This window comes from Rhinopithecus bieti, unplaced genomic scaffold, assembly GCF_001698545.2.
Source record: "Rhinopithecus bieti isolate Rb0 unplaced genomic scaffold, ASM169854v2 scaffold_6907, whole genome shotgun sequence".
NCBI lineage: Eukaryota > Metazoa > Chordata > Mammalia > Primates > Cercopithecidae > Rhinopithecus > Rhinopithecus bieti.
The window spans coordinates 460,817-531,438 of record NW_016805647.1 but is presented as its reverse complement, the minus strand read 5'-3'; the positions used below and the strand labels follow the sequence as shown (position 1 = coordinate 531,438).

Here is a 70,622-nt window from a genome sequence, read left to right as displayed (position 1 = left end):
ATCTCTCCAACCAGGAAACTATCTGGCCCCATTAATTCAAGAAGGGCTGGGTCACACTAAATCACATGCTCATCAAGGAAGGGAATTGTGTTTCCTTTTGCCAATGCCCCCTTAGCTTCAAACACCAAGTGGGGGTGGGCTGGATGTGACACTTATCCTGAGCTGGTGGCAGCTTGTCGATGGAGCTCAAGTCATGGCAGGTGTGTGCCAGGCTCCATGATGCACATGTGAGGTGGGGGAACACACAGATGAGTGAAGGGAAATCTCTGCCCCAGTGACATCCCGATCCAGGAGATGTGGGACCATGTGTGTGCGTAACTTTTTGTTCTAGACAGAGCTAAGGGCTGACCAAGCCTGGGAGTTGTCTGGGACACTGGCTTTTAGAGCACGGGCTCTGGGCTAAAATTGCATGGGTTCAAATCCCGGTTCAGTCTCTTACCAGCTGTGGGATCTTAAGCAAGCCATTTAACCCTTTAGCTTCTCTGTAAAATGAAGTTATACCACCTTCCCCATAGAGGCACAGTAAACATTCATGAGATTTACGTAAAGGCTACAAACAGGACCTGGCATGCAAGAATTACAAAAGAAATATCTGCCACCATATTCTTGTGGTTGCTGTGGTCAAGCCTTCGTTTATGAGGAATCTGCTATCTGCCCAGCACCAGGCAGGGCTTGGGGCTCACAGACAGCATTCTCTTTTCTTTTTCTTTTTTTTTTTTTGAGATGGAGTCTCACTCTGTCACCCAGGCTGGAGTGCAGTGGTGCAATCTCAGCTTACTGCAACTTCCGCCTCTCGAATTCAAGCAATTCTCCTGCCTCAGCCTCCTGAGTAGCTGAGATTACATGCGCCCACCATCACGCCCAGCTAATTTTTGTATTTTCAGTAGAGACAGGGTTTTGCCATGTTGGGCAGTCTGGTCTCAAACTCCTGACCTCAGGTGATCCACCCGCCTTGGCCTCCCAAAGGGCTGAGATTACAGGTATGAGCCACTGCCCCCAGTCTAGCTCTCTCTTAACCCTGGAGGATCCTGCCCGAGCCCTGCAGTGGGCCCTTGAGCCAGCTGGCAGCCGGGCTGGCCCTTACTCACCTCACCGCCCTGCAGCAGCACCGTCTGGTTCTTCAGGTCTATCCCCACCACCAGCCCCTGCCGGAAGTTGTCCTTGAAAGTCACCGAGTAAGAAATGAATGTCTTTTTGGAGAACCCTGGGGAGGGGACACAGAAGAGGTCATAGGGCAGAGCTAGGCTGCCCACGGGAAGCCAGAGTGACTCAGAATCTTTCACGAGCTGCACACCAACAGGGGGGCCCTTGACCAAAGGGTCAGGCCATTAAGTATGCCTGGGGTACCCCTACCTCCTGAAACACCAGTCTGGGCCTCAGACCCTCAGAAAAGCTCAAGCTTTTACTTCTAGGGTCTCCTTATGGTGGCTACTTAAGACCAAAGACCTTGAGTTTCTCCAGAACTTGTCTGATAGTGGAATGCAGGCACTTTGCCCTAAATGGAGAAAACCACCCCCAGCCCTAAAATCAAGCCCCAGAGTGGAGACAAGACCACCCTCACAGAGACAACCCCAGATGGGAGCACGTTACCTGTCTCCACGGAGGCTCGGAGGGCAGCCACATTGTGGTGGAAGGAGTCCTTCATGTCCACCAGCATGAAGGGGATGTTCAGGGCCTGCAGCTGGCTGGCCGCCGCGATCCCACCAAAGCCCCCACCCACAATCACCACGTGCAGAGCTCCCGATTCCACCGACACCTGGGACCCCATCTCGAACCAGGCACTGCTGAGAAGGAAGAGGAGAGCACATCAGTGTCAGGGTGGCTGGGAGGGCTGGGAGGGCCCACAACGAGAGAGGCCTCAATCATGAATTGACCTTTTTAGATGAGGTAAATCTTTGATTAATGAAACTCCAACTTTATAACATTTGAATTAAATTCAGAAGGAACAAGGGGGTATCCCACTTCCAGCCCATCCCCCAAATACCCAGTTCCCTTCTCCAGAGGCATCCACTGTTATGTAGCAAGTTTGGATGACTCCTTCCAGAGATAGCTTATGCACCTATAATCACGACTATTTTTTGCACCCATTAAATAAAGTGTTCTGCACGTTTGTTTTTTACTTGATATATTTCATTGAAGACTTTTGGGAGAGACTGCAGTGGGGCAGGAGGAAAAAAAAGACTTTTGAAGAGGGGAATAATGTTCACTCAACAACATATATGAATTGAACTCCTGCTTTTTGACATGCTCTGTGTTGTGTATCCTGTGGTCAAACAGGCAGATATGGTCCCTGCCCTTAAAGGGCAGACCTTACAAAGTCAAATAACCAGGTGGGCAGTGTCAATGATGTGGGAAGCTGGGAAGAGGTGCAATAACAAGAAACAGTGGGCACACCTGTGGGAAACTGGCAAGCATAGGCCACATCTAAAGGAACAACAAAAAACATTCTTTAAGCACTGCATCAAACAAACACTGCAACCAGATTCAGCCCAACTCACAGGTCACCAACTTAAGGTCCAGGTCTAAGGAGGTCAATTAGCAGGTTACGACAAGAATCCTGCAAAATTCTGCTGCTAGGGTTTGAATATGTCTCCCAAAAAGGAACAGTGTTGAGAGGTGGGGCCTAATTAGAGGTGTTTGGGTCATGAGGTCTCCACCCTCACGAATGGATTAATACCAATTATTAAAGGGCCTCTGAGGCTGCAAGTTCAAGCTCTTGCTCTCTGTCACTCTCTCTTTTCCCTTCCACCATGGGATGACTCAGCATGAAGGCCCTCACCAGACACTGGGCCCTTGATCTTGGACTTCCCAGCCTCCAGAACCATAAGCCAATATATTTCTGTTTATTATAATTACCTAGTCTGTGGTATTCTGCTGTAGCAGCAGAAAACAGACTAAGACAAATGTGGTGTGAGCTAAGACTGTGATCATGGAGTAGAAAGGAGGGGCCACAGCTGTGTGCTACAATGCCTGGCTAATTTTTTAATTACTTGTAGAGATGGGGCTGGCTATAGCAGCTCATGCCTGTAATCCCAGCACTTTGGGAGGTTGAGGCAGGGGGGTCTTCTGAGCTCAGGAGTTCCAGACCAGCCTGGGTAACACAGACAGACACTGTCTCTACAAAACAACAACAACAACAACAACAACAACAACAGCAAAAAGCCAGTCATGGTGATGTGCACCTGTAGTCCCAGCTAACTGGGAGGCTGAAGTGGGAGGGTCACTTGAGCTGGGGAGGTCAAGGCTACAGTGAGCCATAACTGTGCCACTGCACTCCAGCCTGGGTCACAGAGTGAGACCCTATCTCAAAAAATAAAACAATAAAAATAATAAATATTGGTAGAGATGGGGTCTCCCTTTGTTGCCCAGGCTGGTCTCAAACTCCTGGGCTCAAGTGATCCTCCCATCTCAACCTCCCAAAGTGCTGGGATTATAGGCATGAGCCACCACACCCAATCCCCATTTCTTTTTATGACCTCAAGATGGTATATAAGCTTCTGTACCTCTTTTGGGGGTTGAGTCTTCCTTCTGAAGGCTCCTATGTATACACATTAAATAAATTTGTATGCCTTCTATCCAACTCAACAGCCTTGGCCCCTACAGCAGCAGAGTTGCCTGGGCTCCCCAAGCTAGCCTGGAAGGCTGGTAAACAGGGTCACCTGGTGCATCCTAGAGTCTACCCCAGACAGAGGAGGGCTCAGGGACTGGCCTGGGGCTGCACCAGAGGCCTTGTCTCCAGCCCAGCAGAACCCCAAAGAAGGATGCTTGCAGTGTGGGCCTCAGGCAGGCAGAGGGCTGCTGGTGTGGGAGGAGCCATGCAGCCCACTGAGGGGCACTCTCGACTGCAGCTGAGACCCTGAGAGGTCACAGGCAATCAACCGTCCTCCTGGCCTGTGCTGAGCCCTAAAGAGAGGCAGAAATAAGCCAGGCTGCTGGGGGCAGATGCTGAGAAAAAGAAACCAAGCTCACACTATACAGAAAGCAGCCAGAGAGGCTCAACAGCTGCTGTGGGCTTCAGCGAAGGAGGATATAGACTCTGAGGTCATCCTTGAAGGATAGACATCAAGCCACTGAACAGCCTCATAAGGAAGTGTGTTCCAGCTCATCTGGGACCCTCGGGCCGCTGGAAGGCTACTGCACTGCCCTGATCGTCTGTGCGGGCCTGGGGCACAACCCCTTTCCTCTCTGGGCCTCAATTTACCCCTATAATGGGAGGGGACTATAAGTCCCAAGCAGTTACACTATTCCGAGATGTCCTCGTACACACTGGTTTCCAAGACATGGTGGTGGCTCCCCAAGATGGTCCCCAAATCATCCCACACTTATGGGGCAGCTTTTGGTTAGAACTCCGGGCACTGTTCCCACTGGTGTTCAAATGTCCACTGCCGAACTTCTCCCCTGGAGGAAGACGGTATAGCGGAGGGAGGGCACTGACACAATGGATTGGAGGGGATTTAAAGTTGTTTCTCGGCCGGGCGCGGTGCCTCAAGCCTGTAATCCCAGCACTTTGGGAGGCCGAGACGGGCGGATCACGAGGTCAGGAGATCGAGACCATCCTGGCTAACACGGTGAAACCCCGTCTCTACTAAAAAATACAAAAAGCTAGCTGGGCGAGGTGGCGGGCGCCTGTAGTCCAAGCTACTCCGGAGGCTGAGGCGGGAGAATGGCGTGAACCCGGGAGGTGGAGCTTGTAGTGAGCCGAGATCCAGCCACTGCACTCCAGCCTGGGCGACAGAGCGAAACTCCATCTCAAAAAAAAAATAAAAATAAAATAAAGTTGTTTCTCAAGGGTCAAATGGTCCCCAAAGCATGGAGGCTTGAACATACCTATTTTACAGATGAGGAAGCTGAGCCCTGGCAGTGATTAGGACCCAAGACAAGCCCCCCAGCAGGCAGGGCCACCCTGGCTTCTCTAAGCCCTCAGAAGGGTTGTCTAGAGCTAATCCCAAGCATACCTCAGGCTGAATCTGCCAGCTGGGCCAGAAGGGAATGTCTCCTAAGGACCAGGACCCAGGAGGGCCCACAGGCTCAGCCAGAGGTAACAGTGAACACCAGGAGCTGCGCAGGGCCTGAGAATGTAGGCAGTGATGAGGCAGGCCATGGGTGGCATGTGTTTCACCAGCCCCTGGCAGCGTGGAACCCTCTGTGCCGGGTCCTACCCTTGGGGCTGTCAGCCAGGGATGAGGTCAAGAAAACACCCAGAAAGCCCCACTTCAAAGTTAGCTGGGCATGGCCCCTGAGAGGGGCTACGCAGCTTACCAGGTATAGGGATAGGGGAGTCCACTGTGTGTCAGGTCACACTGGACCACCCAGGGACACTCAAAAAGGACAGCCTAGAGCCCTGAAAAAGATCTGAGATCAAAAGGCCTTCCTAGCAGAGGAAACAACTTGGGCCAGAGGCCCAGTGGCAGGAAGGGAGGAGGGCGGTAGAGGTCAGAGTACCTGCGGCAGAAGGTGGGGAGGCTTAGAGGACAGGTGACAGGGGCCGGCACAGACAGACAGCCTGCCATGCCAGAGCAGCTTTCACAACCAGGTGGACAGACAAGCCTGCCCCAGGCCCTTCATGGGGTCTCTTCCCAGGGAGGAAAGTCTAGACCCCAGAGTGGACCTCAGGGGCAATGAGTTGATCAAGGAGCCGAGCCCTTGACCCCCTAGGATCATCAACCTGCTTCCCCAAAAGGGTAAACTCTTGCCTCACCCAAGGAAGGCAAATTGCTTTTCTGGGGTTCCCTGTGAAGGGTCTGGGGCCTGAGGGGACACCCAGGCCAGAGCACAGCCAGGGAGGGGAGGCACTTTTCCTCTTCATGCTGCCTCAGGTCTCTCCTGCAATCTGCTCTCTCTTCTCTCTCCCCTACTGACCCCTGCCACCCTTACTTGTGGAATAGGGAGGCCAGTGACTCTCCAGCAGATTTGACCCTGCCTCTTTGGCAGTCCCTTGCCCAATACTCTTGGACACACTGACTCTCCTTGGCTCTGCCAGTGTGGTTCTTGCCTGGCCCCAGAGGACAGTGAACTCCCCTCTGCCTGACAATGATCTACTTGGCCAGACACCTAAAGCAAGGGCTTAAGCCACAGAGCTGCATTTCCAGCCACACACCCTGTAGGTGACGAAAATGCACATATGGAATTAGTGGATGTCCAGTTACATGTTCTAACATAGCAGTAGTGCTGTGCAAACCTCCACCTGTGTGACACTCCATCAATCAAAGGAAACTGCCACCAATGAGAGACTACAGGATAAAATATTATAAACCCATACAATGCAGTACTGTGTAGCCAGTCATTTTTAAAGGGTGAGTGATGTTTTGTTTTGTTTTGTTTTGTTTTTGAGATGGAGTCTCACTCTATCACCCAGGCTGGAGTGCAGTGGATTTCAGCTCACTGACTGCAACGTCTGCCTCCTGAGTTCAAGCAGCTCTCCTACCTCAGCCTCCCAAGTAGCTGGAATTACAGGCATGTGCTACCATACCCAGCCAATTGTTTTTTGTACTTTTAGTAGAGTCAGGGTTTTGCCATGTGGGCCAGGCTGGTCTCGAACTCCTGACCTCAAGTGATCGGCCTGCCTCGGCCTTCCAAAGTGCTGGGGATTACAGGTGCGAGCCACTGTGCCCAGCCTGTGAATGATGTTTTTATACAAAAAGTCTGTCCATGAAAAAGTCAGGCAAGGGCTGGGTGTGGTGGCTCCTGCCTATAATCCTAGCACTCTGGGAGGCAAAGGCAGGAGGACTGCTTCAGCCCAGGAGTTTGAGGATGCAGTGAGTAACTTTACCTTTGCTCCCTCCCACAACACACATACACAAAGACACACATACACAATCTGACACAAAACACAATGTTTTCAAGGTTCATCCGAGTTGTAGCATGTATCAGTGCTTCATACCACTGCACTACAGCCTAGAAAACAATGTGAGACCTTGTCTCAAAAAAAAAAAGGAAAAGAAAAAGTCAGGCAATATTTATTTATTTATTTACTTGTTTTTAATTTTCTTAGGGACAGTGTCTTGCTCTATCATCCAGGCCAGAATGCAGTGGCACGATCATAACTCATTATAACCTCGAACTCCTGAGCTGGCTAATTATTTATTTATTTATTTATTTTTGTAGAGATGAGGGTCTCGCTATGTTGCCTAGGCTGATATTGAACTCCTGGCCCCTCAAGGGTTCCTCCTGCCTTAGCCTCCCAGAGTACTGGAATTACAGGTGTGAGTCACTGTGATTTTGAGTTGTGGAAAAGATTCAATGAGATCATTTATGTAAAGTGTTTTAGCACGGTGCCTGGCACACAGTAGCAATGAATACACAGCAGCCATTTATTCTATATATTTTATAATGCAGATTAGTTTGCCCGGTCCCAAAAAGGCCACAGAAGTGTGTAAAACCTAATCCTATTTATGTCCAACAAGACACATCCACCTCAGTATGTATACACATATACATGTAACGATTACAGCAGTTAGCATTTGTTGCACTTTTACCCATATCTTCACATTTAATATGTGAGTTTTTTCTCCTTGTTTTGGAAAAAAGTTCAACAACTTGCCCAAGTTCAGTTCTCAACACATCAAACCTGCTCTCTGAAGCAAAATGCTAATAGCGCTCATAGATGATGTTTTTATTTTCTTCCTTAAGCTTTTGTATTGTTCGAATTTTTTTCAAACAAGCATATGTCGTTTTTGCAGAAATAGTAAATAAGTCTTTAATAACAAGACAGACCTCTCACCATCTAATTTTTTCAATCAAAATAGAATTCACATATACAATTTACTACCTAAGACATAAGCTCACAGTGAGCTACGATTGCACCACTGCACTCCAGCCTAGACGAGACCCCATCTTTAAAAAAAAAAAAAAAAAAATGAGATGTAGGCTTGCTCACACCTGTAATCCCAACACTTTGGGAAGCCAAGGCAGGCAGACTGCTTGAGCTCCGGAGTTCAAGACCAGCCTGGGCAACATGGTGAAACCCCATATCTACAAAAAATACAAAAAATTAGCCAGGCGTGATGGCACATGCCTGTGGTCCCTGCTACTCAGGAGGCTGAGGTGGGAGGATTGCTTGAGCCTAGGACGTTGAGGTTGCAATGAGCCATGATCATGCCACTGCACTCCAACCTGGGCGCCAGAGCAAGACTCTGTCTCAAAAAAAAATTTTTTTTAATTTAAATTTTAAAAAAAGAGATGTAAGTTCAATGGGTTTTAGTGTATTCACCAGGTTGTGCAACCATCGCAACTATCTAATTCCAGAACACTTCCATCACCCCCAAAATAAATCCTGTACCCCACCTACCCGAGCCCTGGGTAGCTACTGTTCTTTCTGTCTCTACAGATTTGTCTGTTCTAGACAATTCATGTAGATGGAATTATACACTACATGGCTTTTCATTGGTGACGTCTTCCACTGACCATAATGTTTCCAAGTTTCATCCGAGTTGTAGCATGTATCAGTGCTTCATTCCTTTTTCTGGCTGAATAACAGTCCATCGTTGGGGTATGATAGACCACATTTTGTTTATCCACTCATTAGCTGACGGGCACTTGGCTTGTTTCCACCTTTTGACTATGTGAATAACGCCACTATGAACATTTGTGTCCAGGTTTTTGTGTGAACCGGTCTTCAATCCTCTTTAGTACAAATATTTAGGTGTGGAATTGCTGGATCATGCGGTAACTCAAAGTTTAACTTTTTGAGGAACTGCTAAATCCACCGTCTGATTTTGAACTGAACACAAAAGCCCCGGTGGGAATCACAGAGAATCTTAACTACGTCCGTCTACGTTCAGGAATGTTAGCTTAAAAGAAGGCCTAAGAGAACACAACAAACCCTGATTGTCCAGGAACTCCTCAGTAACTTTACCTTTGCTCCCTCCCACAACACACATACACACAGACACACACATACACAATCTGATTTACACAAGCATTTGCTCAGTCAATCCTGTTTTCTCTGCCAAGAGCATCCACCCTGATCTCAAGGGTATTCTTCCACAATAAGCAGCCCATAGGACTACTGAAAAACCAGGAAGTTACATTTATGCCAAAGCTGTTCAGAAGTCGTGCCTCAAACACACACAGCGGGAACCGTGTGGGCTCTGATCAAAGCAAGAATGTCATCCCGGAATTGCTCCGGTATTGCTTCACAAAGATTACAAATAAAACATGATGCTTTTTGAGTCGTCATGGCTCACGCAGAGGGTAGGTTTCAACATCAACCTCTGGAGAGCCACATTCCCAGAGTGGCCGTCCTGGATGAGAAGGCCACTACAGCACAACTCACAGGGCCATGGAGGTTTCCTCCACCCGGGGGACAGAGCAGGATGGAGAGGGTTGGGCGGCCTCCCTCCCTGGGACACTCTATGGCCAGCCCCTCAGGGACTACTTGAAGAACAGAACCCCCAAAAGACCAATTTCTGAAAAGGGACTCAAAGTCTGAAGGGAGGCAGCCTCCTTTTATCCCCAGGAGAGGGCAGCTCTGGGGCAGACAGATTCATCTGGATGTCATATTCACTCCCCCACAGAAAACCTAGGCAAGCACCTTGTCCATCCTCCTCAGATCCAGTTACTTTGTGGTCCCCGTGGTCTGCCTATCACCTGTACCTGGACACTGGCTTCATTTCACCACCAGCCAAAGCCAGGCTGGCCCTGGAGTCCACTGGCCTGCCCAGGCCATCACTTCTGGGGTGGGTAGTCCTGAGCAAGGCCCTACCCTGGCTGGGGCTCAGTGCCCTTCTTGGTGACACACTGTGCTCCTTGGAGAACTCCTCTCTAGGTGCTGGGTGAGGGCATGTGGGATCTGAGATCCCGGGGCTCTCTGGCAGGTGCATGTATGCACACTGGACCCTGATACAGGCTTTTGAACACAGGGGCAGAGTCCAGAAACCTGGAAGTCCCATCCTAAACTATGTCTGGCCCTCTGCCCTACACCTGTCCTCCTACAGGATCATCAACTCCCAAGACACCTTACCCTTCCCCACCCTCACCTTGAATTCCAGGGTCAAAAAGACTCCCCTTGTAGGGAAAGGCAGTGTGTGTTGATCAGGTGGTGTTGGAAGGAGAGCCCCAATATCGCCCCACTAAATCAGTTCCAGTAGACTGCACGCCTCCCATCAGTTAGTTTACTCACCTCTGGTCTTTGTCCCTGCAGCACCCAGGGCTTTGGGAGGGGAAATGCAGATCTCCTAGTGCAACCCCCGAGCCTATGGACACTGGGGTAACTCCAATCCCTCTTCTCTTAGAGACTGAGGTTTCTCCCTTTCTTTTCACACCTGCTTCTGTCCGGACCGGCAGCTTCTACCCAGCGGACCCTCGGACTGTCCTCGCAGGATCCGGGTTACACTGGCCCCATGTTCCCTCTTCCCCAGTTTGCCCTTCCCGACCTAAGCCCATCTTCCTTAGGAAAACTTAGCAGGGATTTAGGGGCCAAACGAAGAGGGTGGACTTTCCTTTGCCCTCGGCCAGGAGCAAATCTCCCTGTTGCGTTTTTTGGGGAAGACGGAGAGGGGCGGGCCTGAGCCGAGTATCCCTCTCCTCACAGCGCCACAACTGCGCGGACCTCCCCACGCCTGACACGGCGTGCGCCAGGCCTCTGATCCGCTCACTCCTCTTCCGGGTCCCTGTCCCGCCCGGGGCGCCCGGGGTCTCGAGAGCCCGCCTGGTGACGCGATCTCACCTGCCGGCCGCGCCCGCGCTCTCGCTCCGGCTCCCGCTCCGGCTCCCGCTCCGGCTCCCGCTCCGGCTCCCGCTCCGGCTTCCGCTCCGGCTTTGTAGTCTTCCCGAGTTACCGACCCGAAGCGCTCCCGGACGGGGCGTGACTCAGCACTCGCGCTGGCCCCCGACCCTGCGGCAACGCCTTGGCCGGGCCCCGGAAACGGTCCTGGAACGCCGGGGCTGGTCTCCGAACGGCCCGCCCGACTGACCTTGACCCCGAGCGAACGGCCTCGAACTTTGAAACAAATGCTCCCATGGCCAGATGTCACCTCTCCGGCGCCTGCCAGCACCCGCGCCCCAGCCCTGCCCGAGCCATTCAGACTTGGCTCAAAGTGTCCTTTCAGCATACTATAAAGCAAAAAGAAAGAGAGGGAGGGAAGGAAGGAAAACAAGTGTCCCCCTGTCCCTCTTACTTTCTCGAGGACACCTTTAAAGCCACTGGAACCTTGGAGAGTGGGGTTCCCCTCACACGTTGCGCACACTGCCAACCTCCTTCCTTCAGACATACACATAATAGTTCCGCAAACCCTGTTGAGCTCCTACATATGCCAGGCACTGTGCTAGGCGTTGGGGAGATAACATGGAGGAGAAAACAGACAAGGTTCCTGCTTTCATGGAGGCGACAGTCTGGGAAAAGACAGATGTTAAACACACCACCAAAAAATAGATGTATAGAGAAAACAAAAACCATGTATCACCAACTGCAGTAAGAAAGATTGGGTGTGGCCAGGCACGGTGGCTCATGCCTGTAGTCCCAGCACTTTGGGAGGCCAAGGCAGGAGGATCACTTGAGCCCAGGAGTTGGAGACCAGCCTGGGAAACATAGCGAGACCTACCAAAATTAGCCGGGCTTAATGGTGCACACCTGTAGTCCCAGCTTCTCGGGAAGCTGAGGTGGGAGGATGACTTGAGCCCAGGAGTTTGAGGCTACGGTGAACCATGATCATGCCACTGCGCTCCAGCCTGGGTGACAGTGAGATTCTGTCTCAAATAATAATAACAATAATAATAAAATAAATGAAATGAAATAAAAAATAGAAAAAGAAAGACTGGGGGCAAAGGAAGGGTGCAAATACCTCTCTTCAAGGATGAGAAAGAGTTAGATTTAGGTAAAGAGGAAGGAAGTGTGGTCTGGATGTGCAAAGACCCCCAGGCAGGACAATGACCTGGAAGGCAGTGTATTGCCAGTTCAAATCAGATCAAGCTAACTCAGCAAAAGATAAGCCATCTGCATCTACTTAATGCAAATATTAGCGTCTACCTTAAGAGTTGTGGATAAGGGCCAGGCACGGTGCCTCATGTCTGTAATCCCAGCACTTTGGGAGGCCGAGTTGGGTGGATCACCTGAGGTCAGAAGTTCGAGACCAGTCTGGCCAACATGGTAAAACACTTGTCTCTACAAAAACTTAGCCTGACATGGTGGCACATGCCTGTAGTCCCAGCTACTCAGGAGGCTGAGGCAGGAGAATCACTTGAACTCGGGAGGCAGAAGTTGCAGTGAGAGGAGGTCATGCCATTGCACTCCGGCCTGGGCAACAAGAGCGAAACTGCATCTCAAAAAAAAAAACATAAAGTTGTGGAACAGTCTCGATGAAATCATTTTTATAAAGTGTTGTAGCATGGTGCCTGGCACACAGTAGCAATGAATACACAACAGCCATTTATTATAGATATTTTATACTGCAGATTAGTTTGCCCAAGGCAACCAGAATGATTTATTTCTGATGAAAAATCCTACTCATCGTCTTAGAAAAACAATAAGCTCATATTTACTGATCACAAACTAAGTGCTTTGAATGCCTTCTCAAGTTTTTTGTTTTTTTTTTTTTTTTCACAAAGGTCCTGCAAGGTAAGTTCTATTAATCTCCATTTTGCAGATAAGAAAATTTAGGCTCCCTAAATAGGCTAAAGAATTTAGGCAAGGTCCCTCAGCTAGTAAAGCAAGGGGGTGGGCCTACAATGGAGGTCTGAACCATGACCCCTTTTTTTGGGGTGGAGAGAAGAATCTGGCTCTGTCTCTCAGGCTGGAGTGCAATGGCATGCTCTTGGCTCACTGTAGTCTCCACGTTTCAGGCTCAAGCGATTCTCATGCCTCAGCCTCCCAAGCAGCTGGAATTATAGGCACCTGCCACTACGCCCAGCTATAGTAGAAACAGGGTTTCACCATGTTGGCCGGGCTGGTCTCAAACTCCTGGCCTCAAGTGATCTGCCCGCCTCGGCCTCCCAAAGTGCTGGGATTACAGGTGTGAGCCACTGCGCCCAGCCTGAACCATGACCTTAAAGTCAGGAAACCCCTCAGCGGGCCTCATCCCTAAGGAGCCAGAGGGCACTGCTCAGGCAAAGCAGAATCTCAGTTGTGGGGAATTTACTGGGCATGTACCCAGTAACGTGTGACACAGAGAGGTGAAGAGAGATGCTACAGCCTGCCCAGTGCAAGGAATCAGCCCTGAGGCTTGGGAAGGTCATGGAAGGCTTTGTGTAGAAGCTAGGCGTGCAAGAATAAAGGGAACGCCAGCTGGCAGGATGCAAGGAAAGGACTCCGGAAAGAGCAGGACAAAGATAAAGCTGGAAGGGAGGAGAGAGAGGCGTTAGGTGGCCCACCACTGGGCTCAGGCGTGTCAGGGCTGCTGTGGCCCATCTCTAAGGACCTGTCCCAAACCATGAAAATCTTTTTTTCCTTAAGACCTGCTACAAAGCAACAAACCGTGAAAACCAAGGAATTTTTCTGATGATCACTCAATACTTTCTTGGCAACCAGAAGACACCTCCATCCAGGAGACGGGACATGGTCTCATGCAACCCCTCCAGGCAGCTCACTGCACACCACTCCTCTGGTCCCACCCAGCAGTGCCCATAGCTTTGGAACTGAAAATCAGGGCTCGCTGCCTAAAACAGGGCTTTTGTCTCTGAATTTCCAAGTGCCAGAGGTAGCAGGAAAGTGTGGTGGTTAGGATGCTGAAAAAGTGACAAGTTCATTCCATGGAACTTTGATGGTTAGTGGGGACAGCAGGCAGATTGTCTAACATGACAGAATCTAAGAAGAGGAAGAGTTGCCGGCTGTCTGCTGTAATGAGCTCAGCCAGGTCTGAGGGCGCTTCCTTACAGACAACAGGTGGCTTTTCTGCTGGCTCCCAGGGCTAGAGGAGCTCCAAGGTACTGGGTTACCTCAGGAGCCCAGAGAAACAGAGGCAGTATGCCCACTTGAAGAACAGGCAATCTTAGATCTGAAGAGCCAGGTAAATGTTCTCCTTTTCCATACGTAGTTCCAGCTACATTTGTAAGCTTCAAAGAAGAGAGGAATATCCTCATTTCTTCTCTCGCCCAACACATGGTTTGGTATGGTGCTCCCAGCTAGGGAGAGGCTACATTAGTGAAGGCAAGTTCTGCTGCTATGACCAATAGACTTCAAATGTAATGGCTCAAATACAACAGAATTGCATTTCTTGCTAGGGCATCAGTTCCAGGACAGTGGACTGGTTAATGAGGCTGTCTCCCTCCTCATAGGCATCCAGGGACCAGGCTAACAGGACATGGCAAGTGAGTGCCACTCATGGTCCCAAATTAGATCCCTGTTTTCCTTTTATAGAGACAGGGTCTCCCTCTGTCACCCAGGCTGGAGTGCAGTGGCATAATCATAGCTCACTGCAGCCTCGAACTCCCATACTCAAGCCATCCTCCTGCAGCCTCCAACTCCCATGCACAAGCCATCCCCCTGCCTCAGCCTCCCAAGTAGCTGGGACCACAGGTGTGTACCACCATACCTGGCTAATTTTTTTTTTTTTTTAAGAAACAGGGTCTCGCTATGCTGCCTAGGCTGGTCTCAAACTCCTGGGTTCAAGCATCCCAAAGTGCTGGGATTACATACGTGAGACATAGCACCTGGTCTCAAATTAGGGAGCTCGTCAGTTCTACCTCCTGTGTTGTCACTTGATCTCACCACACCCACCAGTCCTGCCTCAGCTGTCTTCTCTCTCCAAGCCATTGTAACTGTTCCCTGGGCCTGTCTTGCACTTTTCCAATTTTCTCTCCACAAGGAAGCTGTGCCACATTTCCTTGTCCCAGCTCCTGCCACTCTCAGCCTGGAACACTCTGTTTCCAGTCCACTTGGTAAACTCTGAACTCTCTTTTCATGGTTCAGAAACTGAATTGCCTTGATGAAGCCTTACCTAATCCACCCCTTCTGGGTCCCCAGACATATTCTTCCCTGGACAGAGCTTCCCTGCTTATTGCACTAATGGGCTGACACATCAGTCTCCCCAGAGTAGCCTGTGGGTGCCTTGATACCTGTATTAGTCTGTTTTCACGCTGCTGATAAAGACATACCTGAGACTGAGATGAAAAAGTGATTTAATAGACTTACAGTTCCACATGGCTAGGGAGGCCTCCCAATCATGGCAGAAGGTGAGGAGGAACAAGTCACATGTTACTTACATGGATGGCAGCAAGCAAAGAGAGAGAGGGCTTGTGCAGGGAAACTCCCGCTTTTAAAACCATCAGATCTGTGAGACTTCTTCACGGTCACAAGAACAGCACAGGAGAGACCCAGCCCCACGATTCAATTACCTCCCACCAGGATCCTCCCATGACATGTGGGAATTGTGTGAGTGACAATTCAAGATAAGATTTGGGTGGGGACACACCCAAACCATATCAGTACCCACATGTGTGAGAATAAATCCCCCCCCCCCACCCCTCACAGCAAAGTCAGCCCTCAGATCTAGGACTTTGCTACCATTAACTTACTGTAGAACTTCTCTTAAACTAGCCATGACCTCTGGACCCATTCCTAATCTGTAAAGGGAAGAACAACCATCCCAGGAGTGTTCTGTGATTGCCCCATGTTTTAGGAAAAACTCCTCAAATCGTGTTTTCCCTCTACTCTCATGCCATCACAATCATCAACACAGAAGACTTCAGTGACCAAATGTGTGTGGGGTTTCCCCACCAACAAGCAGTGGACATCAGCTGGGTGTCCTCTAATTCAGTTCCAACACTATCTACCCAGAGACATTGTCAGACCCCATAGGTTAAGGGTTTAGTCTCCAAGACCGCCCCCCCTCAACCACACCAGGCACAAGTCTAGGCCTCCAGAACTTCTGACCAACTGGCTTCAAGTTGAGGTTCCCACGACCTCCTCTTTGGGTTCAATTAATTTGCTAGAGTGGATCACAGAACTCAGAGACACACTTACTTATGTTTACCGGTTTATTATAAAGGATATCGCAAAGGATACAGATGAAGAGATGCACATAGGGCAAGGAATGAGGAAAGGGGAAGGGGTGCGGAGCTTCCATGCCCTCCCTGGGCACACCACACTCCAGGAAGCGCCAGGTGTTCAGCTATCCGGAAGCTCTCTGAACCCTGTCCTCTCGGGTTTTTATGGAAGCTTCATGACATCAGCATTCCTTCCCCAGGATTGAGACTCTCTCATGGGAAGGTCTTTAGGACCCACCATCAAAAAGGTGGGCGAACATTCGTGAAAAGATACCCAGAGGTCAGAGGCCTGCCCCCAGAGCCCTAACATACCCAATATTTCAACAAAGACTGGAACAAGGACTATGGGAGTCACGAGTCAGGAATGCTCAATGAAAACCAATATACATCATAACACCACACCCAGCATTGACACTCAGCACACAGGTGTTAGAAACAAATGACTCCTAGGCACTCTTCCTGCGTGGCCTCTGCCCACAGCCGCCCCTCACAGGGCTTTCAGCCTGCCAGTGGAGATCACTCGGGGGCCCACACATGAACGGCCCTGTGCACATGGCACAGTCCTGACTCACAGAGTTCGCCTCAGCTCCTGGGGGTTGCCCTGGCCTCATTAACCCTTGAACTCCCCAACTGCCACCCACCCTATGCATTTTTTAAGTACCTGCTGCCAGGTCAAGACTACCACCTTCTGGGACCAGCAAGCCCCACCCAGCTGGCTGGCACATGACCAGCTATGAGGGCCAGTCTGGCAGAACAGTATCCCGTGAGCTCAAATCCTGCTGAGAAAACAGCACAGAAAGGGTGTATTTCTGGGTTGGGCACAGTGGCTCACACCTGTAAGCCCAGCACTTGGGGAAGCTGAGGCAGGAGGATTGCTTGAAACCAGAAGGCTGAAACCAGTGTGAGCAACAAAGCAATACCCTATTTCTATAAAGATAAAAAATTAGCCAGGCGTGGTGGTGCATGACTGTAGTCCCAGCTATTCAGGAGGCTAAGGCAGGGGGTCTCCTGGAGCCCAGGAGTTTGAGACTGCAGTGAGCTATGATTGCAACACTGTACTCCAGCCTGGGTGAGACAGCAAGACCACAGCTCTTAAAAAAAAAAAAAAGGAAAGGGTATGTTTCTTTGCCTGATACTTGCCTATTCCCAATTCAACTCCTGAAAAAATAATAATTTGATATGTAAATACAGAGGTTTTTCAGTAGATCATGTTTATTCCCAAGCCCCAACCAGACATGTTCTACTCAAGGTCCCTGAGACCCAGGCTGTGGGCTGGAAAATGAAGGCACAGTGTCAGAGTGCCCCTATTGGCATATGAAGACCCAGGAGTACTGACCTTCAGGGATCCGCCTGCACTGCCCATGGGCCTGGCACAACAGGAGGCACTCCTGTTTCTGTCCCTTCTGTCTCTGTTTTTGAGAGCAAGGTTTCTGCTGAGATATGCTAAGGAAGCCGAGTCCTCTGTCAGCCCTGACCTGACTGAGAGGCAGACAGGAGCCAAGGCCCCAGTGAAGCTCCAGGACGACGGTGGCCCTCAGGGGAACAGACACAAAACCAGGCACAGGCCTGCCTTCCAGCTGGCATCTACCTGTCAGGCCCAGAACCTCTGTGCAGTTGAAGTGGGCTCCCCAGAAGGAAAAACAATACAGCTGAGTCTAGTGCTAGGGGACAGAGAACTGGGGTTTCAAGAAAGCACCCCAAAACGGGCTCCCAGGTTAAGGAGCCATGGGGCTGAAGAGAAGTTGGCCCCAGAGCCCAAAGCCCTCACTGCAGTCAGTGGGTGAAGATGAGAAGCAGCCCAGGCCCCTTCAGGAGCTGGGCCCTGAATCCTGAGGCCACCATCACCTCAACATCACTTCCTACAGCAGAAAAAGGTCACTCTTCTTTCCAGAGGAGGTAACACAGCCTCAGAGCTTGCTCCGCGGGGCCTCTGCCAGGGGGCGCTGCAGCCGCCACACCACCCGGACCGGCTCAGCAGCACAGTCCAGCTCCCGGAGGCCACCCAGGTCTTGGGTCTGGCTGTACTGCTGCAGGGCCGGCTGGAGCACCGTGATGGGAATGCTGAAGTTCAGGTGGGGGTAGGTGGCCCCCGTGTTATTGTCCCGGGTGTTGCTGGTGATTATGCCTGTTGAGGAGTCAGAGAGCAAAAGGGTATGTGAGCTAGGAGGCAGAAAGGCTGGAGAAGGGAGGAGGACCATCTCCACCCTGGAGCCCTCAGGGCCTGGTAGGACTGGAAACCACCCCCCATGGTGACAGATGCTGAGCTTCCAGACATGAATACCTGCTGCCCACACCCGTTCCTGGCTTTACGTTCTTCTTCACACTCTCAATATCTAACACGCTAGATAGTTCACTTATTTCACTTGTTATCTTTCTCTCCACCTAGTGTCAGCTCCATGAGGGCAGGACTTTGATGTTTTGTTCATGAAGTCTCCCCAGTACCTGGAACAATGCCTCATGCCAAGTAGGCTCTCAACAAAGGCTTGTTGAATGAATGAATGAATGAATGAATGGATGAATCAGACCCACAGACATGTTTTGTTTGGCCTGTTCGGTGCATGGATGTGTGTGTAGTTTTTTAAAGATAATTTCAGACATAAAGAAGCCTTGCCTAAATAGTGCAGAATTCTATATACCCTTTGACCAGCTTATGTTCAGATCTACTGTCACTAAAAAATATTTACCAAAACCAAAACATATACCTTGGTACAATCCTGTTATTAAGTGAACTATAGAACTCATTGGCACGAGTTGCACTAGTTTTTCCACTAATGTCCTTTTTCAGTTCGAGCATCCAATCTAGGACTCCATATTGCATTCAGTTGTCACATCTCCCAAATCTCCTCCAATCTGGGTCAGTTCCTCAGTCTTTCCTTATCTTTCATGGCCTTGACATTTTTAAGAGTGCAGGTTATTTTATTTATTCACAGGTTTTTTTGTTCTTGTTTTTGTTTTTTTAGAGGCAAGGTCTCACTCTGTCGCCCATGCTAGAGTGCAGTGGTGGGATTATAGCTCACTGCAACCTTGACCTCCTGGGCTCAAGTGATCCTCCCGCCTCAGCCTCCCTAAAATATTTTGTAGAGATGGGGCCTCACTATGGTTGTCCAGCTTGGTCTCAAACTCCCAGACTCAAGCAATCCTCCCGCCCTGGCCTCCAAAACTGCTAGAATTACAAGTGCGAGTCACCATACCTGGCTTTTTTTTTTTTTTAAATAAACATACAATTTATTTTTTTGAGATGGGGTCTCACTCTGTCACACAGGCTGGAGTGAAATGGTGACCATAGTTCACTGCAGCCTTGAACTCCTGGGCTCAAGTGATCTTCCCACTTCAGACTCCTGCATAGCCAGGACTACAGGCGCATACCACCATGTCTGGCTCAGGTCAGTGATTTTAGAGAATGACCCTCAGTTGAGGTCTACCTAATGTTTTCTCATGACTACTGGATTGGTGCAAAAGTGAATGTAGTTTTTGTCATTACTTTTGTTTTGCCATTACTTTTAATCGTTTAAGGGTACACATTGTTGGGAAGAATACCATAAAGCCATGTGTCCTTCCCAGTGTCTCAGCTGTCTGATGTCTGTATGGAGTACTTGTGATGTTCACCTTGATCACTTGGCTGAGGTGGTATCTGCCAGGCCTCTCCATGGTAGACTTAGTATTTTCCTTTCTTTTGTTTTAACTAAAAAAAATTTTTGAATAAAAAGAGGCAGGGCCTCACTATGTTGCCCAGGCTGGTCTCGAACTCCCACTTCAAGTGATCCTCTTGCATCAGCCTCCAGAAGTGCTGGGATTACTGGCAAGAGCTATCACACCCGGCCTAGACTTACGGCTCTAAATATTACTTACGGATCTAATATTTCCTCTTTGTAAGTACTACATATTTACAGGAAATTTATACTAAAGCTATGCAAATACAATTTTACTCATATACTAGGGTGGAACAGATAAGTCAACATATTGTAGACAGCAGGAGCAAGGTTTTTCACTACAGGAGAAAGAATAAACAAACAAGGAGAGTTAGACTAGACTGGAGTTGGAGGTTTCTAGATGAACTCATGTCTTTTTCTTTTTTCTTTTGGATAGCTAAACAGACTGTTTTTCAAAAACCTGCATGCTACCAAACTTTAAAAATTGATCAATGTAATGGCCACACATATATATTTTTTTTTTTGAGGTGGAGTCTCGCTCTATCACCCAGACTGGAGTGCAGTGGCACGATCTCGGCTCACTGTCAGCTCCGCCTCCCGGGTTCACGCCATTCTCCTGCCTCAGCATCCTGAGTTGCTGGGACTACAGGCGCCCGCCACCTCACCCGGCTAGTTTTTTGTATTTTTTAGTAGAGATGGGGTTTCACCGTGTTAGCCAGGATGGTCTTGATCTCCTGACCTTGTGATCCACCCGCCTCGGCCTCCCAAAGTGCTGGGATTACAGGCGTGAGCCACCGCGCCCGGCCACACGTATTTTTTTAAAAAAAGCTTTGCATGTCTTGTGAAAATATTAGAATACCAGCCAACGTTCGGCCCATCCTCCTTCTCGGCCACAGTCTGCTGTGGCTGACTCGAGTGTGCTTCAGTTTAGACGCCTCCCCTCCCCTCCCTGCTGTCTTCTCTCATTCATTTGCTTTACCTTTCCAGCCTCTGTTGGCTTTTGAGTCTGTGATGCTTTGACTAATCCAACTCCTGAATTTCACAGATCAAACCAGATTAGATTAGTGGCAGAGAAGGGACCAGGGCCCAGATCTCTTTCCTCCCAGTTCAGCATCCCTCCCTCTCCACCATCAGAAGAGCCTGCAAACCTTGGCTAGCTCATTCATAATGCCCACCATTTTCCCAGAGAGAGGGTGCATTGAGGCTGGCTACAAGCACTCATGGGGTGGGACTGAGGTTCTAGCAAGAGGGAAGGTGGAAGGGGGACAAAGAGCTGGTTACCAAGGAGGTTTCCTGAGTGGTTGGAGAAGAGGGGTCCCCCACTGGAGCCGCTGTGCACAGCACACGTGGTCTGCAGCATCACGGGCATGCCATCCACCTGCACCACAGCCGAAAGGATGCCTGAGGTCACCGAAGGCCCACAAGCCTGGCCAAAGACGCCAAAGCCCACCACACTCACAGCCTCACCTGCCAGGGAGGGAAGGAGGGTGAAGCTGGCAACACCTGTGTTATAGCAGGACTCACACTCCCTAACCCCCATCCCTACCCTCTCCAAACACCCCAAACCTCTCCAGCCTTCAAGTTTCTGCTCAGATACTCCTGCCTCCAGAGAGCCTTCCCCAGGTCCCCTGGCTAGAAGAGGCTGGGAACCCCATTGAGCTCCTAGCACTGTATCTGCATGACCACTTCTGAGCAACAGGCTGTTCCCCAGTCCTCGTTCCCTGGACAGGCGGGGCAGTCACTTTTAGGAGTTCCTAACACCTAGCTACATGCTCAATAAATGTTTGTAGAATTCACATCCATCTCCTCCTGGGACTCCTAAGAAATCTCTTGGTGAAAAGAAAAGGTGATGATGGCTATAAGGCAGCTATGACCTTCCTTTTCCAAGTGCAAGGCATGGAAATAGTGCTTTACAGTCAACATCACACCCAGCCCTCACAACACCCAGAAGTAGGATACATTAGCCCCATTCCAAAGACGTGGAAAATGAGGCAGAGGAGAGTTAACAAGCCTGTCCAAGGACATGGGACTAGTAAGTGGCAGAGGAAAGATGCCCATCCAGAGCCCCTGCACCTTTCATCACCGTATCACTGCCTCCATGGAGTGCAACGTCGGTACTTATGTGGCAGCATCACAAAGCCTTTTAGACAAATCATGCCCCTGGAGCCTTGAAAGTGCCACGTGCCTCTCTGACCAGCCTGAAGTAACTGTTAAGGAACCCCAAAGCCCCGCATCCTCACACTACACTGCTGCAGGCACTTGGGGAAAGGGCGTGTTTTATCCTTCACAGGGTATTCCACATGCCCCACCAGCACAAGAAGGGAGGCCTCCAAGGACCTTGACCAATGCCACCCTAACTTCCTGAGAATGCCCAACACTGATTCTCTTTCCTGAGGCCCACCCTAGCCCAGAGGGGCCCTCCTTCAGGCTGCACCCTTGGTCCTTTACCTTCGTGGAAGTGCTCAGCGGGCACAGGGATGGGGACATCATCCAGGTCCTCCTCCAGGCTCACCACTGCTATGTCATAGGGACATGACTCCCGAGTGGCAAATACCACACGGCCCCAGATGGCCACACTCCTGGGAGCAAGGGAAACAAACAACAGGCTAGCTTTCTGACTCCTCAGTTCTTGGGAGAAATCAAGGAGCTGAGAGTGACGGTAAAAGTCATGGACTTGGAGTCAGAAGATCTGGGTATCAGCCCCGAAATCGACCAGCCAGGCAACTCTGGGCAAGTCATGTAACCATTCTGTGGTATCTCCAAAGGTGGTTGACAAACTGTGCTACTTCTATAAAGCTTCCTGTACCTGAATAATCAACACTGATACTTAGTGAGCATTGTGGGCCAGGTTTGGTGTTAATGCTTTGTGGACATCACTTCATTTAGTCCTCACGACCCTATAAACTAGGTACTGGCATTATCTCCATTTTAGGTGGTATAACAGAGGCCCAGAGACCCTCAGTAACCATCACAACACCAAACAGAAAGTGGGAGGAGCCAAGGCAAACACATTTTCCTTCACTGCCTTGTTGATACCCCCAACAATCCCGTCAGTTGATGGGGCAGATAAGACATGGTTTTACTCCTCTGGGTCCCTATTTACACTACGTGCAAGGCTCCATTCCATGACATTTCGCATCAACTCCCAGGGAGGCAGCTTAGATAAAGTGACTTGCCTAGGATCAGAAAGGGGTGCCCTACTACACACTCTGTAGGGGTAGCTTCCAAGAGACCTAGCAGTCTCCTTAGGAGCAAGGGGCATGTGAGGGGAGTGGGGGGAATCTGGTAGGGGCCACACGCCACAGGGAAGCCTTCATCATCAGTCTTCCCTATAAAGTCATGGCTGTCCAATAGGCCACCAGTGGGGACACCTGTGGCAAAACTGGGCTGTGTTACCTACACCTGGCTAAGCTTGGGGACTCAGGAAAGAGATTTGGAAAAGCCTGGGCTACAAGGCTGGGTTGAACCACGTACAGCTGCCTGGACCATCCCCCTACATTCTGATTAGGTAGAAACCCACGTTCTGTCATTTTCATTCAGAAGGGAAGCTCTGGCTAAGCTCTAAAAGATGGATAAAATTAATAAACCCATCTCATTACCCCAGAAGGGCACCATCCTGGGCCTCTGGGACCTTATCAGTTTCAGAGAAGCAGCAGGGTTAGGGAATATCTGTTCAAAGGGCCAGAGAACAGTGGGGTACGGTGTGCAGGGTTTTCAGACAGCGAAGCTGCCCAGAAGAAACTCAGACTTTGAGGGGAGCTCAAAGATGCCCAGTTCCGGATTCAGGGTGTCCCACAGTACCCAAATCCAGAGCTGCTTGGAGCTTGACACCTTGCTCCTGATTCTCCCCGCGGGGGTTCTGGGTATAAAGGATGAGGGGAGGGTTTCAGGTCTCTACCCACTACACGCCCAAAGCATCCGCATGACACAAGAAAAGCCTGCACAATACTCAAGAGTATTAGGCCTGGACCCAGACCTGAGACCTTGAAAGGGATGGAGTGGGGTCAGCCCTGTGGGCTTACTTGGGGGTGGTGGAGCGCACCAGGACCCTGGCTGCTTCCCGAGGGGACACGTGCCGGCAGGTCACTACAAGGCGGGGTGCCACAGCCACTCCGGAGCCCCATACGGTGCCGCACTCCACCAACACGGCCGCGGCTGCCCACAGGGGCCCGGAGTCTCGGAGGGGCAGACCCCACGGGACGCCCACCTCTGGCGGCATGAGAGCGGCCAGGGCAGCGGCGCTGGGGCGCAGGCGGCGGAGCGCGTCGCGGGCGGCGCGGAAAAGTGGGGCGGCGGCACAGAGCAGCGTGAAGCCCACCCATTCGCCGGCCTTCCAGCAGAGCGGCGCCGCCACCAGCGCCACCAGCGACCCCGCGGGCCGCGCGGTGAACACGCCGCCGCCCTCGGTGCCGGGCAGGCAGCGTGCGTCGGTAAGCAGCAGCGGGCCGGCCACGTTGCTGAGCACCCCGCAGCTCAGCGTGTTGAGAAAGATGTCAGGGCAGAAGGCGCCGAAAGGGGAGCCGCAGACCAGCAATGGCGCGCCCTTGGCCACGGCCCCGAGAGGCGACACGGCCACGACCGGCCCGCGCTCCTCCTCCACCTCCTCCTGGCCTAGCCGCACGCCCAGTAGCGCGAACCAGCCCAGCGCTCTCAGTTGATCCGCCTCCTCCTCCTCCGACACTTCGTCATCCGGCGCCGCGCTCGAGAAGCGCCACTGTTCCGCCGCCTCGTCCCCGAAGAGGCGCGCGAAGTGGGCCCAGAAGGCCGGGCAGCTCAGCAGCAACAGCAGCTCTGCGGGAAGCCGGGGCTGCAGGGGACGCCCGCGGGACGGGGCAGGTGGGCCCGGCTCGAGGCCCGCGCACTGGGGCGTGCACAGCCCTGGGCGGCCCCGCTCCGCGCCGCCCCCGGGACCCGCGGCCGTTGGGGCCCACTGCACGTGCAGGCGCAGGTCGTCGCTGCAACTGTCGCCAGGCAGGAAGGCGGCGCCGGCCGTGGTCAGGACTTCGCTGCCAGCTCGCAGGTAGGGGACGAAGATGCCCCCGTGGCAAAGCACCAGGCCCGGGCTACGGCTCAGGATTACCCCGCTGCAGCTCCATGGGCCCGCCTCTGGCCGTCCGGCCCGGGAGGCGCTCACCACGCAGCCCGCCTGCTCGGCCGCCCTCATGGCAGACCCCCACTGCTTTCCCATGGCCTCTAGGCCGGACACTTGCGGGCTTCTCCGAGAAACCGCAAACAAGCAAGCGAGCGATGACCCCTACCCGGTCCAGCTGAACCGGCCTGGCGCCACCCACAGCTGGAAGCGAGAGGCGCAAGCTCTGACTCAGGTCTTCCTCATCGAGCCCGATTGGCTAAGCCCCAACTGACCCGACCCGATTGGTTGGGCTTGTGCCGAGCTCTGATTGGCTGCCTATTCTGATTCTCCTTTCCCCGCCCTCGTTGGTTTGTCCAACCTGTGGGACAGAGCCTCTGCCCCATTTCCCCGGATGAGCCCAGGGGAGAGTAAGAGGCGTGCGGCGTCATATGGAATCCGAGGAGAGGAGGGTGGGTTCCTTCAAGTCGAGTCTCTTGTTTGCTGGACTGTGAAAAGGGAATAGAAATGAGCGCTGACGTGGCTAGATTTGCCCAGGCCATGACAGTACCTGTTAGCATCTGCCCAGGTCTAGGCGACCTTCGGCCTCTGACCCCTGGGATAATATGGATCAAGGAAATCCTTGGCCAATTCAGTATTTTGAAAATTTAAAAGTAAACCCTATAGCAATCCACTAGGGGGCATGGAACTCTCAAGATTACTCCTAGGATTTTTTTTGCTGCCAAAGCCCCAACACAAATCTCCGAGAAACGGAATTTGCTATAAATTAAATTGCCCTTTAAATTGACTATGATGAACAGTAGCTGAAATCAAAAATTTTAATCATACAGCCCTATATTTTGCAGTGTGCACATTTCACATAACATAACCACCGGCCAGGATTTATCTACGCCAGGGTCCAAATACTTTCTGTAGAAGGCCAGAATGGAAACAGTTCCAGTTTGGGGGACCATACAATCTGTCTCAAATAGTCAATTCTGCAGCTGTTGCATACAAAACCTAAAGCAATGGCGGCGGCTGTGTCCCAATAAAAAGTTACAGACATTGAAATTTGAATTTCATAAAATGTGTCCAAAAATAGCATTCTTTAAATATTTTTTCCAACCATTTAAATGTGTAAAAACCTTTCTTAGCTCACAGGCCATACAAACACAGGCAGCAGGCCCGAATTGGCCCACAAGGCATAGTTTACCCTCTCTAGTGTACGCTAACATAGAACTTCTCTACTTTTCCAAAGAAGTACCCTTTAGGACAGAGAAGGATGAAGGAGTATGTCGAGGGTTGGGAGCTTCATGATACCCTCAGTCAGTCACCACAAGCTAGACAGTTCACAAAGGTCTCCTTTATCATTGAATTGATAAAATACACATTAATTTTTATTAAGGTTACTATAGTATACTACCAGCATTAGTGAAAAAATATTCAATTGCTACTTAAATTCTCTAACCTTTCTGCCTGAATTCTTTTTTGGTTTTTGTTTTTTGAGATGGAGTCTCACTCCGTCGCCCAGGCTGGAGTGCAGTGGTGTGATCTCGGCTCACTGCAACCTCCGCCTCCTGGTCAAGCGATTCTCCTGCCTCGGCCTCCCAAGTAGCTGGGACTACAGGCGCGTGCCACCATGCCCGGCTAATTTTTTGTATTTTTAGTAGAGACGAGGTCTCACTATGCTGGCCAGGCTGGTCTCGAACTCCTGACCTCGTGATCCTTCCGTCTCGGCCTCCCAAAGTGCTGGGATTACAGGCGTGAGCCACCGCACCCGGCCTCTGCCTGAATTCTTTAAATAAAGTTAACACTGTTTGGTATAACCCCAGCACAACACAGGATAATGATCCCAGTACTCCCAGTGACACAAACCTGCTAGAGAAAGGAAAACGATTATCTATGATAATATGAGGCAGGACTAAAATGAGGCCATCTTGCCATAGCAGGCAGTCTTCCTTTGGTTCTATGACACAGAAGGTGGCTTGATCACAGTAAAATTTATCCCAACTTCCTAGCAATTAAAGAGTTTTTCTCTTGGTGGAGCACAGGGGCTCACACTTGGAATCCCAACGCATTGGGAGGTTAAGGCAGGAGAATTTCCTGAGCCCGGGAGTTTGAGACCACCCTGGACAACATGGTGAGACCTTAACTCTACAAAAATTTTAAAAATTAGCCAAGCACAGTGGTGCACCCCTGTGGTCCCAAGCTACTTGGGAGGCTGAGATGGGAGGATCACTTGAGCCCAGGAGGTCGAGGCTGCAGTGACCTATGTTCATACCAATCCACGTCAGCCTGGGTGACAGAGCGAGACCAACTCAAAAAACAAACAAACTTTCTCTCTGGAGTCCAGTGATTCGCCCTCAATGCTCAAGACTCCAGCATGAACTGTTGGGCGCTGGGTTTTTCTGTATTTACAGCAGACCATGGTAAAAAGAAGTCCCAAGTCACAACCAGAACAGCCAAAGATCTTTGCGTGCTAGGCTCACTGACTGAGCGTTTAATCTTATGTTCCAGTCTGCCTCAAACAAAACCAACTCACTTGCCCATACAACCCATGGCATCCTTTCATAGTAACAAGGACAACAGGACTTGTTACTTGTTACTTGCAGTGGCGCAATCTCAGCTCACTGCAACCTCCGCCTCCCCAGTTCAAGCGATTCTCCTGCCTCAGCCTCCTGAGTAACTGGGATTAAAGGTGCATCCCACCATGCCAGGCTAATTTTTGTATTTTAGTAGAGATGGAGCTTCGCCATGTTGGTCAGGCTGGTCTTGAACTCCTGACCTCATGATCCGCCTGCCTCAGCCTCCCAAAGTGCTAGGATTACAGACACGAGCCACCGCGCCCAGCAACATCTCCAATACTTTAATACTTGGTTGAAAAGAACCCATTGCCCTGTTTCCCACTGTTTGTCCCAGTACTGTAGTTTTATGATCTCATTTGGGTTTTTCTAAAAGCAAGGCTTCCTACAAGCCTAGTAAAGGAAATTCTTTCCCATTGTGCCAAATGTAGCATTTAATTGATTTTTTTTTTTTTTGAGAGAGAGAGTCTTGCTCTGTTACCCAGGCAGGAGTACAGTGGCGTGATCTCGGCTCACTCAACCTCCACCTTCTGGTTCAAGCGATTCTCCCGCCTCAGCCTCCGGAGTAGCTGGGAGCTACTCCGTGTACCACAATGCCCAGCTAATTTTTTGTATTTTAGTAAAGATGGGGTTTCACCCTGTTCCCCAGGCTGGTCTCAAACTCCTGAGCTCAGACAATCCACCCACCTCAGCCCCCCAAAGTGCTAAGATTACAGCGTGAGCCACCACACCCGGCCAATTCTGTGTAAAATGAGTGAAACACAGCTAAAACTAGAGCTAGTCATTGCTGGCATGTTAATATGAGATTTTGCTCAAACATCTGCCATCCCCATCCTGTTACAGAGATGACCAACAACCCTGGGTCCACAACATGTTCCAAATCTCTCAAATAGTACTAAATCTATTACCTCTAGCACCCCACCCTTTTTCCCCCTCCTGGTGGCAAAATTCAAGTATCTCACACGTACCCTAAATGTCTCTTCCTCTATGTAGGGAACTTTTGGTTCCCTCCCCAAACAAATGGCATTGTTCAAACTCAGAGCTCAGAACAAACCAATGGAAAAAAAAAAGAAAGAAAGGAAATAGCAGATTTGTTTTAACTTTTTATTAAAATGCTTAGGATACAGATTGACTTTCTTTTGTAAATGACTGTTTTACTTTTCCTGAAATAGGACATATATGCACTCTGATAAAACAGAATGAGAAGTCATAATTCATGGGAATTCCTGTACAAGGTGCTGATCCTGTGTTTGGAGCTGAGCTCCTCACAGCAGCTTCTTTCAGCTATCTTATAGGAATAGTGTTCCGTGGGGCAAGAAATACATTGGTTCTGATTTTCCATCCCCTTTCTCCAGTGGAATAACCCACTTTCACAAAGAGCTGCCCTATGTAGAACCCACAGATTTCTAACTTGCAACAAAGAGACACGGGACAAATAGGGGAAAAAAATATTAAGAAAACTAACACTGAAGTAATCATACTTCTCATGTCTCTGAATAGAGAAGTATGGGGGATCTTTAACCAAAGGAAATTAAAAATATGCAAGTTAATTACCTAGTTCATTCACTGTTAGCTAGATTTGTTCACTTAAGGCTTTAACCCCTTTTCAAACCAACAATTTTGTCTTAATCCAGCTATGCTTGCTATTAAACGAAATGCATGCACTTCCCACATATATACTTGGCTGAGCCTCTGCATTCAGTACCTGGCAGTGAAAAAGTATGCTCCAGTCAGTACTGGAGAATAAGAATGAGAACACCAACTAAAGAACGATGCCTCTCTCACCACAGTAATGTTATCCACATTTCCCTACCCTCACATTAGAATAAAGACATCCTCCCAACTTTTCATCTCCTATCTCCAATCTGTTCCTAGGAGATCTATCTTTTGATCTTTTAGCATAAGGGTAGAATATAGGTTAAGATCATCAAAATCCAATTTCACATGTGGCACTAGGAAAATGGAATGCTATAAAATTAATCCCCATCACCCTAGTAGGGATGCTGGTGCTTTTATACTGAGTCTTTACTGCCAATAAATGATGCTGCCTCCAAAGGAACAGCTCTACAGAAAGTTTTGGGTTAGTGTTCCCCAGCTTATTTCTGCAATGGAGAAAGACAATTTCATACAAAAAAAAAAAAACCTGGAAAAGCTACAGATGTTAATCTTTTCTTTAAACACCAATAAAAGAGGTACCAAAGGAGAAAAAAAATGTACGAAAAAGAGCTCAGAAACAGCCTGAGAGACCAAATTCTGAAAATGGAAATTTTAAAGCCCACTGAGTACATTTTTCCTGGATCCAAACAAGTGATACAATACTTTCAAGTCCTCAACTCACAGAATTAAGAGCCCTTAAGCTGTTAACTTTGTCCTGTCTTCCTATTCAGAAAAACGTCCCCCTAGAATCTGTGCAAAAGTAACTGATGCACCTGCAGTATGTGACATGAGAGATGTTCTCAACTCTTTTAGGAGGTGAAAGTCACTTTTTATAACTGAAAATGAAAAAGGAAGGTGCTATAAAGAGAAATTAAATTTCACAAGTATAAAAGCAAAGACTGGCTGAAATCTGTAACTTCATGAGTAAGAATAATAACAATAACCCATTCTATAATTACCTCCTCCACAGTGAACAATCTGCTACACATTCCTTGATGAGGAACGACCCTAGCTTACCACAGTGGAAACCTGCCAAAACTGCAAGGCCAGGGTTCCGTCCCTTTTCTAGTTCTCTGTGCACAAGGTTATGCCACCTACTCCAAGGCAGTCAGAGAGACAGGTGAGCTCAGGGGAGCTTCTCTCACCAACCTGCTAACTTTGCAGGAGTAAGTTCACCCAAATTAGCTCTGGCCTCCAATGTGTATCTGTTCATAATTTTATGAAGTATCTAAATGTCATTCATTAGTTTAAAAAAAAAAAAAGAATAGAAAACTCTGGACCAAGTAAATTGTGAACTCAAAAAGTTAGGAGGGATACCAATTACATTAACAACACTTTCTTTAAAAAATAGAATCAGTTTCTTTTGAAATCAACCACAGTGGTGAGACGTGTTTTTCTTTTCAGGTGCCCCATGATGGCACACAGCTTTACCCGGCAAATCCTGCCAGCTTCCAAGTCCCGGGATACTGACCTGCACTAGCACGTGGGGCAGCATTACCTCCCAACAGTGTGGAGAAGAGCACATGTCACCACTGGGCAATGAGAGAGTTGACAGAGACTCTTGGCTTCTCAACGCCAGACATGGTTGGAGAGCTTTCCTTGTTCTATTAGAAAAGTTCATGAGGAAGCTGTGAATAGGATCAGTCCAGAGAAGTAAAACTCTTTTATTTTCACTGTCCAAACATCAGTCAATATACTGGGACAGCCAGCGAAAACCCTCGCCGTAGCCTTGCCTCTTGAGCACACTGCACATGAACACTTCCATGGGGCGAGCATTCAGCTCCTTCAGGGTCACATTCCCCTAAAGGAGGCAAAACCAAGAAAGGCCTGTTAGCATCTCTGTGGTGGAAAAGATTGAAAGGACGATCACTACAATCATTTTATCCATTCCTTAAAAGCAAACCTAAGTAGGTATTAATTACAGAAATGCAGTCAAGGCCATACAGATGACTTCCCCAAGCTTCATGTTTTCAGGATATAATAAGCAGCACAGTTCTTTTCCCAGCCTCTCTCTCTCTGAAGAACATTTGCTTTGAACACCCAATATTTATCTGTAAAGTTATGGCAGCAAACCAAGAAAAAAGCCACTGCGACTTATGGAACTAGCATGCTCTCTGATGCAGAAAAGAGGTCTGGGACTGTTTAGAAATAAAGACATTCTCATTAACAAAACATGCAGAAATAAACACTCATAACAGGTGGCACTGAGGAAATGAAGAATTCATGTGTATTTAATACTGATGCAAAAGAGGAGAAATTAAATGAAAGAAAGGAAGTATTTCTATAAAGAAACAGGTAATCAAGAAGAGGTGAGACTAAGGAACCATGTAAAAAAGTCAAAGTTATCACAGATCACAGAAAAGGAAGATTTTTAAAAACTAAATATGCCAAAAACCCAAGCTAAAAAGAACAGAAAGATTCCTGCTTCACTGTATCTGATCTAGATTTTCTCTCTCTCAAGCCTGCTTTTCAACAAGAGTCCTCGTTCCAACTGAAGACAGTAAAAACTATTGATTTGGAAGACTCAAGTTCTTTTCTGGTTTTATCACTGACTTGCTGTGTAGACCTGAACAAATCACTCTCTGTTTCTTCCTCTGCGAAATGTGGCCAACAGTCCTACCTCTCTCAGCAAGAAGCACTGAGGATAATCAAGTTTTTTTATTTCAATGCTTGGAAACTGACTGAAATGATTATTTTCTTCATAACCTGCAATCTCCAGTCCAAGAAAATTCTTTTCTGGCTAAAAGGGCTATTTCAAAAGCAATGTCTCAGAATTAAATTTGAAAGATAATCATAACTCTTAAAAGAGTAAGTGTGCCTTTTCTACCATTTTCTTCTTCCTCAAATACCCGATGAATGAATCCCATTTAAAATATTAAAAGAACACACTCCTGCCTCTCTCTCTCAAGCCTGCTTTTCAACAAGAGTCCTCGTTCCAACTGAAGACAGTAAAAACTATTGATTTGGAAGACTCAAGTTCTTTTTCTGGTTTTATCACTGACTTGCTGTGTAGACCTGAACAAATCACTCTCTGTTTCTTCCTCTGCGAAATGTGGCCAACAGTCCTACCTCTCTCAGCAAGAAGCACTGAGGATAATCAAGTTTTTTTATTTCAATGCTTGGAAACTGACTGAAATGATTATTTTTCTTCATAACCTGCAATCTCCAGTCCAAGAAAAATTCTTTTCTGGCTAAAAAGGGCTATTTCAAAAGCAATGTCTCAGAATTAAATTTGAAAGATAATCATAACTCTTAAAAGAGTAAGTGTGCCTTTTCTACCATTTTCTTCTTCCTCAAATACCCGATGAATGAATCCCATTTAAAATATTAAAAGAACACACTCCTGCCTCTAGTGAGCTTACAAAATACCCACAGTAAAACAAATCCTAAGTCTGTTTAAGCCTTTAAAAGAAAAGGGTAACCTAGATAGCAAAACATCATGTTTTAAAAACTTAATGCCCTTTATATGTAACCCAAATATTTTTATCTTACCTTTCCTGTGGTCTGTCCATAAAGCCCGAATATCTCACGGAGTTTTTCTTCACTGATTGCATCTGTTCTATCAATTTTGTTACCCAAGATAAGGATTGGCACATTGGATATTGTTTCATCAGTCATTAGAGCCTAAAGATTGAAAAGAAAAAAGAATTAAGTGAGGAATCTACAAAAGCCCACCAGATAATGAAAATTCTGACTTCATGCCAGGCACAGTGGCTCACGCCTGTAATCCCAGCACTTTGGGAGGCCGAGACGGGCAGATCACGAGGTCAGGAGATTGAGACCATCCTGGCTAACACGGTGAAACCCCGTCTCTATTAAAAAAATACAAAAAATTAGCCGGGCGTGGTGGCAGGCACCTGTAGTCCCTGCTACTCAGGAAGCAGAGGCAGGAGAATGGCATAAACCCAGGAGGCGGAGCTTGCAGTGAGCGGAGATCGTACCACTGCCCTCCAGCCTGGGCGACAGAGCAATACTCTGTCTCAAAAAAACAACAAAAAAAAAAAGAAAATTCTGACTTCCACTCATCTTTTAAGGCATTAATGTAAAGTGAAAATGTTATCATCTTTATACCTGAGTAATTAAATATTCACCTTGACATTACATAATACCCACGACATTAGGTAAAAATCTCTTAAGTGCCTCAAAACAGTTACAACTTTAGGCTATTTATTTACAAGGCAGCAGAACTGCCCCAACATTTACTTTTGAGCTAATCTGCTCAGCCACAAACTATCCTCAGGATGCCCCTCAGCACAGTCCTACAAGAATGAATGCTCCCGCTACAGAGCCTCAAAAATGACTACAGGAACTCCCCAAGTATTCACCAAGTCCCAATGTGTGCAAAGAACTCAGGCATTGAGAGGAATACAACAGGAAGGGTAACTATCTCAGGCACTAAGCACTGAGGATACAAAAGGAAGCACATTCCTGTCCTCAAAAAAATCCTTACTCTATATTCACATTTATGGTTTTTTTTTTTCTTAATCTCGGCTCACTGCAACCTCTGACTCCCAGGTTCAAGCGATTCTCCCACCTCAGCCTCCTGAGTAGCTGGGACTACAGGTATGTGCTACCACACCTGGCTAATTTTTGTGTTTTTTTTAGTAGAGATGGAGTTTTACCATGTTGGCCAGGCTGGTCTCAAACTCCTGACCCTCAAGTGATCTGCCAACCTCAGCCTCCCAAAATGCTGGAATTACAGGCATAAGCCACCACGCCCAGCCACATTTATGTTAACAAAGCCAAGTAAGAACACAACATAGTTGGTAAGTGTCACAATGAATGGGAACTGAATATTAACAGTAAGACAAGTTCAGGGAAATAAAATGGCAGTTCTGGGCTTGAGCAAAGATCAAAAGTCTTAGCAAAGATCTGGAACTTCAACAGGGCTCTAAAGGAAAAGCAGGGTTTGGACAGGTGTAAAGGAGAAGGAAGAACATAAACAATGGCTTTGCAGTGGACAATAATTTAGGAAGCCGCACAGTACTGCATGGCTGGATTCAAGCATTTAGACAGACATGCGGCAACAAAATAAATGGATGGGAAGAGATGACTCACATTACGGGACCAGTGTGAGAAGTGAGCTGCAATAGATCCTAAAGACCACAAATCCAGAAGTTAGTGAATAAAATCGTATTTTTCAGTACAATGAATTCACAAATAGTATCTATCTGTGGTGCTCATGTAACATCTATCTGTGGTGTTCATGTAAGAGATCATGATCTAGTTTAAGGTAGAGCATTCAATGAATAGTGCAGGAGGCATTTTGAAGAAAGAATTGAAGAGACCAATGTCTAAATGATGATTAAAAAAAAAAAAAAAAAGACAAATGAGTCAAAACTGGCACCGATTTCAAGCCTGGGAATCTACTTGTCACCAACAGGAAAGCTGGGGGGAAAGCAGAGTTAAAGAGATAAAGGGGAACATGCTTTGAACATCTGGAATTCCAGGAAATATCCTTTAATTAAGAATGTCCTTAATTCATTAAGCAATAACGAAGTACCTAATGTGTCTCATGCTTTGCTAGGTGCAGGGGTTTCGCAAAGAAATAAGACACAGTCCCTATCATGTTAGTTCATAGTCTGATGAGAACTACAAGAAAACTACAAGGAAATCAATAAAGACAACATACATTGGTATGGTGGGAGTCTAACACAGTCTCAGAGTCCAGGGAAAGCTCACCAGAAGCAGTCATATCTGAACTCTGAGGTCTCTTACAGGACATTTTAAAATTTGCCGACAAAGTGAGGGGTTGAGGAGAGGTACAGGTGAAAAAGCCAGGCAGTAGCTACTTGTGCATATTCAAGGATGGCTAAGTTGTTTGTTTGGAATATAGTTCAAGGTAGGCAGTAAAAAGAAGCAGAGGGAGGATCATGAATGATCTTACGTGCTATGCAAAAGATGTATAGATTTTATCATGAAAATGATAGAGAACTATCAAAGGATATTAAGTAGGGCAATGAAGTCTGAGAAAGTTCCTTCTGGCATTATGGTACATATCAGGGTCATGGTGGGATCTGTATTAATTCAGATTTCTGGACTGCACGTCCAGGTAGGTGGTGGGTGGGAAAGATGAATAGTTCCATTCTAGGAAAACAGAATCAGTAGTGGGAGTTGTCAAGAGTAGGCAGGATTAGGTATGAGATTGGAGGTCAGGAGAGATCTAGAGGAGAGAAATGCATTTGAGAGTCACTGACATGTAGGTGCCAAATGAAGGGAGTAGATGAGACCAGCCTAGGAGAAAGGAGACTCTGGAGAACACCAACATTTAAGGACTAACCAGAAGAACTAGTGCTTCTCAAAGAGACAGAAGTATCAGCCAGAGACAGAGCTCCAAAATCAAGAGTGAAAAGAGGAGTTTAAACAAAGAGAATGGAGACCATGCATGGTGGCTCATGCCTGTAATCCCAACACCTCATGAGGCCGAGGCAGAGGATCACCTGAAGCAAGCAGACTGAGACCAGCCTGGGCAACATAATGAGACCCTGTCTCTACAAAAACACTTTTTAAAAAAAAAAATTAGCTGGGTGTGGTGGTGTGTGCCTGTAGTCCTAGCTACTTGGGAGGCTGAGCCAGGACGATCACTTGAGCCCAGAAGTCTGGAGTTTACAGTAAGCTGTGATCACACCATTGGACTCCAGCCTGGGCAACAGAGGAAGACTGTTTTTTTTAATTTTAAAAAAAAAAAAAAAAGGCAAGGTAAAGATTGCTGGCAGGTAATTCTACATGAGGCTGGAGCTATAGATGTAACTTAGAAATAAATTCAAGACAGGTTCAAATTGCCAGGAACAAGAATCCAAGGAGTTACAAATCAAAGAGAAAGAAAAGATATAGGGTAAAGGAGTAGGGATAATAAAGCCAATAGTACAGAAACCATCAAGCCAAGAGAAAATGCAATGTGTACAAAGGAGAAAACTTGAAGTAAGTCCTTGATAGTATCAAAGGATGTATGCAACCAAAACTGAAGGCTGAGAACAGACCATGAAGGTCTGGCAAGTCATTCAGTGGGAGGGTGGGCAGGCACAAGCTGAGAATGCATATTCAAAAATGTAAAGAACTCTAATATTGCTTTTAGGCTTTCACTATGCCAACACTACTTATAAAGAATTACTGTTCATGGGCCAGGCGTGGTGGTTCATGCCTGTAATCCCAGCACTTTGGGAGGCCAAGGAGGGTGGATCATGTCAGGAGACCAAGACCATCCTGGCTAACACGGTGAAACCCCGTCGCTACTAAAAATACAAAAAATTAGCCAGGTGTGGTGGCACGTGCCTGTAGTCCCAGGAGGCCACTCGGGAGGCTGAGGCAGGAGAATCCCTCAAACCCAGGAGGTGGAGGTTACAGTGAGCTGAGACTGCGCCACTGCACTCCACGCTGGGCAACAGAGAGACACTCTGTCTCAAAAAAAAAAAAAAGAATTACTGTTCATGATGACACGTGAAATGGAATACTATTAATTAATTAATTATGCTGCTGGGACAACAGGCATAAATGAGGAGTATCCTGAGCAAACTTGGCCATACAGTCACTGTATGATAGAAAAAACAGTTAACTTATTCAAGTTTGAGCTGAGTTTCCTCAGGACATTGAAAAGCAATGTCTTAGATTTAAAACATTTTCCTCCTGCAGCTAGGTCTTTTTGCCAAATGTTAACTGGAATGACTAATTATTGGCACTACTGAGCTATATTCCTTAAAAAAAAAAATAGAGGCCAAAAAAGGACAAAGTATATAAACATACATTAAGCTCAACTTTGGATTCCACGAGGCGAGAATGATCTGCACAGTCCACCAGAAAGACAATCCCATTAATTGCTGGGAGGTAATTTTTCCAAACCCGACGTGCTAAAAAACAAAGTTTGTAGTTGCGTCAGTAAAAAATATACATTGTAAAAATGAATAACCTAATGGTCTAAAAATGGACAAATCTTGGTCAGGTTTCAATAAGATTAGACTCTATGGATTTCTCCAAGTTCTGGCCAGTATTAATTCAGAACAGAGGATGCAAACTAATGGTCCACGAGTTGAACTTGATTTTTGTAAATTTGAAAATCAGAGTTTCCACCTTTCTTGAAAATCTGCAACATCTGGCAATCCCATGCCTACTTATCCACATGACAACTATCAGCAGGAACTAAGCAGTGGCTGCCCCTTCAGATGATGTCTGAACACTTTTGCTTGACAAAATGTCCCTGCTGTCTCACAGCCAGCCAATTTTACTCACTTAAATGACTTGCCTTGCCCCTGGAGCCAAGTTTAATTTGCAACCTCTGAGTTAAAACATCAGGATACAAATTACTTGTCCATGTAACTTTAGTCCTAGTTAGTTTCTAGCCAACTTGTGTGTAGGTGTCTTGACACACTCCTCTGCTCAGCCCTTAGGGAGACTGGGCCTGATAAGTGGTTCAAGGCCCCAGGCCAGTTATCTCAGCCTACCATATTTAACCCAGCATGCCTTAGAAATATTACTTGTTTTTTGCTTGTGACATGAAACGATAAAGGCTGGGAAGCAGTGATTTAATTTTACTATCATTTCTAAGCCATTCATTTCTAGCCCTTGCAATAGAATGAATAACGAAGCATCTCTACATCAGTTATTAATGGTTACCCTTAAAGAGCAGAGTTAGGAAAAAGTTAAAATGAAGGAACTTTCCATTTTACTTTCCGTAGTTCTATACCGATTTTGTTACATCGAACTTGCTCTCCTTTTATAAGTTAAAATTTTTAAGTTACACACACACAAAAAAAGGGAACCTCCAGATGTACAGTATTTTAGTAACTTCTATAAAATGGTGGCTAGGTTATCATGTAAAAGTGTTTCTGTTTAGTAGATTTTCCTCAAAGAAACAAAACTAAATACATCAATACATTTCCCTTCTTATTTTAACAAAACCTGAAACCTAAATTTACCACACTAAACAATCTACAATTCCCAGTTCAGGTATATAAAACCATCTGGTATCTGTTCCTTCTGCATTCTCCAGATGGTCTAGGTTCAGTCGTATCTTGCTCTGAATTTAAATTTGTAAGCAGTTACAAATCTTTTTGTGGAAGAAGCAGAAAGGACACCATATACCCATTCTTACCCAAATGAAAAAAAATACAAGCTCCTTAAATAAAAAAGGAAACAAAATCATTTCTAATCCCTCCATCAAAACACACCCCTTGTCAATATTTTGGTATTTTCTTCCAGTCTTTTTTCTTTACTGGTATTTTATGTGATTATGATCATAATATACATGATTTTTCAGGGCATAAATATTAAATAAATTAATTAAAATGTAATTATGTTAATGAAATAACTGACTATAAAATTATTAGGCTTAACAACTAGAAATGACCAATGTTGTATTTTACTACACACAGTTTTAAAACTGTATTAGGCTGGGCACAGTGGCTCACGCCCATAATCCCAGCACTTTGGGAGGCCAAGGCAGGTGGATTGCTTGACCTCAGGAGTTCAAGAACAGCCTGGGCAACATGGCGGAAACCCAGTCTGTACAAAAAACAGGTGGGAGGATTGCTTAAGCCTAGGAAGTAGAGGTTGCAGTATGCCAAGACTATGCCACTGCACTCCAGTCTGGGCAACAGAGCAAGGCCCCATCTCAAAAAAAAGAAAAAAACGGTATTAGCTCAACCTAATGTTTCAAAACGAGATTTCTCCACTCAGTGTAATAACAAGTAAGTAAATCTGACAGAATCTCAATAGTTCCTTTTCCCTACCTTCCCAGAATGTTTATTCTCATATCTTAAATGTTTTACTCCCATACCTACGGTCTTGTCAAATGTGAACTGAGTGCCCATTAGACAAAGACGCCCATCCTGTATGTCTCTAAACACCTGATAGGAATCTGGTAGCCAAAGACATAGCCTGAGTAGGCAAAAAGAACTTCTGAGGAAAGCAAAACGGTAGAAGGAAATGTTCCACCAACTGTCCCAAATGGATAGAATATACAAAATATCAACTTAGAGTAATCACACATAGTCACTGTACTACTTTTGCAATTTTTGACAAGTCTGAAATTACTTACAAATATTTAATTTCCTACATACTTTCACTCCATTGAATAAAGCATGCAAAAATGACTTGATAACTAAATATATGATACTGTATACCTGGTCAAGATGAAAAAATGGTATAAAAGAGATTATCAGGATAACTGACCAAAAAAAAAAAAAAAAAAAAAGGAAATACAGAGTGGATAAAAATAAAACTTCCTTGATTTGATAACTATTATGATTATATACAAGGAAATATCTTTGTTCTTAGAAAACGGCACTAAAGTATAAAAGAGTAAAGGGGCATGATATGCTCACAGTTAATAAAAAATAAGTATTAATATGTATTATGTAGGGAGGAGGAGACTAACAAATTTGGGCAAAAGGTATAGACGAAAATATACTGGCTTAGAGCAAGCCTAGTTAAAATGATGAAATAATTACTCTTGTTGAAGCAATACATATATCTTGTAATGTATTTTCTAGTTACCACGTAAATTACATTAATAAGTAAAAATCTAGTATAGATTAAAATGGCAAGATGCTGTCCTGCTTTGTAAAAATTTTCAGTCAAGATTTGAGTTGAGTTTGGCTTTATCAGGCAAATACTTAAAAGTTCACGAATAGTTATGCATTATAGCTAACTTTATCTTAGCTCAATAGGGTAATATTGAAGCGGACTTCTGTGTATTTAATGCAACTTTTGACAAGTTTGAAATGAGTTTAAAAAAAAATGAATAAAACAACTTCACTATAGTAGTAAGATCCTAATTCTAAAGTGTAATTTAAAAGGTAAAAATGACACACTGCTTTTAAAAGGTGCTGGGGGGCACAAAAAGAATCATAAGTCAATAAACATGCTTTCCACTGAGTCATCGCTTACCTTGCTCATGCCCACCAAGATCAAAAGTTGTAAAGGTCATTCCAGCAATTGTTAGCTCTTCTGATGCTGAAAAATTGTTTAAAAAGAAGAAATAAACTTGTCAATTCAACAAGCCCCAACTACTAGTACTATAAGCCAATACCAATGCTTTCACCTCGTAAAGAAAAATATACAAGAAGTTAAGTGTGGTGGCACCCGCCTGTAGTTCCAGCTACTCAGGAGGCTGAGGGCAGGAGGATAACCTGAGCCCAGGATTTTTCAGACTAGCCCAGGCAACACCCCACTTCCAACAAAGAAAAGGAATACAAGGGTGAAAATGTTCTTAAACTATTCTAAAAGCCAAAGGTTTCTTTTTTTTCAAGCTATTTTCTGCTCCTTAGAAGTAGGTATAGGAGCTGTGTCCCTTTACAGGACCAGTGACAACAGATAATGACAAAGTTCCAAAGGTTTAGATCTGAAAGTACCTAATATGAATGTGTCTTACAGGGAACTTTTTCATATGAGTTGGCTTTTGGGACTTCAGTTAACAAAAGAACTCCATCAACTAGGGATTCATCCTCCAAGCCTAACACTGACCTTCAAAGATCAAAAGGTCACCTGATATTTTCAAACCTACTCGGATGTAGTGTTGGAACATGCTGGCCCAATCTGTCATCTTTGAGCATGTGAAGAAGAGTGGTTTTGCCTGCATTGTCCAAACCCAAGAATACAAGTTTTCCAGATTTCTTGTAGAGTCCTAAAAGAGAAAAAATTATTAACACATTTGCTCTCTACAGACCAAAGCCTACTTGTATTTAAATTACTGAAGGAAATGCACAAACTTTGAAACCTGTATTTTAAGGAAATGGCTTTACCTAGGAACTGGAGCACACTGCTGAAGCCATTGTAGATCCACTCAAAGATGAAAGACATTATTAATGCTTACTACCTGTATAAAATATGAAAGTAGCAAACATTAGCTTTCTGAATGACAGTACAATTGTGGAGAAGTTAACTCTTGTTCACTAACCATGATGCACATTTACAGTCCCGTGTTTTCAGGCATAAGAAAGCAGGCCAGGCATAGTGGCTCACACTTGGAATCCCAGCACTTTGGAAGGCCAAGGCAGGAGGGTCACTTGAGCACAGGAGTTCACAACTGGCCTGGGCAAGAAAGCTGGACTCAATCTCCACAAATAACTAAAAAAATAGCTGGACATAGTGACACACACCAATAGTCCCAGCTACTCAGGAGGGTGAGACAGAATTACTTGAACTCAGGGGTCTGAGGCTGCAGTGAGGCATGACGGTGCCACTGCACTCGCTTGGGCAACAAGGGAGACTCTGAGAAAAAAGACAGGACAGGACAGGATGGGACAGGACAGGAAAAAGAAAAGAAAAGGGAGGGGAGAAAGCAAAGTAAAGAGAAACTAATATTCTTCTTTCTTGAGACTTGCAGATTTTGCAATCTGGAGGAAAGTCTCTAGAATCCTTATATGTGCAAAAATGACTGGTTTCCGAAAAGTTTTTGATCTATGACACTCAGAGAACTAGGAGTTAAAAATATAAAGGGCATACCTCATTTGATGATGCTTTGTGGATCCTGAGGTTTTCTGGATTTTTACAAATTGAAGGTTGGAGGCAGTCCTGAGTTGAGTAAGTGTATCAGTACTATTTTCTAACAGCATGTGCTCCCTTTATGTCTCTGTGTTACATTTTGGTGATTCTCATACAATATTGCAAACTTTTTCATTATTCTTATATCTGTCATCATGACCTATGATCAGTAATCTTTTGTATTACTATTTTAACTGTTTTGTTGTGCCACAAATCACAACCATAGAAGACAGCAAACTTAATGACTTCCTCCACAGCCCTGCCCCTACCCCAGGCCTCCCTATTCTCCAAGTGAAAGTAACAGGTCGCTCCCTTGAAATCGAAAGTTAGAAATGATTAAGCTTAGTGAGGAAGACACATCAAAACCTGAGATAAGCCAGATGCTAGGCCTCTTGCACTCAACAGTTACCCAAGTTGTAAATGCAAAGAAAAAGTTCTTGAAGAAAATTAAAACTGCTACTCCAGCGAACCCACGAACGTCAAGCAAATGAAACAGCCTTACTGCTGATAAAAAAATAATAATATTAAAATAAAAACACGAAATAAAAATGCAAGTGCTGATGTAGAAGCTGCAGCAAGACAACTGGTGAAGGTGGGTGGCTACACTAAACAACACATTTTCAATGTACGCAAAACAGCCTTCTATTGGAAAAGCCATCTAGGACTTTCGTGCGGAGATGTCAATGCTTGGCTTCAAAGCTTCAGGGGGCAAGCTGACTCTCTTGTTATGTGCTAACGAAGCCAATATTCATTTACCTAGGATTCTGAAAATCCTAGGACCCATACTCATTTATCATTCTGAAAATCCTAGGGCCCTGAAGAATGACACTAAATCAGTCCAAGTGGAGCAACTGAGCAAGCAAGAGTGGTTGTGTGGTTGTGTCTCAGAAACCAGTAGCACTTGCAGCACGGCTGACCAACTGACTGAAGAGTAGATTGCAGAATTCAAATAAGTTTCTTCACTATTTGACAAAGATGGTGATTGAACTACAACAACAAAGAAACTGGGAACTGTAATGAGGTCTCAGGCAGAATCCCACAGAAGAGGAGTTACAGGACGTGATTAATGAAGTAGATGCTGATGGTAATGGCACAGTTGACTTCCCTGAATTTCTGACAATGATCGTAAGAAAAATGAAAGACACAGACAGTGAAGAAGAAATCAGAGAAGCATTCAGTGTGTTTGATAAGGATGGCAATGGCTATGTTAGTGGTGTAGAACTTCACCATGTGATGACAAACTTGGAGTGAAGTTAACAGACGAAAAAGTTGATTAAATGATCAGAGAAGCGTATCTTGATGGTGACGGTCAAGTAAACTATGAGTTTGTACAAACGATGACAGCAAAATGAAGACCCTGTACAGAATGTGTTAAATTTCTTGTACAAAACTGTTTATTTGCCTTTTGTTTGTAACTTATCTGTAAAAGGCTTCTCCCTACTGTCAAAAAAAGATGCATGTATAGCAATCAGGACTATCAGGACTTCATTCCTCCATGTGTTTTTCCCTTACTGTCATTGCCCTGAAACCTTATTTTAGAAAACTGATGAAGTAACATGTTACCTGTGGCTTACTCTGGATGTATCCAAGCCCTTCTGCACATCTAAACTTAGATGGAGTTGGTCAAATGAGGGAACATCTGAGTTATGCCTTTGTTTTTTTTTTTTTTGTTTTTTTTGAGACAGAGTCTTGCTCTGTGGCCCGGGCTGGAGTGCAGTGGCTGGATCTCAGCTCACTGCAAGCTCCGCCTCCCGGGTTCATGCCACTCTCCTGCCTCAGCCTCCCGAGCAGCTGGGACTACAGGCGCCCGCCACCTCGCCCGGAAGTTTTTTGTATTTTTTAGTAGAGACGGGGTTTCACCGTGTTAGCCAAGATGGTCTCGATCTCCTGACCTCATGATCCGCCCGTCTCGGCCTCCCAAAGTGCTGGGATTACAGGCTTGAGCCACTGCGCCCGGCCACCTGTTTTTTTAAGTAATTTTCTTTAGGAATTGTCAGCATGTTCTTGAAATGTGGAGTTGTAACTCTGCATGGACCACAGACAGCCAACAATATGTACTTAAAAGTTGCGCTACTGCAGAACGGGTGTATTATCCAGGTACTTCCAGGTACCTCATACACTACTTTTTTGTACTGCTGGTCCTGTACCAGAAACATTTTCTTTTACTGTTACTTGCTTTTTAAACTCTGTTTAGACACTTAAAGAAAATCTGCTTATGGCACAGTTTGCCTCAAATTCATTCCAAGTTGTGTATTTGTTTTCCAATTTAAAAAAATACAATTAAAAAAAGAATTACACTAAATCTACTCTGCCTACCACACATCTGTTTACAGCATGGTTTACTAAGTATTTTAAGTCCACTGAGAAGACCTACTGCTTAGAAAAAAAGATTTCAAGATATTACGGCTCATTGACAATGCACCTGGTCACCCATGGGCTTTGATGGAGATGCAGAAAGAGGTTAATGTTGTTTTAATGTCTACTAACAACATCCATTCTGCTTCCCATGGGTCAAGGAGCATTTTTCACTTGCCAGTCTTTCATTTAAGAAATATATTTCACAAAGCTATCAATGCCACAGACTGATTTCTCTGCTGGATCTGGGCAAAGTAAATCGAAAACCTCCTGGAAAGAAGTCACCATTCTAGGTACCAGTAAGAACAGTTATGATTCAAGGGAAGAGCTCAAAACATCAATACCAACAGGAGTTTGGAAGACAGTGATTCCAACCCTCATGGATAACTTTGAGTGGTTCGAGACTTCGGAGGAGAAGTAACCTTAGATATGGTAGAAACAGCAAGAGAACTAGAATTAGAAGTAGAGCCTGAAGATGTGACAACTGCTGTAATTTCATGATCAAACTAATGGACGAGGAGATGCTTTTTATGGATAAGCAACAAAAGTAGTTTTTTTGAGATGGAATCTAGTCCTGGTGAAGATGCTCTGAATACTGTTGAAATGACGGCCAACGATTTAGAAAGTTACAAAAACTTACTTGAGGTTACATAAACTTACTTCAGCAGCAGCAGGATTTAAGAGGACTGGTTCCAATTTTGAAATAAATTCTGCTATGGGTAAAATGCTATCAAACAGCATTGCATGCTACAGAGGAATCTTTCTTGAAAACGAGTATTAACTCATGCAACAAACTTCACTGTTGTCTTATTTTAAGAAATTGTCACAGCCACCTCAACCTTTAGCAATCACCAACCTGATCAGTCAACAGCCATCAACGTGGAGTAACGTGGAGGCAAGATCCCCAACCAGCAAAAAGGTTATGACTCGCAGAAGGATCAGATGCTTGTTAGCATTTTTTAGTCATAAAGTATTTTTTAAATAAGGTATGTGTTTTATAAGACATAATGCTACTGTACACTTAACAGACTACATACAGTATAGTGTAAATGTAACTTTTATGTGCACTGGGAAACCAAAATATTGATGTTACTTGCTTTACTGTACTTGTTTTATTTCAGTAGTCTGGAACCAAACTCACAATATATCCAAGGTATGCCTAAACTTTCTTTTACTGTGTGACTCACTCCTCCAGGCAGCAGTTCATTCACAGTCCCTAGACATACCACTGCCGTCTTTCAGTGAAGAACAACTCTAGGAAATTAGTCTCATCAATAATGTGAATCAAAATGCTACTTAGATGCACTAAATAGAAAATAAGAATGGAAAGCACATTGATTTGAATGAAAAACATATTAATCTATCCTGTAAACAGCTCTAAAAAAACAAAAGTCACCCAAAATTCTACTGGCCGGCACCACTTGCCCTGCTCCATTTACCACTGCAACCTCAAACAATATCTAACCATGTTTGCAGACACGGGTCTCAATTTATGAAAAGAAATGACATCACTATTTTAGAACCATTAAGGGATAAGAAGAGAATCTTTTCATACATGAATAATCACACCTAAACTCATTTTACAAATATATTTTCTTAAAATAAGAATACTTATTCAGGCCGGGCCCCCGTGGCTCACACCTGTAATCCCAGCATTTTGCAAGGCTGAGGTGGGGGATCCCTCCCTGACCTCAGGAGTTCAAGACCAGCCTGGGTAACATAGAGAGACCCGTATCTCCACAAAAATAATAATAATAATAATAAAATAAAATTAGCCAGGCATGGTGGCACATGCTTGTAGTTCCAGCTACTTGGGAGGCTGAAGCAAGAGGATTGCTTGAGCCCAGGAATTCGAGGCTGCCATGAGTTATGATTGTGTCACTGCACCCCAGCCTGGGTGGCAGAGCAAGACCCTGTCTCAAAAAACAAAAAAACAAACAAAAAAAGAATACTTGTTCGGGATATAGCAGTAAGTTCCCAAGCAAGTAAATAACTTAACTGGTACTGATATTAACACTACTGTTTCTATTGTATCTCATAGTTATCAAAAGCTACTAGAAGGTTTACATATATTGGTAATAAGCAAAATGACCTCTGAATGAAATGAAGAGGGTAAGATCTAGATGTGTTGGTGGGTCTTAAGATTTCTCAGCATTGTCTGGTCATGCTGAATTTTTGCTTTAGTATCTCAGATATGGTGCAGAAAAATGGAAGGTCCACACTGTTACTCCTCTCCATCAGCAGGAGCATTTGAACACAGGGCTTTATACTAGATACAACCAACTGCAATCAAAACTTTCATGAACAGTAACCAGCAAAAGCATTACCCACAAAAAATTCCCCTTACATTCATTCAAAGAAGGCCAGATGAAGAATAAATTGAACAGCTGGGAGCAGCGGCGCTTGCCTATAATCCCAGCTATGCAGAAGGCTGAGGCAGGAGAATGGCTTGAACTTGGGAGGCGGAGGTTGCAGTGAGTGGAGATCGCGCCACTGCACTTCAGCCTGGGTGACAGAGCAGGACTCCATCTCCAAAAAAAAAAAAAAAAAAGAGTAAATTGAAAAGTAGAGATGGTATGTTTTCACCCAATTACTGGGTTTTATCAGGCCCATGGCCTAATCTATAAATTTTAGGGCCTAATCAATGTTTGTTTTCATGGCTCTTACCAAAACAGCCAAATAAAGTTTGGCAGTTTGGGTGGAAGTACATACTAAGCTCTCATGAAAAAATCCTAAATGAGGTGATTTCTTTTTTGCCTTTTCAGTAACAAATATATTTCAGCAGAAAGACCGTATTTATCACATTAACAGTTTTCTCTGGAAATTGAATCCATACTTTAAGGAGTCCAATAACTTAAATATACTTAATAAAGCTCCTCTGCTTAAATTCTCATTTACTGTAAATAAGTAAAAGAACAATGTGCCTTTCCTCTGCAACTCCCTCAAACCAGACATCCTCCTATACTTTCCTCAACCTACTGCTTGGAGAAGCACAGCTCACCTTTAGAGCACACCCCTCATTAAGGTCATTCCCACTCAGATCATTTTGGAGGGAAGAATTAAAGCAGCCAAGTAGCTAAGTCCTGGCTGCTGCTGATTTGTATGCTCCAAGGGAGGAGACGGCTTAAAAGCAGAAGTGTCAAAGGAAAAAAAAATGGAAAATTAAAGTAGTTCAATTGCCATGAAAAACTATTTAAAGTGTGGCATTTTCTCCTTTTCACCTTTGCAGAATTCATCTAGTTGAAACTACTTGGCTCATGACTGTAATCCCAGCACTTTGGGAGGCCGAGGTGAGTGGATGACCTGAGGTCAGGAGTTCGAGACCAGCCTGGCCAACATGGTGAAACCCCGTCTCTACTTAAAATACAAAAATTAGCAAGGTGTGGTGGCGGGCGCCTGTAATCCCAGCTACTCGGGAGGTTGAGGCAGGAGAATCGCTTGAATCCAGGAGGCAGAGGTTGCAAGGAGCCGAGGCCACAACATCGCACTCCAGTCTGGACAACAAGACCAAAAACTCCATCTCAAAAAAAAAAAAAAAAAAGAAATAAAATATTTCTAAAGTGATGTAAACATTGTTTACAAGTCTGTAAAGTACTGACTGAAAACCTGTGTAGTACAAATGTATATAGAAGTGTTGGATTGTAAAGAAGTGACTAGAGTGGCGGCTGACCAAAGAAACTCTTCAGGTGAGTTAAAAATAATAAAAACCCTTAATAGATCCAAAGAGTTGGGTTGTACCACTACCCAAAGTTAAGAAAATGCACCCACCCCCCACCCCCTTTTTTTTTAGACAGACCAAGACTCTGTCTCCCAGGCTGAAGTGCAGTGTTGCCATCATGGCTCACTGCACCCTCAACCTCCCAGGCCCAAGAGATTCTCCCACCTCAGCCTCCTCAGTAGCTGAAAATGGCCTTGGTGGCTCCTCTCTCCTTAAGATCTTAGGATTTGTACCAACTCATCAGTAGTTTTACAATTTGTACAGTACCTGTACATCTCATTTCATCCTCACACCAACCCTACCAGGCAAGGATCACTGGCCTCATTTAACAAGCTGAAGATGAAGATACTCCTAGTTTTGCTGAGTCGTTGAAGACTGCTCAGCTGAAAAAGTAATCGTGCCAGGGCTTAAACCCTCATCTCTAACACCAAAGCCTAAGCTCTTCCTGTTAACAGTACATAAAATTCAAACCCAAATCACAAAATTGCTGAAAAAAAAAAAGCCTAAAACTTCTTTAACCCACCAACTACACAGAGGATGATCTTCCGAAGTTCTCTTCCTTAAAATTCATCACATCTTTCGAATGGTATTTTAATAACTAGCATTCTATTTATTTTCTATTCTTGGTCCATTGTACCACCTTACGAGAAGTTAAGAGTAATCTAAAATTTAAGGTAGGTCTCTAAACTATCAACAAAACACTATTAATGTACCTAAAATGAAAACTTGCGAATTCCAGAGCTAAAAGATTCAAACAAAAGTTAATAGAAAAGGAAGTGCACCAATCTGACCCATTAGCCAATATAAAAATTTACGCATTACTTGTTATACATAATCAGGGCAACTTTAAGACGCCATCCCAGGCAGATTTGGGGTAGTAGGGCGGCTGGCTTTTAGCTAACTCTGCTTAGCTGCGGGGTAAATGTCAAAGGTCAGCCCCACCGCAAATCTCCCTAAGCCCCCTGTCGCAACCGAAGCAGATGGAATCAAGATAAAGATACCCACTGGCTAGAATCGTGAAGAAAACGCTAATCCATGTCAAACGCACAGAAGGAAATGTTTCCATGCAGAGACCAGACAGGGGAAAAGGGGAAGGTGGAAGGTGAAAATACAGGGTTCGACCCGGGCCATCGGAGGACAACCGAGCGCTGACTTGGGTGTAAGCCCCGGACTAGGGGCCTGTAGACCAGGTTCGAGCGCTCACACTCGCTAACTGCGGAGCCTTGGCCAGCCTCAGTCCCCGAGTCTATAAAACAAGGATAATCATCAAGGGGTCCCACCCGCCTCACCGAGGGCTGTGAGGCTCTTTTGAGACAGAGGACTTGGAGCCGTTTCGTAAACTGGAGCGCACAGTACAGACAAGAAGCTGTTATCCGGCCCAGCTGCTGCGAGACCCCCGAGTGGAATGCACGTGGACCCCAGGCCAAAGACGACAGCAGGGGACTGAGCAGATCCGGCCGAGTCGGCCCGTCCCCGCCCAGCATCAGCCGGCGGCCCCACAGAACCGCCTGCGTGTCACTTCCCTGCCCCCCCCCCGCCAGGGCCAGCCTCCGCTCCGACCTCCCCGTCTTCCGTCCCAGCCCCTCGAGCTCCAACCCCCCTCCCCGACGCGGCCCTTAGACTCACGGCCTGAGGGGCTTCTCCGGCAAAACGACGACCGGCTCCGACCCTCCCTCAGAGCACACTAACCAGCAGCACCCAGGACCGCCAGCTACTCGCCGGATGTACGTCACATCCCTCCCCGGGACTTCCGGGAGCGTAATTGGCCCCGCCCCCTCGCAGCGTTACGCCTCTCTGACCCGGTGCCGGCCCACCTGCTACTCCTGCCGCGGAGGGGCGGGCATAAGGCCTGACAAACCGCGCTCGGGGTCTGGCCCCGCCTCGTCCCGCCTGCTCCCGCCTGCCGAGCTGACCGCGCGAGACGTGGCAGTGCCGGGACGCTGGGTCTGGGTCTGGGTCCTGGAGTCCCTGAGCGGCCTGGGACCCTCGGGATCGCGGCTTCACATTCCAGACGCACCAGGAAAAGTAGGAAGTGGGGACCGACGGTGGTATAGGTCCTGGGAAAGATTACTTGACCTTGGGGCCCTCTACTTGAGGTGGATCCCTCCACGCTTTCGCTTTTTTTTTCTTGCTTTTTTTTTTTTTTTGAAACAGAGTCTCACTTTGTCGCCCAGGCTGGAGTGCAGTGGCGCGATGTCGGCTCACTGTAACCTCCACCTCCCGGATTCAAGCGATTCTGATGCCTCAGCCTCCCGAGTAGCTGGGATTACAGGCGCATGTCACCACACCCGGCTAATTTTTTGTATTTTTGTAGAGACGGGGTTTCACCGTGTTGGCCAGGCTGGTCTCGAACTCCTGACCTCAAGTGATATGCCGGCCTCGGCCTTCCAAAGTGCTGGGATGAGAGACGTGAGCCACCGCGCCCGGCTGCTTTTGCTTTGAGTCGCACTTCCTTGCCCTGGAATGGCCTATGTTTTAGAAAAACAGCTAATATTTATTGTGTACTTATGTTTCAGGCAGAGCACTGAGTACTTTGCGGGCTTTGTCTAATTTCACCCTTATTGGAGTCCTGTGAAGCAGATGCTAGGATTATCCATATTGACAAATGAAAGAGCAATGTTCAGAATAACCTACCACACCCAAGTTCACACAGCTAAGTGGCAAAGCAACGTGTTAACCCCAGTATGTTTCGCATGCATTTTCTCATTTAATTCTCAGGACAGTGCTACGAGATTGGTACTATTATTACTCTCATTTTACAAATAAAACAGTGTAATGGAAAGATGAATGACGTCTGTGGATTCATGATCTCAATTCTCCATAAGTAAAATTTAAATTTAACGTAATCCCAATAAAAGTACTAATAGGATAAATAGATTGTGTGTGGTTTTTTTTTTTTTTTAATTACCCTATTTGTTCCTAAAATTCGTGTAGAAAACCAAACAAGGCTAGTCCAGAAACAGGCTCTCAAAATGAAGAACCAGGAGGTGGGAACTAACCCTGTTGGATATTAAAACATATTATAGAGCTTCAGTTATTAAAACTGGTGTGCGCACACACGCAGAAACACACACAAAACACAATGGAACAGAGAAAGGCACAGAAATAGACTAAAGTACATGCAGAAATAAAACTAAAGTAGCACCTGGCACTCCAGCAATACTCAGGGAGCTGAGTGGGCGAGCTCACCACCCTCTACCCTCTGCTCATCCTGGGGTCTTGGATGTTGAATTTGAATCCTGTCCAGTCACAGAAAGGGGTCAGGCCACCTCTGAGGCTTCTCACCAGCTTTAGTTAAACCAGGAAGACTGTGTCCATGGGGCTTGAAACCCCTTGTGCATCCTGGAGACACAGATGCAAGCCCAGTGCAAGTCAACACATTGGATTACTGGCTTTGATGAGAGCCTGGCTGCACAAGGTGGAGGTGTCTGAACCACAGGATGGCTTGGGAGGCTGGGGAAGGAGGAAACATGCAGGCAGATTCTCAGAAAAGCTGCAAACTCTACTTACCTAAAGGCTTGAGCAAGTTGACAAATGCCCCACACCACGGTGTACCCACTGTAAAATGGGTGAAACAGGCATTGTTGAGCACATAGTTTTTCCAGAGTACAGTTTTCAATAAATGATTCTATTGTGTGTTGTTAAATAATAAATAATAAAAAGGGGTTGAGACAGTTGGGTAGTCAAAAAAAACCTACAGGTTGAATCTCCCAAAAGTTTACTACTCCAAACAAGTTTCAAGAGATGAAAAGATGTGTATATTTTGAAATGACACCATAAAAGTACCAGAAAAACAGAAGAAAGCATGGGTCCCTTATAATCTTGCAATGAGAAGACCTTTCTGGGTATGATTGAAAATCTAGGCCGGGTGTGATGGCTCATGCCTGTAATCCTAGCACTTTGGGAGGCTGAGACGGGCGAATCACAAGGTCAGGAGTTCAAGACCAGCCTGGCCAACATGGTAAAACCCCATCTCTACTAAAAATACAAAAAAGTAGCCGGGCATAGTGGCAAGTGCCTATAATCCCAGCTACTTGAGAGGCTGAGGCAGGAGAATTGCTTGAACCCGGGAAGCAGAGGTTGCAGTGAGCCAAGATCACACCACTGCATTCCAACCCCAGGCAACAGAGTGAGACTCCGTGTCAAAAAACAAAAACAAAAAGAAAATCTAGATGCCATAAAATAAATGATTGACAAATTTAACTACATAAAAATTTAAAACTTATATGGCATAACAACAATCATGACACCATAAGCAAACTCAAAAGACAAATGACAAGTTGAGAAAAATACTTAATCGCATCATAGGCAAGTAAGAAGTACGAAAAAGACTAACAACACAATAGGAAAATAGGCAACAGTTCAGAACAGATAATTCATAGGAAAGGAAATAAAAATGACTCTTTTTTTTTTTTTTTTTTTTGAGACCGAGTCTCACTCTTTCACCCAGGCTGGAGTGCAGTGGCGATCTCAGCTCACTGCAACCTCTGCCTCCTGGGTTCAAGCAATTCTGCCTCAGCCGCCTGCATAGTTGGGATTACAGGCATGAGCCACTGCGCCTGGCTAATCTTTGTATTTTTAGTAGACATGGGCTTTGTATTTTTAGTAGAGATGAGGTCTCACCTGGTTGGCCAGGCTGGTCTCAAACTCCTAACTGCAGGTGATCCGCCCACCTAGGCCTCCCAAAGTGCTGGGATTACAGGCATGAGCCACCACGCCTGGCCCAAAAATGACTCAAGCATAATAAAATAGTAATAGAAATATAGATACTATAGAAAATACAGATACAGATATTATAGAATAATAGATATAGGAATATATAAATCCATTTATTTGTCTATGTATCTCTATATCGTTATATCGATCCTGAAATAGAAATAGACCAAAAAAAAAGATAAAATTAAAACTTACTAAGATACCGTTTTCACCTGTCAGATTGGCAAAAGTTCACCAGTTTATTGGTGGGAAGGCTGTTTCAGATAGAGAAGTCAGACTGGGCATGGTGGCTCAAGCCTGTAATCCCAACACTTTGGGAAACCAAGGCAGGAGGGTCACTTGAGCCCAGGAGGTCGAGGGTACAGTGAGCCATGATTGCACTCCAGCCTAGGCAACAGAGCGAGACCCTGTCTCTAAATTAATTAATTAATTAATTAACTAAATCAAATACAGAAGTCAAGAAAGGCCCCATCCAGGTGCTGTTTGGATAAGAACATGAAGGACATCACATGGCTGTCAGGGTAGAGTGTTCCAGGCTGACCGCAGAGGCCCTAAGGCAGGAGTGTTGCCTGGCAGCTTCCAGGAACAGCTGGGAGGCCAGCGTGACCAGGCAAGGTAAGCAACAGAAGGAGTGGTAGGAAATGGGGTGAGGTGTTTGTGGTCAGAACTGTGGAGGTTCTGGGGTTTTACCTAACTTGCAGGTTAACAGGTTAGCCTGACACAGTCTCAGATGCTGGCAGAGTCACAGGACTCCTGGATCAGAGACAAACTATTTTATTACTTCATACTAAATATAATAGTGAGCATATATAGATAATAGCAAGCAGCATGAACTTCCTGTTTGTGTCACTTCCACTTGCCCCTTCCTCCCTCCTGGTTTCTGAGGACAATGGGGTGACACAGAGCAGTCTGGATGGACCCTGCCCATTCGAGGGTGTGCATCACAGCTGAGGAACCCAGAACTTAAGGAACCCAAATCTTTCATAATGGCTGCAAGCGGACCTTCCTGAACTCTGACCCAGTGGGAGATGGTATGATACTCGGCAGTATACAGACCTGTCCCCTGCACCAGAGGGACACTGTCTTCCAAGGCTGTTCATTATATAAATGTCCTTCAAAAGATAGTCCAAACAAAGGCAGCCGGCACCTCTGTTTGAAAGAAGTGCAAACATGAAAGAGCTTCATGGAGAATTGTCTCTCAACAGGGGGCAAATCTTGAGAGCCTTGTAGGTGAGGACTTCAGCTTTTATTTTGATGACCTAAAGAACCAATGGAGGGTTTGAGGAGAGGCATCTTATGTAATTCTTCCCCCGACTCTATTCTTATTCCCTCACATATTCTCAGCATTAGACAGACAGGGTTATTCCCAGCCTTGCCAGCATCAGCTTTCCCCCTTTTCTCTTTGAGTACCTCTATCTCCCTTCTTTGCAGAGGCTTTTTAGGCTTTGGCTCTGGCATGGAGGAGCAGTTTTAGTGATAACCTTGCAGATCTTCTCCGTGGTTTGTCCTTCACCTTGGCTTTAACTCCCTTAGCATCCCCTTCAGCCTTTCTCTTGGGCTTGATGCAGTGGAGGTGGAGAATAAGCACTGCCTGCAAGGATGCAGCCAATACCAGCTTTGGTTTGTCTAGGGGTTGCTATCACTTCTTCTTCATATTACTCTTTATTTTTCCTATTTTTATCCTGCTTGATAAAAAATATTTCTGATTTTTTAGAGGCAAAGTCTTGCTATGTTGCCCAGGCTGGACTCAAACTCCTGGGGCTCAAATGATCCTCTCGCCTGGGCCTCCCCAGATGTTGGGATTATAGGCATGAGCCACTGTGTCCAGCTGACTCTGGTTTTTGTTTTTGGTTTTTTGTTGTTGTTGTTTTGTTTTGTTTTTTTCTCACTCTGCCCCTCAGGCTGGAGTGCAATGGCATGATCGTAGCTCACTGCAGCCTCGAACTCCTGGGCAAGGGATCCTGCTGCTTCAGCCTTTCGAGTAGCTAGGAGTACAGACGTGTGCCAGCATGCCTAGCTGATTTTTTAAAAATGTTTTGTACAGATAAGTTCTCTCTATATTGCCCAGGCTGGTCTCAAGCTCCTGACCTCAAGTGATCCTCCTGCCTCAGCCTCCCAAAGTGCTGGAATTACAGTCATGATACACTGCTCCCAGCCCTCTGCTCTGCTTTTTAATGTGTGTTAAATGCATTAGTTTGGTAAGCACAGACATTTTAAAATATTTAAATGTATACATTTAAAACATTTAAAGTACTCCATGACTTTCATGACCCTCTTTTAGCATATCTTTAATTTGACAGGTACTTGGCATCTTAAGATATTCCATCCCTTCTTGATCTTGGAAAATCTCAGCCTGAGAAAGCCAGGATGCTGGCTGTGTCCTGCCTCCACAGTTCTCACATCAGGCCCAAAGACCAGAAAAGCGGTCTTTAATTTCCTCACTCCCCAGAAACAGCACTGCTTTCTGGAACTCTCACCTACCCTGAACCTTAAGATGGTTCAGGCCATGGCCAAGCGCGGTGGCTCATGCCTGTAATCCCAGCATTTTGGGAGGCCGAAGCGGGCGGATCATCACAAGGTCAGGAGATAGAGACCATCCTGGCTAACACAGTTAAACTCCGTCTCTACTAGAAAAAAAAAATTAGCCAGGCATGGTGGCAGGTGCCTGTAGTCCCAGCTACTCAGGAGGCTGAGGCAGGAGAATGGCATGAACCCGGGAGGCAGAGCTTGCAGTGAACTGAGATCGTGCCACTACACTCCAGCCTGGGTGACAGAGCGGAGACTCTGGCTCAAAAAAAAAGGTTCAGGCCAAAGGTCTCACTGACAGTAAGCTGCCACCCGGAAAGAAAAGGACTTGCCCAAAGCCACACAGCAAGACATTGTATAGCCAGGTCTCCAATCCAGGTCACTTCATCCAACCCCCAGCTCCCTCCCTTGCCCAGGCCACTCCTCCTGTTCTCTTACTTCACTTAGGTCTGACCCATTTCCACCACCTCTGGAAAGCCCCCCTTGCCTCTGGCCACAGAGCAGCAAGCAGGGGAGGTGCTCCTTTGCTGGTTCTCCTTGGATTATCCTTGGGTACAGATCATGGTACCACCTCACAGAGTTCAAGTGTTATGTGAGCTCATGTTTATGAAGTGCTTAGTGTAGTGCCTGACACACACAGGAACTCAGTAGCCTCTCTTTCTTTTATGTCGCGAGGGCCTTCCTTCTTATACAATTCATGGGTCTCTTCTCCCTCACAGACCACAGCAGCAATTGAAATTTAGTTCATAGAAGGGATTTTCTAGGAATATTTCCTTCTTTAATTGGTTAAGACCAAGCTGGCCTCTGGGGTTCCAGGGAGGGTGACTAACTCATCCCAGTTTTCCCAGGACCAACTGTTTTTTTGTTTGCGTCTTTGTTTTTGAGACAGTCTTGCTCTGTTGCTCAGGCTGGAGTGCAGTGGTGCGATCATGGTTCACTGCAGCCTCAACATCCTAGGTACAAGCAATCCTCTTGCCTCAGCCTCCTGAGTAGCTGGGACCACAAGGACACGCCACCACGCCTGGCTAACTGTTTAATTTTTTCTACAGATGGGGTCTCACTATGTTGCCCAAGCTGGAGGCCAGAGCTCAAGTGATCCTCCTGCCTCAGCCTCCCAAAGTGCTGGGATTACAGATGTGAGCCACCAAACCTGGCCTTGAGTTGTTTTAAAAACTAAAAAACCCTGCATCATGGGAAGCACTCAGCCCTTACTCCTGGGTAAACTGGACTGCAGAAATTCTCCTGCCTAAGCACATCAGGTGACTCTAGCTAGTCTTTTTTTTTTTTTTTTTTTTGAGACAGAGTCTTGCTCTGTCACCCAGACTGGGGTGCAGTGGTGCAATCTCAGCTCACTGCAACCTCCGCCTCCTGAGTTCAAGTGATTCTCCTGCCTCAGCCTCCCGAGTAGCTGGGACTACAGGTGCCCACCACCATGCCCAGCTAATTTTTATATTTTTAGTAGAGATGGGGTGTCACTATGTTGGCCAGGACGCTCTCTATCTCTTGACCTCGTGATCCGCCCTCCTCAGCCTCCCAAAGTGCTTGGAGTACAGGCGTGGGCAACTGCACCCGGCCTAGCTAGTCTTTTTTTTTTTTTTAATTCAGTCTTACTCTGTAACCAGGCTGGAGTGCAGTGGCCCAATATCGGCAGGCAAACCGGTAAGAACTTTCTGCAGGGCAATTTAACACATGTCCAGATCTTTGTCAGTGTGCACACTTGTTGACCCTGCAGTTCCAATTCCAGAAATTTATCCTCAGGAAAAAAGCAAGAGATATTCTCTGAGGTTTATATATAATGACGTTCTCTTATTGCAGCATTATTTAAAATCAGAAGAAATTGGAAATAAATCAAAAGGCAAATCACAGGAGACTGAATACATGAACTGTTATCTTCATTATATAATTGAGTAATGTTGTATAGTATTGAATATCTTTATAAATGAAGAAGAGTTCACATTTAAGTTAAAATAAAAGGTTACAAAGGTGTAAATCAATTTTCCCATTTTTAAATTTTATTTTATCTTTATGTTCTATTTTATTTGAGACAGAGTCTCGCTCTGTCGCCCAGGCTGGAGTGCAGTGGCGTGATCTCAGCTCACTGCAACCTCTGCCTCCCAGAGTAGCTGAGGTGCAATTCTCACACCTCAACCTCCCGAGTAGCTGGGATTACAGGCACACACCACCACGTCTGGCTCATTTTTGTATTTTTAGTAGAGACCAGGTTTCACCATGTTGGCCAGGGTGGTCTAGAACTCCTGACCTCAACTGATCCGCCCCCCCTCGGCCTCCCAAAGTGCTGGGATTACAGGCATGAGTCACTGTGCCTGGCCTGTTTTAGAAATATACATATGTATACACACACACACACACACAAAGACGTGCGTCTCTATCTACAATTGATTCTTGCTATTGGCAATAATTATGTCCTATAAAGTCACCCCAATCATTGAGTCTGCTTCCCTCTGCTGTTCCGTAGGAAAGAGAATTTGTTCAAAAAGAAGGGAGCCCAATTCTGCATACACTTTCCCCCTCAAATGCTTCCAGCAGATTTCTTTGTGGTTCCTACCAGCAGAGATTGCAGCCAGGTGTGGTGGCTCAAGTCCATAATCCCAGCACTTTGGAATGCCAAGGCAGGAGGATCCCTTGAGCCTTGGAGTTTGAGACCACCCTGATCAATATGGAGAGACCCAATTTCTACAAAAAATAAATAAATGAATTAGGCAGGCATGGTCATGCATGCCTGTGGTCCAAGCTATGCAGTAGGCTGAAGTGGTAGGATCATTTGAGCATGGAAAGTTGAGGCTCCAGTGAGCCATGATCACTCCACTGCACTCCAGCCTGGGTGACAGACCAAGACTGTCTCATAAATAAATAAATGAATAAATAAATAAATAAATAAGGCTGGGCATGGTGGCTCACACCTGTAATTTCAGCACTTTGGGAGGCCGAGGTGGGCGGATCACCTGAAGTCAGGAGTTCGAGACCAGCCTGGCCAACATGGTGAAACCCCATCTCTACTAAAAATACAAAAATTTAACCAGACATGGTGACACATGCCTGTAATCCCAGCTACTCGGGAGGTGGAGGCAGGAGAATCGCTTGAAACCAGGAAGTGGAAGTTGCACTGAGCCGAGATGGTACCATTGCACTCTAGCCTGGGTGACAGAGCGAGACTCTATCTCAAAAAAAAAAAAAGAGATTGCCCACTATGACTGAGCACTAGACTAGGACCCTGAGGGTGCCCGAGGACTTGTTCTACTTTCTGTAATAATAACCTTAACTTTCTAACCCTGCACACTATCCCCATGGCAGGAACTGTAGAGGCAAAGCCACAGCAGGACACAGCAGGACATCGTGAGGTCCCACCTGGCTCTGTCACATCCTCTGACAGAAGCTATGAACACATCCTGACATGGCGAAGGGTCATGACCAGTCTGTGGTCTGCGATTTCAGAATCATGCAAATATGGCTTTGAACTTTAATATCAGTTTCCCAGTCACCCACCTTGTCCAGTTCAGTGATAGAGAGGGTTTTTTTTTTCCCCCACTGCATCCTGCCCCACTGGACTATATCAAAATCATGGGGATGTGGCATCTTCCACATTAAAACACATGCACAAGGTAGGAGCCTACTGTCTTGTTATCCAGAATGAGGAAACTGAGTGCCAGAGAAGTGAAAAGACCTGCCTGATGTCACAAAGGAGCCAGGGCCTGCATGTAGGTCTTAGGACTCCCAGCACAGAGTTCTTCCCCAGAGTGTTCTCAACTTCAACTCCAGGAGTCTGGTGGCACAGTCATGACATGGCAGCCACCAATAGCAACTTGCCTTCAAATAGCACATTTTTCCTTCAAAACTCCTGGAAAACTGGCATTTAAAATTGTAACCTATGGCTGGGCGCAGTGGCTCATGACTGTAATCTGAGCATTTTAGGAGGCTGAGGCAGGTGGATCATGAAGTCAGGAGTTGGAGACCAGCCTGGCCAACACGGTGAAACTCCGTCTCTACTAAAAATACAAAAAAGTAGCCAGGCTTGGTGGCGGGCGCCTGTAGTCCCAGCTACTTGGGAGGCTGAGGCAGGAGAATTGCTTGAACTTGGGAGGCAGAGGTTGCAGTGAATGGAAATCATGCTACTGCACTCCAGCCTGGGCAACAGAGCGAGACTCCATCTGAAAAACAAATTTTTTTAATTTTTTTACATAATAAAATTGTAGCCTATGAAGAAACTTGTCATTATTCACTCCCCAGTAAAATGAAAGCCCCAGGGCTTTGCATGGTGTCTACCCTGTGGCTTCAGTCTCCTTTGGCACATACTCTGTGTCCCCGTGGGGTGTAGAAACTCCAGTGTGGAAAGCCACGGGAAATACCCATGCAGAACCTCTTTGTGGAATCAGGCAGTCACTAGGCTGCTGACTTTGTCATCTTGAGGAGCACAAAAAAGCAGTCCTGTTTGAAAAGCCATTTGAGAAGCAATCGGAAGGTTATTAACCGAGTTCCTGCTATGGGCGGTGTGGGATGACAGGGGCATAAACATGACTGTGACATGGCCCCTGCTTGTGAGGAGCTGGCAGACTAGTCAGGGATCCAAGTTCTGAAGTCACAATCCACTTTCATGAGGACAGAGAGAGAAGCAAGGAAATGCACTTGAATGTGCAGGAACGGGGCACAGCACCTCTGCCTGTCTCAACAGGGAAGGACAGGAGGACTGGCCCTAGGAGGAGGGCTCCGGTGCGTGGGGGCAGTGACAAGGAGCCACATGTCCCATTTGAACATCCACACTATGAAGAGTGACAAGGCTGCTTGAAGCCAGAGAAATGTTGGAGCTGGAAGAGGGCTTTCAGGGGACTTGGGTCAACCTCTTCTTTTGCAGGCATGGAAGTTATGCGCTGAAGATGACCCAGCTATTAAGCCAGCATCACATGGCTTGCTGGGTGAACAACACAAAGAAGAAGACGACTAACTCGTCTCTGTGCAAGTGCCATGGGGCTAGGATCTGCATTTCCAGCGCCTAGCCTAGTGCCAGGCCCAAACAAGGAACTCAGAGACCTCGGGTCAGCGCGCAACCTTCCCGGAGCCACATTCGTCATAGTAACACTCAGCTCAGGGTTGCTAAGTGAATTCAACAGGTCCAAGTGAGTAAAGCCTATAGCACAGGGCCTGCATTTAGGAAGTGCCCATAATTGGGAGCTATTATTGTTGTTGCTTTTGCTGTGAGTAGATGTTTGCTGGATGATCTCACACTAATTCTATTAAACCCCACTGAGAAATCTTTTGCTGATCTCTGGCATTTATTACAAGAGCATTGGTTTCAAACATCAGGGTCCTGGTTGAAAAGTGGGTTTTAAGCCGGGCGCCATGGCTCATGCCTGTAATCCCAGCACTTTGGGAGCCCGAGGCAGGAGGATCACTTAAGGTCAGTAGTTCAAGGCCAGCCTGGCCAACATGGTGAAACCCTGTCTCTACTAAAAGTACAAAAAATTAGCTGGGCGTGGTGGTGTATGCATGTAGGCTCAGCTACTTGGGAGCCTGAGGTGGGAGAATCACTTGAACCTGGGAGGTAGAGGTTGCAGTGAGCTGATATCGTGCCATTGCACTCCAGCCCGGGTGACAGAGTGAGACTGTCTCAAAAAAAAAAAAAAAAAAAAAAGGGGATTTTAGGGCCCAGACCCTCCCTGTTCTGATTCATTTGACTTAAAAAAAAAAAAAAAAAAAAACCCCAAAACTCTGGTGGTTCAGGCACCACTTTGAGAAAGTCTGCCTTAGAGAGTTGGCAGCCCTTCTATCACTGGGTGTGCTGAACACCATTCATCAGTGTTCTCCTCCTACTTCATCTGATTTTTTTTTAAAATAAAATAACATACTGCATATGCTTTTAGAAAAATAATTCCAAGAATACAGAAGCTTTTAAAGAAGAAGGAAACTCTCTGACCTTATGTATTCCTTGCTTCCTCCACAGTCCCACTCCCCAGAGGTAATCATAGTTAACTGTGGTTTTAGATTTTCTTAACTGTGGTTTGGATTTGTATTTTCATTGTCTGGGCTTGTAGAAGCGTATCTATTGATATACGTCTTTCCTCCAAACGCTCCCTTTGTAAAAAACACAAATAGGATCATATGATAGAGCAGGGATTGGAAAACGTGTTCTGTAAACAGACAAATAGTAAATATTTTTGGCTTTTGGGGCCATATGGTCACTGTTCTAACTACTGAACACTCCATTGTAGATGGAAGGCAGCCACAGACAATTTGCAAATGAAAAGATGTTGGCTATGTTCCAATAAAATTCTACTTACAAAACAGGCAGCAGGCTGGATTTGGCCCACAAGTCACAGTTTACCACTGTAGAGTACTACAATTTTCTCTCCTCACTTACATACTTTGAACATCTTTTCCATATCAGTCCATGCAGTGACCTCACTCTTTAAGTGCTCTGGGTATGGGTAACAGATTCAGCCATTCCTCTATGGGGCAGTTAGCTACTTTTCCAGATTTTGCTATTATAAACAAAGCTGCTGTATACTATGTGTTTGGTTAACTGTTCTGCAGAATGTATTCTTAGAATTGCTGAGTCAAATGTTAAGTATGAACTTAAATTTTTGATAGATATTGCCAAATTGCTCTCAGACTTCTTTTTAAGTTCAGATTGCCACATAACCTTGTGATTCTCATTGCTTAAACTTATTCCTGGGAAGTATTTCCTGTTAAAGTTTTTGTAATAATTAGGGAAAGATGTCAAAGATCGACAGAGGTAGCAATGAACTATATAGCAATTGATTTAAATTTATAACTCATAAAAACTTTTCCACCATGGCAATTTGCACAACATTCTTATTAATGCAAAAGTAAATTCCTTTCTGCCTTGAGACTCCCAGGAAGCAGTAGGAGCAGCTTTTTCTAAATGTAAAGAATGTTATGTGTAAAAGCACAAGTTAGGCCCTTGTAGAGCAAATATGCTTATCAGATTGAACATAATTGCCATCAGAGCAGCAGCACATGTAGGCCTGGGCTCAGTGGTGAGTGATTTGGGTTCTCATTCAGACCCTTTACATAACCAGGCCAAGGCATCAGGCTTCCCTATCTGGGGGGGGAAAAATGCATTGATCACACTAAGAGTTGTTGAGATCACAACTATAAACAACTAGCCTTCAATGAACACCCACAATGACATGGACAGTGGGGAAGCTTCTTCACATATGTTCCCGCCAATGCTGTGACACAGATGGGAAAACTAAAGCCCAGACATGTTAAGTACCCACTAATAATGATTGTGAAGGCAGACAAGTAGCATAAAGCTAGTAGGAAAATCCCTGGTCTCAAGGTCAGATGACCTGGGTCCACATCCTGCTTCAGCCACTTACTGACTTTGCATAAATTTAAGTGACTTTGGCTAAATTACTTAGGTTCTCTGCATCTTTTTCTTATTACAAAAAAAAAAAAAAGAGAGAGACTGGGTGTGGTAGCTCACCCCTGTAAACCCAGCACTTTGAGAGGCTGAGGTGGGAGGATCACTTGAGTCCAGGAGTTTGAGGTTTGAGACCAGCCTGTGCAATATAGTAAGATCCCATCTCTACAAAATAATTTAAAATTTAGCCAGCCATGGTGGCACATGCCTGTAGTCCTAGCTATTCAGGAGACTGGGATGGGAAGATTGCTTGAGTCCAGAAGTTCAAGGCTGCAATGAGCTATGATTATACCACTGCACTCCAGCCTGGCCAACAGAGCAAAACTCTGTCTAACTAATAAATAAATAAGAAGAGCTTATTTCTCTGTGGGTTAAATGAGATGTGTCAAAATACCTGGCACTCTCACAGTTATTTCCTTTACTCCACGATAAGACTGCACTTCCCTACCATCTTGAGGTCAGGCATGGTCATTCGGCTTGCTCTAGCCAATGAAATGTCTGTGATGTGGTCACTTCTGGGCAGAAGCACCTAATTACCAGTGCAAGACTCCACCACTTTCTTCCTCTGAGAGGCTGATCAACATGAGAAAGCACATGTTAACACAGAGGCACGATGCTAAGCTATCATAGGGGAACAGCTGCCCACAAGCAGAGCCGACTTTATGTGAGTGAGGAATCAACTTTTGTTTCCTTAAGCCATTGAGACTGGGGGGGGTGGGGGGACCACTGGGCGTAACCAAGCCCATCCTACTGTCAGGGTGACCTCGTCTATCTTGCTCAACACTATATCCCCAGTGTCTAAAACAGTGCCTGGCAAACTCAAATCTCAAGAAGTGTTCCTAAAAGGGCTGTTCCAGGAATTAAGATTTCTTTTGGCTCTAGTACCCAGATAAATTTTATATAGCATGGATGATGAAAAAGAGAATTTTCCAAACACCAAAGCTTCTCTTTGAGAGTTCCGTGTTGTGTCCCACAAAAATTCATGTTGAAGTCCTAATCCCCAGCACCTCAGAATGTGAGGTGTTCATGACCTTCTTTTTTTTTTTTGAAACAGAGTCTCACTGTTGTCACCCATGTTGGAGTGCAATGATGCAATCTCGGCTCACTGTAACCTCCACCTCCCAGTGATTCTCCTGCCTCAGTCTCCTGAGTAGCTGGGATTACCCGTGCCTGCCACCATGCCCAGCTAATGTTTTTGTATTTTTAGTAGAAACAGGGTTTCACCATGTCGGTCAGGGTGGTCTCGAACTCCTGACCTCAGGTGATCTGCCCGCCTCAGCCTCCCAAAGTGCTGGGATGACAGGCGTGAGCCACCGCACCTGGCCTGTGACCCTCTTTTGGAAAACGAATTTCTTGTCTTTAAGGATGCTGAATATAGGCCCCCAATCTCTTCTGCCTTGTAGGGCTTCTGCTGAAAAGTTCACTGTTAGCCTGATGAGGTTCCCTTTGTAGGCGACCTTTCCCTTCTCTCTAGCTGCCTTTAATATTTTTTCTTTCATGTCAACCTTGGAGAAGTTGAGAACTTGGAGAATCTGAGGACTATGTGTTTTGGGGATGGTCTTGTATAGTATCTCACGAGGATTCTTTGCATTTCCTGAGTTTGAATGTTGGCTTCTCTAGGGAGGTTGGGGAAATTTTTGTAGATGATATCCTCAAATGTTTTCCAAGTTGCTTCCTTTCTCACCCTCTTTCAGAGATGCCAATGAGTCATAGATTTGGTCTCTTTACAAAATCCCATATTTCTCAGAGGTTTTGTTCATTCTTTTTTTTTTTTTTCGAGATGGAGTCTCACTCTGTCGCCCAGGCTGGAGTGCAGTGGCGTGATCTCAGCTCACTGCAACCTCTGCCTCCCAGGTTCAAGTGATTCTCCTGCCTCAGCCTCCCGAGTAGCTGGGACTACAGGTGTGTACCACCACACCTAGCGAATTCTTGTATTTTTAGTAGAGACTGGGTTTCACCATGTTGGCCAGGATGGTCTTGATTTCTTGACTTCATGATCCACTCACCTCAGCCTCCCAAAGTGCTGGGATTACAGGTGTGAGCCACCGCGCCTGGCTGTTCATTCGTTTTTCTTTTTTTCTCTATTTTTGTCTGACTGAGTGAATTTGGAGAACTGGTCTTCGGGCTTTGAGATTCTTTCCTCAGCTTCGTCTATTCTGGTGTTAATACTTGCAATTCTATTATGAAATTCTTTTTAAATTTTGTTTTTTTATTTCCACAGGTTATTGGGGAACAGGTGGTGTTTGGTTACATGAGTAAGTTCTTAAGTGGTGATTTGTGAGATTTTGGTGCACCCGTCACCTGAGCAGCGTACACTGCACCCAATTTGTAGTCTTTTATCCCTCGACTCCCTCCCACTCTTTACTTTCTGAGTTCCCAAAGTCCATTGTGTCATTCTTACGCTTTTGCATCCTTATAGCTTAGCTCCCACTTATGAGTAAGAACATACAACGTTTGGTTTGGAAAACAAACTTCTTACACCAACAAAACTTAGATACTACACATCACAATGACTGAGGCATCATTTAACAATAAAAGCACTTACAAAAGGAATAAGAATGTGACCCTTGTTTGGAAACAGGGTCACTGCAGACGTAATTAGTTAAGATAAGGTCATGCTGAGCCAGGCATGGTGGCTCACACGTGTAATCCCAGCACTTTGGGAGGCCGAGGTGGGTGGATCACTTGAGCTCAGGAGTTCAAGACCAGCCTGGCCAATATGGTGAAACCCCATATCTACTACAAATTCAAAAATTAGCAGGGCATGGTGGCAGGCGCCTGTAATCCCAAGTACTCTGGAGGCTGAGGCAGGAGAATTGCTTGAATCCAGGAGGCGGAGGTTGCAGTGAGCCGAGACTGTACCACTGCACTCCAGCCTGGGCCACAGAGCAAGACGCTGTCTAAAAAAAAAAAAAGTCACACTGGAGTAGGATGGACCCCTAATCCAGTATTTCTGGTGTCCTTATACAAAAGAGAAATTTAGACACAAATAGGCACACAGAGAAATACCATGTAAAAACTGGAGTTCTGCTGCCACAATCCAGGTACCACCAGAAGGTAGGAGAGGCCTGGAACAGACCCTTCCCCAGCCCCTTCAGAGGGAACACAGCCATGTCAGCACCTTGATCTCTGACTTCTAGCCTTCAGAACTATGAGACAATACATTTCTGTTGCTTAATGCAATTGTTTGCCACTTTGTTATGGCAGCACTAGCAAACAAATACATGAGTATTATACATTTCCTTGCTTTAACAGAGGAGTGACAGCTTTCTACAGAGGATCTTGCACAGAAATATTGCTAATATTTCTTCCTGCACTATTTCATCCTCTTTCCTTTTCATAATATGAGTAATTCCTATCTAGCAGGCCAATACATGTGAAGTCTCTCACATTATACAACCGTCATTAGAAAACCGATTTCTTACCCCTACAAAATTGAATCATTTTATAAATCACATATTACAATGACTAGGACATCATTTAAAAATAGAAGCACTTACAAAAGGAATAAGAAAAATATTATTAAAATCCAGGCCAGGCATGGTGGCTCACGCTTGTAATCCCAGCACTTTGGGAGGCCAAAGCCAGCAAATCACTTGAGGTCAGGAGCTCGAGACCAGCCTGGCCAACATGGTGAAACCCCATCTATACTAAAAATACAAAAATTAGCCAGGCGTGGTGGCAGGCACCTGTAATCCCAGCTACTCAGGAAGCTAGGGCAGAATTGCTTGAAATGGGGAGGCAGAGGTTGCAGCGAGCCAAGACTGCACCACTGCACTCCAGCCTGGGTGACAGAATGAAACCCCATCTAAAAAAAATAAAAAATCCGAATATGGATTGGGCACAGTGGCTGACACACTTTGGGAGGCTTAGGCAGGAAGATTGCTTAAGCCTAGGAGTTCAAGACCAGCCTGGGCCACATGGTGAAACCCCACTTCTATACAAAATAGCTGGAGGTGGTGGCACGTGTCTGTAGTCCCAGCTTTTCAGGAGGCTGAAGCAGAAGAGTTGATTGAGTCGAGGAGGTTGAGGCTGTAGTGAGCTGCAATCATGCTACTGTACCCCAGCCCAGGTAACAGAGTGAGTCTCAAAAAAAAAAAAAATTGAATGTTAGTGACAAGATGCATAGATTGGTTTTCCCTGCTTCTTCATGCTAAGCACACTATAAACCCTAGAAATGGTAAGAGAGACGACCAAAGAACTCTGAAAGGTGGTAAGAGGGCAAACTGGTTTGGGATCCCAGGATCACAGGCACAGCACAAAGCAAGGCACATGTCACCCAGCCTCCTGACCCTCAACCTAGCAACAGAAGGCTCATTCCTTCCCTGGATCAAACGGGGTTTGTTCCGGTGAGGCTGACACCACTGGCAAGGGAGATCAACTGGCAGCCGAGCCAGAAACACTCAACCAGGGGAGGGACTCTCCTCCCTGCAAGCCCTTTTCCACCAAGAGCTACAGAGGCAGGTAGGTGGGCAGGCTGAGCCTGAAGGAAAGACGGAGCTATAGCAAGTGGCCTAAAGCTTCAGGAAGCTTCTTCATTCCTGCGGCTCAAGACTCTCTCCCCAACTCAGACACTAGAGCAGCAGGGGTCGGGGACCAGTTGGGGGACACCCCCTTCCACCACCAAGAGACAACAATGCGCCACTTCAGGCACCACCAGCAGGAACAAACAAGAGCCCAGCAGCACTGGATAAACCATGCAGAGCAAGATAACACTGCAAAGCTGCTGAAAATCAAACCGCCATTGGAACCACAGACCACAACTGTAGACCAAGACCCACGTGCCAAAGCTAAACAGGGTGCTGCCTGCTAAAACAAAAGATTTAAATAGGACCTACAGTCTCCCAACCTAACAGACAAAATGTCTCCAATATTATTGACAACCACCAAGAAAATCACAATTCATATGAGAAAGAGCAATCAACAGATGCCAACACTGAGGTGAATCCTGATATGGATTTTAAAGCAACTGTCTTAAAAGTGCACTGTCAATTAGAAATTCGGTAGAAGCAAATTAAAACATAGAAAATCCCTGGCCAGGCGTGGTGGCTCACACCTGTAATCCCAGCACTTTGGGAGGCCAAGGTGGGCAGATCACTTGAGGTTGGGAGTTCGAGACCAGCCTGACCAATGTGGAAGAACCCCGTCTCTACTAAAAATACAAAATTAGCCAGGCATGGTGGCACACGCCTGTAATCCCAGCTACTCAGGAGGCTTAGGCAGGAGAATCGCTTGAACCCCGGAGGCAGAAGTTGCAGTGAGCTGATATCGTGCCATTGTACTCCAGCCTGGGCAGCAAGAACGAAACTCTGTCTCTAAATAAATAAATAAAAAGAAAATCCCCCAAAATGGAAGTTAGGTGACAGAGGATAGAATCAATGAACGTAAGGACATAACAGAACTCAGCCAGGTGAAAAAGAACAGAAGCTCCTGACCCAAGGGACAATAACAAAAGATCTAACATTCATATCAGAGTCCCAGAAATAGAGCAGAAAGTAGGACAGAAAGAGTATTTGAAGCTAGGCGCGGTGGCTCGTTCCTGTAATCCCAGCACTTTGGGAGGCCTAGTCAGGCTGATCACCTGAGGTCAGGAGTTCAAGACCAGCCTGGCCAACATGGCAAAACCCCCTCTCTACTAAAAATACAAAGATGAGCCAGATGTGGTCGTGCATGCCTTTAATCCCAGCTACTCAGGAGGCTGAGGTGGGAGGATCACTTGAGCCCAGAGGACCAGGCCTCAGTGAGCCAAGATTGTACCATTGCACTCCAGCCTGGATGACAAAGTGAGACTCTGTCTCAAAAAAAAAAAAAATTTTGAAGAAGTGGCTAAAAATCCCCCAAATTTGGTGAAAGACACAAAACTACAGATCCAAGATGATGAGCAAATCTCACAGGATAAAGTACTAACATATCCATAATTACCTCTGCCCTGGCCAAGGAACCTCAGATCTTCAGTTTCTCAGAGACCACGGCTGGGGTCATAAGCTTATAGTTGGGATCTTCCTTATAGGTTGTCATAGGTAGGTTTGTCAAACAAGACTAGGTTACTGAGCTTGTCTTGAACTTTGCCGCTGGACTACTTTTCAGCCTTGGCCCCAGATCTCTTCACTGGGTCTTTGTCTTTCTTTGTTGACTTTCCGGCATCTTTCCTCTTCTGTGGTCCTTGGGAGGCATTGCAAAGCTCAGAGAGCAGTGGTGACCACTGCAGCTTTGCTGAGATGTTGGACAAAAGAAAGTACTGTTCAGAAAAGGCCCAAAACCCCCCCGCCACTGTGAGTAATTCCGGGGCAAAGGAGGCAGGGTAGATTAAAAAAAAAAAAAAAAAGGGACACCTTTATGCTGCTTATAAGAAACTCACTTCAAATTCAACATAAATAGGTTGAAAGTAAAAGAATAGAACAAAATATACCATGCAAACATTCGTTTTTTTCTTTTTAAATGCAGGAGTAGCTATAGTGATATCTGATAAAGTAGACTTCAGAGCAAAGAAAATTACTAGTGACAAAGAGGGACATATGTAATAACAGAAAGTTCAATCCACCAGAATATATAGGATCCTAAAGTGTACTCACGAAATAACAGAGCCTTAAAATATATTAAACAAAAACTGATAGAGCTAAAAGTTCAAATGCCTTTACGGTTATAATCGGGGAATTCAATACCTCCATTTCAGTAATTGATACAACTACTAGAGAGAAAATCAACAAGGGTATAGAAGATCAGAACAACACATAAACCAACGGGATCTCACTGACATAAACAGAACACTCCACCCAACAATAACAAAATACATGCACCCATGAAACACTCTGGACAGACCATCAAACAACCTCAATAAAAGACTCAAAATGATAGTGTGTTCTCTGACCATAATGGAGCCAAACTAGAAATTAGTAGCAGAAACACATTAGGAGATGTCTAAACACACGACTAAAATTCATCTGTCGATTTAATGCAATGCTTATTAAAATCCCAGTAAGATTTTTTACAGGCATAGACAATAGACATAGCCAAAACTTATTCTAAAATACATATGAAGAGGCACAGGCCCTAGTTAGATAATCTTGACAAAGAAGAAAAAAGTGGGAGGAATCTCTCTATTTGATTTTAAGGCTTACCATGTAATTACAGTCATCAAGAGAGTGTGGTATAGGCAGAGGGTCAGACATACAGATCAATGGAACAGAACAGAGGACTCAGAAATAGGCCCACACAAATATGCTCAATGGATATTTGACAAGCATGCAAACCAATTCCATGGAAGAATACGCTTTCAAAAAAATGGCACTGGAGCAACTGGACATCCATAGGAAAAAAATGAATCTAGACCTAAACCATAAACCTTGTATAAAAATAAACGCAAAATGAATCATAGGCTTAAATGTAAGCTATAAACGTTTTAGAGAAAAACACAGGAGAAAATGTTTGCGATCCAGGGCTAGGAAGAGTTCTAACTTGATACCTAAAGCATGATCCATAAAAGGAAAATGTAGTAAGATGGTCTTTTTAAAAGTTAAAAGATTTTGCTCTGTGAAACAGCATGTGAAAAAACTGAAAGAACAAGTTACAGACTGGGAAAAAATATTTGCAAACCAAAACTTAACAGTTAAAAAAGCAACTATTCAATTTTAAGATGATTTTAAATGACATGAACAGACATTTCACCAAACAGGATATACAGGTGGCAAACAAGCACATTCAAGATGTTTGACATCATTAGCTATTAGAGAAATGCAAATTAAAACTACCATGAGATATTACTACATACCCAACAGAATGGCTAAAATACAATCTAGTAGGCCAGGCAGGGCAGCTCACACTTGTAATTCCAGCAGCACTTTGGAAGGCCGAGGCAGGTGGGTCACTTGAGACCAGGAGTTTGAGACCAGCCTGGGCAACATGGTAAAACCCCATCTCTACAAAAATTAACTGGGCATTATGGCACACAACTGTATTCCCAGCTACTTGGAAAACTGAGGCAGGAGGATTGCTTGAGCCTGAGAGGTGGAGGTTGCAGTGAGCCAAGATTGTGCCATTGCGTTCCAGCCTGGGTGACAGTGAGACCGTGCCTCAAAAAAAAAAAAAAAAAAAAAGAAAGAAAAAAAAAGACAAACCAAAGGCTGGCAAGGATGTGGAAAAATTGAACCACTCCAACATTGCTGTTGGGAATGTAAAATTGGACCATAACTCTAGAAAATTTGGTACCTTCTGAAAAAATATGCATCTATCATGTGACTCAGCAATTACACTGCTAGAGATCTGAGAGAAATGAAAATGTTTTATGTCGACATGAAAACATGTACAAAAATGTTCACTGCGGCTGTATTTGTAATGGCCAAACACCGGATCAGCCCAGACATCCTTCAACAGGTAAAACATATACATATCATGGAAAGTACTCAGCAATAAAAAGGAATGAATAAAAAGAATGAAACATTGATATATGCGACAACTTGAAGGAATACCAGGAAATTACAGAGTGAAAAGCCAATCCCAAAAGGTTACCTACTGTATGATTCCATTTATATAATATTCTTGAAATGACAAAATCATAGAA

At 45.7% G+C, this 70,622-nt stretch overlaps 3 protein-coding genes and 1 pseudogene across 13 annotated transcripts in view; 1 reads left to right on the top strand and 3 right to left on the bottom strand.

Moving 5' to 3' along the window:
* Window positions 1-10,995, bottom strand: part of AIFM2 (AIF family member 2, ferroptosis suppressor) — a 21,661-nt gene extending 10,666 nt beyond the window's left edge. Inside the window, exons 1-3 of one of the 4 annotated variants that reach the window (XM_017873160.1) lie at window positions 10,667-10,995; window positions 1,591-1,784; window positions 1,089-1,204 (exon numbers count right to left, since the gene is read on the bottom strand). In XM_017873160.1, coding sequence (XP_017728649.1) covers window positions 1,089-1,204; window positions 1,591-1,768 — 294 coding nt within the window. In that variant the 5' untranslated portion in view covers window positions 1,769-1,784; window positions 10,667-10,995. Of the gene's footprint in view, window positions 1-1,088; window positions 1,205-1,590; window positions 1,785-10,120; window positions 10,588-10,666 lie in introns of those variants that run through there. The other 3 variants (XM_017873161.1, XM_017873162.1, XM_017873163.1) reach the window with 3 other exon arrangements.
* Window positions 10,996-17,091: 6,096 nt separating this feature from the next.
* TYSND1 (trypsin like peroxisomal matrix peptidase 1) lies at window positions 17,092-25,937 on the bottom strand. 8 transcript variants are annotated; one of them, XR_001885811.1, is made up of 6 exons: window positions 23,591-25,937; window positions 22,017-22,147; window positions 20,850-20,946; window positions 20,548-20,600; window positions 19,456-19,600; window positions 17,953-18,043 (listed from the first exon to the last, which is right to left on the bottom strand). XR_001885811.1 is itself a non-coding variant. In XM_017873153.1 (5 exons), the coding sequence occupies exons 1-5, from the start codon at window positions 24,754-24,756 to the stop codon at window positions 17,826-17,828; spliced, it is 1,665 nt and encodes a 554-aa protein (XP_017728642.1). In that variant the 5' UTR covers window positions 24,757-25,927; the 3' UTR covers window positions 17,092-17,825. The 8 variants fall into 8 exon arrangements, 6 of the variants coding, with proteins under 6 accessions (XP_017728642.1, XP_017728645.1, XP_017728641.1 ...); XM_017873153.1 differs by lacking the exon at window positions 19,456-19,600 and having other exon boundaries at window positions 17,092-18,043; window positions 23,591-25,927; XM_017873155.1 differs by lacking the exon at window positions 19,456-19,600 and having other exon boundaries at window positions 17,952-18,043; window positions 20,850-21,035; window positions 23,591-25,867.
* Window positions 25,938-28,308: 2,371 nt separating this feature from the next.
* SAR1A (secretion associated Ras related GTPase 1A) lies at window positions 28,309-49,162 on the bottom strand. Its single transcript, XM_017873158.1, has 7 exons — window positions 49,051-49,162; window positions 40,610-40,683; window positions 40,372-40,491; window positions 39,756-39,821; window positions 36,615-36,718; window positions 32,367-32,498; window positions 28,309-30,675 (listed from the first exon to the last, which is right to left on the bottom strand). Exons 2-7 carry the CDS (start codon window positions 40,665-40,667, stop codon window positions 30,559-30,561), a joined length of 597 nt encoding a protein of 198 aa, XP_017728647.1. The 5' UTR covers window positions 40,668-40,683; window positions 49,051-49,162; the 3' UTR covers window positions 28,309-30,558.
* On the top strand, window positions 41,404-43,040 carry LOC108530349 (calmodulin-alpha-like; annotated as a pseudogene).
* Window positions 49,163-70,622: the final 21,460 nt, after the last annotated feature.

Coding starts and splice junctions, on each gene's coding strand:
- TYSND1 (XM_017873152.1), bottom strand. CDS start 24,756: ATGGGAAAGCAGTGGGGGTCTGCCATGAGGGCGGCCGAGCAGGCGGGC. Junction 21,036..22,016: donor CGCTGAGCACTTCCACGAAG/GTAAAGGACCAA, acceptor CCTCCCTGGCAG/GTGAGGCTGTGAGTGTGGTG. Junction 18,044..20,849: donor CCACTCAGGAAACCTCCTTG/GTAACCAGCTCT, acceptor ACTCCTCAACAG/GCATAATCACCAGCAACACC.
- SAR1A (XM_017873158.1), bottom strand. CDS start 40,667: ATGTCTTTCATCTTTGAGTGGATCTACAATGGCTTCAGCAGTGTGCTC. Junction 39,822..40,371: donor TGTTCCAACACTACATCCGA/GTAGGTTTGAAA, acceptor ACAATTTTTCAG/CATCAGAAGAGCTAACAATT. Junction 32,499..36,614: donor AATCCAAAGTTGAGCTTAAT/GTATGTTTATAT, acceptor TTCAATCTTTAG/GCTCTAATGACTGATGAAAC.